At 35.9% G+C, this 65,628-nt stretch overlaps 1 protein-coding gene across 1 annotated transcript; it reads left to right on the forward strand.

Moving 5' to 3' along the window:
• Window positions 1–35,026: 35,026 nt before the first annotated feature.
• Gip (hydroxypyruvate isomerase-like protein Gip) lies at window positions 35,027–53,866 on the forward strand. The gene is made up of 5 exons (XM_069838396.1): window positions 35,027–35,461; window positions 35,870–35,981; window positions 45,147–45,319; window positions 49,940–50,059; window positions 53,514–53,866. The coding sequence occupies exons 1-5, from the start codon at window positions 35,266–35,268 to the stop codon at window positions 53,699–53,701; spliced, it is 789 nt and encodes a 262-aa protein (XP_069694497.1). The 5' UTR covers window positions 35,027–35,265; the 3' UTR covers window positions 53,702–53,866.
• Window positions 53,867–65,628: the final 11,762 nt, after the last annotated feature.

The following is a 65,628-nucleotide window of genomic DNA, read 5'->3' on the forward strand; positions in this document are numbered from 1 at the left end:
TGCATATCCGAGAATAATCGATACTTGCGGTTTTATAACGGTAGAAAGCTGACCTGTCATTGGCTGAACAGTTGTAACCTGAGTCGTCATTGGCTGAAAGACCTGACCTTTAATGAGTGGGTGTACTTTAATGACATGCATTAAAGGTCTGCTACCAGGTGTATAATTACTACATTTCGGCATGGTCGAGCATAAATACTTTTATACACCCAGTTGGAACAAGCCCGACTGTTAGAAATGCGGTGACAGCACACATTCCCCATATTTTCGTTTATGTTAGCATCTTGCATCCCTCTTTAGTTACGAGGAAAACATAACAAAAATACCCAGAGTACCTGGCTTTGTGGGTATGGCTTAAATAGGAAACCGCCAGCCCTAGATACCATGTAGGTATGATTATAAGCTCACATTCCTTCTAAGGAAGAAAGACGTACCTTCATATCGGAGATGTTTAGGTATAGTAGAAAGGATATAAAGGAGAAAAAGAAGAAGTTTAGAAGCTTTAGCCGAGACGGAATTACATAGTATCTATCACTGCTGGAACAGAGACACCAAAACATCTTGAGCAGGAGAAAGAACGGAGGAGGAGTTTCCACAATCTGTTCGCAAAATCAGGACGGTACCTGCAGTACAAGGGGTTTGCGAAATACTCTCACAGTCTTACTAATAAACCGTGTATAGTTTTTATACGAGACTTGTGCAGACTTGAGACAGAAAACTTTACTAATATACCATGCATAAGCGATGGATGCATAAACAAGCTGTAACTACACAATGGAATTGCTTTGCAGTAGTTATATACACGAAACCCCTTGTTTAAGCGTTGAATATAGAGAAAAAAATGGCTGCCCCTCTAACAGCTGTTCGTATCGACTGTCATTTTATGATGATGGTTGCGTTGTAACCACAGAGGAACAAACCAAAGGGCACAGAATAATTAGAATAATATTGCTGTAGCTTGTACTCTTTGACCAAAATATAGTGTGGTAATCGATTAGAGCCAGTTGTACTATCGATACTTGACATGCCACACTAGAGCGCTCTACCGGATGAAATAGAGAAACTCAGATATTCTATTGCCTTTCGTAACGAAGTAATGACGAAACTATGACGTAGCTGTGTAACAGTTATACTGTTATACACGACTTATGTAGTGATTATTATAGTATCGACGCTGTTATTCCCGGCATGACCCCTCCTCTTTGCTTACGTCTTAGGAAGTGAAGGCTCTATAATGTCTAGGTAGGTAGTATCGTTCGCCATTTTTGTTCTTTCGTTGCCGAGCTACCATACGAGGAATCTATTTGCCACACTGTTAAACATTATCATGTCGTGGCTCCTATGATAATAAATCAAACGCACTGTAATTCAGCAAATAATTGAGCGGCAAATAACGTCTTCTGTGCTTTCTATGAACGCCAACGAAAGAGCCAAAATGGCGGGCGATTATATTAAGTATTTACTGAGCCTTAAGAAATGAAGAACGTCTTCATAAGCGAATCACAAGACACACACGTTTAAATGTAGCCGACCTGCAACGCGATTGGCTGCCGGAAATTAGAGCGACGGAACTATAGTAAGGAATTTACACACGACGTATAAACGAGCTACTCATTGTATAAGTATAAGACAGTTAAACGTCTGTATATAGAGTTTTTATTAGTAAGACCGTCACACAATATATAATGAGGATCACATAAGAACAGTTCCTAAACAGCAAATATCGCCGTCTTGTCAGTGTTGCCAACTGTTACCAGATATCACATGATCCTACGTGTTAAATGACATATTTAGTTATCGTACTTTATGTTGAAAGGTTATTCTAAATAATTCAATAATTTGTAATATATTTTCGTAGGTAAACTATACGGGAAAGGGATCAACATGTCAAGTATTTTGTCTGGCAGTATGAAATTCATTGGCTTGACTAAACAATTGACTCACGAGACCTAACCAAAAAATGTATTTTGTTTGACCACATGAAATTATTAGTACTAACTCCGAAAACTTACCTGACTATAGTCTTGAATTATAACCACAACCCAACACATAAAATAACTATTATGTATTAATATTAATACTGATATTAATTAATTATTAGTATGTTTAAATTTGACTAGCTTCCAGTAACCGGTTCAGAAATCTAGTACAATTTTAATTTCATGGAACTCCAGTACCGACAAATATTGTCGATACTTGACTCAGCTGCCAACATACCAGTCACAAAATCACTATCATTTGTAGTATTTGTTAGTATCGAAATTCGAAACGAAGTTGACAAAAGAAAATTCAACCTGCAAACTAGAAAATTACCACAATCCACTAGCATATGTAGTAATGGGGGGGGGGGGGAGAAATGGTTAGGTTTCACCCTTAGGGTATGAAGTAAGCTGACCCGGACTATACCTAGAACGATCGAAAGCGAATGCATGGGTTAAAAGCAGTGTTGCATTTAAATAGCACTATATATTAATATTGCTGTTAGTTTAAAATGTTAAAATTGTTATGTAAAACATGCTGAATATGAATTATCCTCCTATGTAAAATTGTTCCATAAACCACTGTTAAGTATTTTTTACATAAATTGCCTAAATTCATTAGACCTATAGGTAAGTAATTACTGATGAAAATAGACGAATGAGTCTTCAGGTAGCCACTCGGCCGCAATTACGAGGCCGTCCAGAAAGTGATTTTCCCTGCAGCCGTTTACACAAAAAGCGCAATTGCACGGAAAGATTTATTGAAACAGATACAGAAATTGTTGCGCTATTTGTCAACATATCTCCCACTGGAATTGAGACGTTTTTCATACCGTGGGATTAATTTTTGTACCCCTGTGTCGTAGAAGTCAGCCGCCTGGGATCGGAACCAGCGTTTGACAGCCGTCTGCATCTCTCTGTCGGTCCCATGATATGACAAATGTCTCAATTCCGGTGGGGAATATGTTGAAAAATAGCTCAACAATTACTGTGTTTGTTTCAATAAATTTTTCTAGTCCACACCTGTGGAGTAACGGTCAGCGCGTCTGGCCGCGAAACCAGGTGGCCCGGGTTCGAATCCTGGTCGGGGCAAGTTACCTGGTTGAGGTTTTTTCCGGAGTTCTTCCTCAACCCAATACGAGCAAATGCTGGGTAACTTTCGGTGCTGGACCCCGGACTGATTTCACCGGCATTATCACCTTTATTTCATTCAGACGCTAAATAACCTAGATGTTGATACAGCGTCGTAAAATAACCAAATAAAATAAAATAAAAAATTTTCTAATGAAATTGTGTTTTCTTTCTGTTAACGGCCTCTAGAAAACTTATTTTTTTAATTGCGGTCGAGTGGCCAAAATTTGTATAAGAACTTCTTTTAACATTATTAACATGGTGAAAGAAAAAAAATGTAACCTATTTATCTGTCTTCATCAGAATGTTTGCTTGTAAGAACTAAAATAAATTCGCATTTAAAAATTGTTACTGAGATAAAGAAAGCATACCAAATAAAATAATCTCTCAATTGTCAACATAAGTTAAAACTTTCCATAAACATTTTTAAGTTCTGTCGCATTACGAAAGGGAACAACGTTAAGATGTGGTCCTCGATCCTCGATCCGAGGACGAAAAGATCTGTATCCCAGAGTCTTTACAACACAGCAACAAACATTAGTCTCGTTTGGAGGTCGTAGCCAATAGAGCTCCTTCTCTACATTAGCAGATTGTCTTGATGTTCCGTACGCTAAATGAATATCGGCTAATTCAGCTTTCTTCTATTACCTACAACACTGAAATCTCGTTTAGTGCAAGTATGAAAAATCTGGGTGCCCATATTAGGACTGAAGGCTGGTTCACAATAAATCGGGAGCGGAAACGGCAACGAGAACGAGAACGTAAATAATGTTAGAATAAATGTATTTAAATGCGAGCGTTCACAATAGTTAATTGTGAATGCTCACATTTAAATACATTTATTTTAACAATGTTTCCGTTCTCGTTCTCGTTGTCGTTTCCGTTCCCGATTTATTGTGACCCAGCCTTAACACTTAAACTGGACTACACAGACTAAACATGTATGTAAAAGAATATTTTGTGCGAGATCGTGCGTATTTGCTTGGTTTCCGCACAAAAGCAATCCGCGGAAAGTCTAAAATTCCACATTCAGTATTCCCAACCTAACACACAACAATTTCCCTCTTCTTACCGCTTAAGTGACATATTGATTTTACTGCTTTAGGCTTTTAACATATTATTTTTAGAGACGTTCAATATAGTAATAATTATAAATTGGAAACTTACCACTGCAATTTCACCTAAATTGCACTGTTAATTATTGTTTTTAAATTGTTAAGTAAACTCTACAACTCCACTAAAGTTACTGCATTCGTGATGCAAGTAACATTAAGGAAGCCATGAAAAAATCAACAAGATTCCAGACTCATCATAGACTGGAGGTAAGAAAAGACAGACGTATATCACGGCCTGCTGGAGTGTAGTAAACACAGAAAACATTTTAAAGCAACAATGTTGAAGATAGATATTTTTGTTTTCCAAAATTGCCGTCATTGAATAGAAACCAAGGTGGAGATATCATTGCAATTAATTAGAAATTCCTCTTTCAGGTATGTAATAAACGATCTTCGCACAAAATAATGTACGATACACGAGCGGTATGTTTTCTTTCAATTCTCGGAAATTAAAAAAGCTCAACTACGTTTCGCTTTTTCAAACTTTTCCTCGAACATGAAAACTTCAACATACCGCTCTTGTAACGCATATTACTATTCTATACTGCACACACTTCGATGAATAAAAACTTTCTTCCTTACAAATTAATATAAATCTTAGCACAGACACTTACCATGCCACACTTCGACTACTGCGACTACTTTTAAGTGGTCTCAGCTATGACCCAAAAATTACAGCGTGTCCATAATGCCTGTGTTAGGTTTATATGTCATATCAGTCTCTGTGATCATATCTCACCAACTTTCAATGAAATGTCTAGGCTCCGTCTGGCTGGGAGACGAAATTTGTATTGCCTTTTTCTTCTCTATTAGATTTTTCATACCTCAACCCCTGAATACCTTGCATCACGATTCCATAATCTATCCACATATCATAATCTGTATATTCGGTCACAAAACGACACTCTATTGTCAGTCCCTCTCCGCAGAACATCCGCGTATTCTTCGTCTTTTACAGTAGACATTATCCTTTCATGGAATTCATTACCCACAGATGCTAGGGGCTCCTCGACCTTAAACGCTTTCAAGTCCAAAGTAAAACATCTTATTTTAGAACGCACAGTGTTCGGGGGTATATATTATATTTCACAATTGTAACTAGTTTATAAAGGAATCATATAATTTAATTTGTCATGTCTTTCAAGTAAATATTTAAGTTCGATAATCCTCTGGCTTAAGCATATTTTTCTGTTTCGATTTTGTCCTAGGTATACCTATAACTTTCTTTTGTGTTAACACTATATTATCATGTATTTCATTTTTATCCTCTGATTGGGTGGAAGAAAAGACCTCCTGGCCTTAACTCTGCCAGAAAAACAAAGTATTATTATTATTATTATTATTATTATTATTATTATTATTATTATTGACGTGAAAATGTTAGGAGAAAATCCACAAACGATTAGAGGAAATACGAGAATTTTACTTGAAGCTCGTAAAGAAATAGGTTTCGAAGTAAATCCCGAAAAGACAAAGTATATGATTATGTCTCGTGACGCGAATATTATATGAAATGGAAATATAAAAATTGGAAATTTATCCTTTGAAGAGGTGGAAAAATTCAAATACGTGGGAGCAACAGTAGGACATATAAATGATGCTCGGGAGGAAATTAAACACAGAATAAATATGGGAAATGCCTGCAATTATTCGGTTGAGAAGCTTTTATCATCTAGTCTGTTGTCAAAAAATCTGAAAATTAGAATTTATAAAACAGTTATATTACCAGTTGTTCTTTATGGTTGTGAAACTTGGACTCTCACTTTGAGAGAGGAAAATAGGTTAAGGGTGTTAGAGAATAGAGTTCTTAGGAAAATATCTGGGGCTAAGAGGGATGAAGTTACAGGAAAATGGAGAAAGTTACACAACACAGAACTGAACGCATTGTATTCTTCACCTGACATAATTAGGAACATTAAATCCAGACGTTTGACATGGGCAGGGCATGTAGTACGTATGGGCGAATCCAGAAATGCATGTAGAATATTAGTTGGGAGGCCGGAGGGAAAAAGACCTTTGGGGAGGCCGAGACGTAGATGGGAAGATTATATTAAAATGGATTTGAGGGAGGTGGGATATGATGGTAGAGACTGGATTAATCTTGCTCAGGATAGGGACCATTGGCGGGCTTATGTGAGGGCGGCAATGAACCTCCGGGTTCCTTAAAAACCAAGAAGTAAGTATTATTATTATTATTATTATTATTATTATTATTATTATTATTATTATTATTATTATATCAAATGAATGAGCTTCCAGTAAGGTTAATGTCGCTTAACTGACTGAGAAAGTGTTTATTCTGGAGTAGTTCACATGTGATCGAAAGAAGTGCGTATAGTCTAAATTGAAATGCGTTTCATAGACGCAGAATGTAAGATACTATATTATACGCTACATATCTCATTTTTGACCAAAATGCCAGTTACCTTGTTTTACACCCGAGCCCTTCATTTATGGAAAAACTATTACAGCAAGGTGAAAAGTAAATACAGCGTTGTTTTACATTGCATTTTTCTTAAATAAATATCAGACTATTTGCAAATATATCCCTTACACCCTGTATAAATCGAAATAAAGATTTCAGTGGAAGAAGAAAATGTTTGTGATAGAGGATATATGAACTAGTAGGCCTACTGAAGTGGAGTAGACCTGTCCAGAGACGTTCTGTGAATCTGAGTAGAACACAGTGGCGGTCTTAGTGTATGGACTGTGACGAACCTTATAATTCCTTGTAAGCGGAAGCTACGTGAATGCTTGAAGAATTCCCTGCTCCAATTAGCGATCATTCATACTTCAATTTCGATGGGGATGCACTTGTTTGCTTTTTACTGCCGTTTGTCGCGCTCTTCCGGAAACTAATTCAAATGAAGTCTGGCTCATTACAGAATCGGGAGAAAATTAATCCCTGAGTTCATTCTATTTAAATGTTGGAGTTGGGTGGGGGGGGAGCGAATTTATAGCTCTCTCGGTTATATTCAAAGTTCTGTTATCACCATGAGACGGCAATCGACGTCGCTTGCAACCTGAACTTGTTCAATTTAATTGCACGTATTTTATGGCATTAGGACCCCTCGTCCCCCGCGTTGGGGCGCAGCATCCCCTATCGGGCTGATCGTGTTCTCTTCGGGCTGGAGATTTATATAAAATTTCTGATTCACATGATAGTCGTACGATTTTCTTACTTGCGCTCACAATCAGTCGGCTACTTCGATGATTTCTTCCTAAAGGGAAGAATGCTGTGATGTTATGACTAGGCCTGTGACATTGGAGCATGTATGTATGTATGTATGTATGCATGCATGTATGTATCCTTTTTGAGCAGCATGTTCCATTACAAATGAGAAGTAATACTACATACCTAGGTTTACCTTCAAGTACATTATCGATTTACATTATATATTATTACTTTCTTACTACTTACTGGCTTTTAAGGAACCCGGAGGTTCATTGCCGCCCTCACATAAGCCCGCCATTGGTCCCTAACCTGAGCAAGATTAATCCAGTCTCTACCATCATATCCCACCTCCCTCAAATCCATTTTAATATTATCTTCCCACCTACGTCTCGGCCTCCCCAAATGTCTTTTTCCCTCCGGCCTCCCAACTAACACTCTATATGCCTTTCTGGATTCGCCCATACGTGCTACGTGTCCTGCCCATCTCAAACGTCTGGATTTTATGTTCCTAATTATGTCAGGTGAAGAATACAATGCGTGCAGCTCTGCGTTGTGTAACTTTCTCCATTCTCCTGTAACTTCATCCCTCTTAGCCCCAAATATTTTCCTAAGAACCACATTCTCAAACACCCTTAATCTCTGTTCCTCTCTCAAAGTGAGAGTCCAAGTTTCACAACCATAAAGAACAACCGGTAATATAACTGTTTTATAAATTCTAACTTTCAGATTTTTTGACAGAAGACTAGATGACAAAATCTTCTAAACCGAATAATAACACTCATTTCCCATATTTATTCTGCGTTTAATTTCCTCCCGAGTGTATATATTGTTATGTTGCTATTTTAGGTTAAGTATGGAATATTGTAGTTCATCTACTGTCAAGATATTGTTACCTCTTAGTCTAACTTATTTTCCTATTCCTAACTTATGAAGTACTAGAATCTATTTACACATTCTAGCATTTAAATATTTACAGTATTTACATATTTATTATCTTTTGATGAGCCTATTTTCAAATAAATTTTATCCTCTAATATTCTAGCTTATTTGCAGAATATAAGTAACCTATTTTGGACCCTTATCACTTAATTCTGACTTTTAACCTCTTTATTTTCCCAAATAACTTATCCTTATATACTTGCCAGCCTATTGTAGTTGTTCAAAGTCTATACTATTAGCAAACTTTATACAGGGACATCACTTTATTTTTACCAACATTTTTAACATTAACCTGGCTATACTCGGAAACTCTGTTGCCCCCTTCCGTTACAGGAGTTTGATGTTACTAGTGCAATATGTAAACAAATCAGTTTACTAGGTATAGGAGGAGAGAAAAGTAGTGTATCCATTTGTGTTGTAGGGAAATACGATACTACGATTTTCAGTTTGATTATCACTTTTACGGAATTTATCAAAATACAGTAGAGTAGTAACATTTTTTTTTTCAAAAACTCAACTTTTCAGGCTGCTATGTTCGTTATGTAATGTCTACTTTACTTAGCATATTAATTATTGATGTTAACATACAATATAGAGAGTGCATTTAAATTGAGGGGGTCATAAGTAAAGGGCTGTAAGTGCACTTAAGTTACTTTTGAGAAAATGGGGTTTAAATATGTAAGCTTTCGTAAAATCGGTGAAATTTTTATTTAAATTTTAATGTGTGATGCGATTAAAATATCCCTTTGCCACTAAAATTTTAGATACTTTAGCTTACACTGGATGCATTTAACTCATGTTATTACAAATTTCACTAGCATTCCTTTGCTTCTAGCCACCTCAATTCAAAATAAGCTAATCTGAATTTTTAAATAAATTGCTGAAAATGGTTGCCGTTCATTACAATGCAGGCTTCAATTCTTTTATGCATATTATTAAAAACATTTTGAAGCATATTCTCTGAAATTGAATTTATCGTTGAATATAATTATTAGTACGATATTATTAATATAGGTTCTTTCTTCTATAGAAAACGCAACCATATTTCTGAAACACACTATACACTGCAGTGTTTACTTCACTGCTTGAAGACTTCGAATGCAACAGCGGCCGTAAGTTTGTTTGTCTGACGGGAGCAAGGACATTAGTGAAGTACATTCAGAAATGCAGGTACAATAAAAATGCAAGTAAAAATAAAATGATGTCCCTGTACAATATTTTACATAACTTTTCACTAATTTTGTCTTGTCCACAGGCCACTTCCCATCACATTTATGTATAAACTGGATTAGTGTTCCTCTTTCCTTTCCTAATTTCGTGCAGTCATAAATGATTTGATCCACTGTCTGATCCCCATCCCCACAGACACATGTCGCACTATTCTTGATTTTAAATCGATGAAAATACGCGTTGAGTCTTCCGTGTCCGGTCAACAGTGTCGTCAAGTTAGGAGTTACTTCTATCTTCAATTTCAATCTATTTTGGACACTAGGGAAGAACGCTTTGGTTAGAGTAGCTTTGGAAGTAGTTGACCATTCACTTTCCCATTTTCCTTTGGATATGACCGCCAACTGGTTCCTTTCTTCTCTTATCGGGACCTTGTAACAGATCTGTAGATCGACGTCACTCTCTGCCTGCTTCGCTAGACGATCTGCCAGTTCATTACCGTAGTTCCCCACATGAGCCTTGACCCATCCGAAGTCCACTAGCCATTTGTCGTTCTCCACCAGCCGTAGATTCGTTCGGATGCCTTCAATTAGATTGTTGTGGTTGCTTCCATTTCTTAGAGCAGACATGGGCATTTAAAGAGATGCGCCGTACTACTCTGATTGCTGCAACACGCATCACCTGTTAACGTAATACTCAGCGGTGGATCGCGTGAAATATTCAAACACGGAACGTTAAGTAATTACGCAGGACAAAAAGATACACAGTTTTCTACAAATGTTATTTTTATGAATGATGACAATGAAAGAAAAAACAAATTTTCCAAAACAAATACAAACTATTTTACAAAAACCTGAAACATAACTGTATTTCTATTTTAAACCATTACTGTAAAACCCTTATAAAATGATATAAAACGTACAATTCCACAACAGTTAAAAAGTAATGCCATAATCTGAACCTATTTGTTTTGAAAGGTCATCAGTCACTAATTTGCATCCTTTGAAAATAAAATTAAGAAACTAAGGAAAAATAGATTCTTGACAAAATATCAAGCAGATTACTAAGAAACAGAAAAACAACAATTAGGCTATTTTTTAAACTTCTTACTGTAGTTCTTTGTTGTTTTTGTCAATTTACAGTACGTCAATTGACTCATGCCCTTAAAAGAAAGGATTCATTTATTCTTGTATGACTTGAGGCTTTCCCGGCGTTTGATGTAGAATAACTCTTCTCGGGTTCTCAGCCAGGTGAGTTGGAGATTAGCTTCCAAGCTTTCGACGGCTAGTTCTGCCATCTTCTTCAGGGACGAAGTGATGTGGGACCACGTCTAGCCGGTATATAGGCTATGCAAAAGTAGGGCTTCCCGCTGCGGGCCAATCAGGAGCTAATTCCCAGTCCCGACCGCCAGGCGCATTCTGGTTGGTGGACACGTCAGCCAATCAGGAGCTACTTGCTGGTCCCGGCCGTTTATTCTTCTTCGTCACGTAAATCAGCAAGTGTTTCAAAATTGGGTGTTATGTCAGACATTGCAATTGTGAGCTGATAGAATAAATTTTCGTCTGAAATGCGTGATCTTGATTTGGATTTTACAGTGGCCAACTGAGAAAAAAACTGTTCACAAATAAAGGTTGGGCCAAACATAGAAGCAATTTTCATAACAAAACTCCGAAGATGTGAATATTTTACTTTGCAAAGTTGTTTAAGCTTATATACATCTAAACCAGCCATATTTGTGCACTTGCACTTGGGGTTTCGCGGCCAGACGCGCTAACCGTTATTCCACAGGTGTGGACTACTATTATTATAACATAAAAAATAAATAAAATTTGTTCCATTAACACGAGTCTTTTCATAATGTCGCTCAACGTGCTAGTAAAATTTTGTAGCATAATAAGCACCTAACGCTTTCCCCTTCTTCGCAACAAAAGAATTCATTTTTCTATTTTTTGTGGAAATAATATTTTTGCACTTTTTTACTTCAGGAGCTTCCTTAGTGAGCGACATTTTTTTTAGTGAAATCCACCGCTGACCGCCAGTGCTTCAACCGGTCGGACAGGTACCCCAGCTAGGGGTGTGGAGGGAGGGAGATCACGTCCTTGCGTTCGACTCCGTTCGACATGTACTACTGATACCCACGTCTGTCTTAGAGAGTCCAGAGTAATTTTACTGTCAGTGTAGATCGCTATTCGTCTTTCGTCTAATGGTCTTCCACGTATTGTTCTTAGTCGTTTTATATTGTCTAACGCTCTCATGATACCAAGTTGTTCAGCTTGGTTGTTTGAACATTTGTTATCTAATCTGAATCTTAGACATTGGAGCATGTGTACAATGAAGGAAAGCCAACTCACTCCAGGATATACAGTACACAGAGTACGCAGCACCACTCCGTCTTGTACAGCACAGTCTGCAGAAGAGAATAATACACACATTCCTCTGAATTACTTTCTATCTTTATTTAACTTCATTTCAACTATTAGAAAATTCCATTCAACACATGTTGGGTTAGATTTATTGTCTATTGCGTGTTTAGTTTGTAATTACAGTGAACAACAAGATGCATACTCAAAGTTTCGAAAGCAAATGAGTGTCTACTACTGTCTAGTATGGATTTGAATGCAGAAAAACTGCGAAACGGAGTTGCATATGTGAAATATTTGACATCTAAATTATCTGCAGTGTGTTTGTCATCCGGCAGAATATTAGCTACCTGACAGGGTAGACTGTGACGTTTACCATCTTTCTGTATATTGTTTTCAACGTAACAAAACCACATAAAACAGAAGAATATAACACAAACACAAAAACACAAAAAATACATCACACTAACATACGAAAACAAAAACACACATAAAATTGCAACCTCATTCAAGAAATTAAACTACAACATCGCATACAGAACAAATAACACTCTACAAAAACATCTCAACACACAAACAAATACAGCCACACAGGCGTATACAAACTCAAATGTAACACCTGCAACAACTTCTACATAGGACAGACAGGCAGATCATTTCAAACACGTTACAAAGAACACATCACAGCCATAACAACATTACAAAACACCTCCACATATGCAGAACACATTAAAAATGCCAACCACACCTACAGAGACATCAACACAGACATGGAAATACTGCACATCCAACCAAAAAGCCAGAAACTAAACACACTAGAACAATATGAAATATACAGACACACGAAAACACACCCCAACGATATTCTCAACACACAACTCAATTTCAAAACACACACACTCTTTGACTCTACACTACGAACGCACCCACACAGGAAACAAGAGGCGCCAAGACCAACAACGACCAGTTCCGAAGATGACCGAAAATAGGTCGAAACATGTTAACAAAGTACGTTAATAATATTTAACACAAGAAAGTTCTTATCATACATATTCCGTAGTTACTGCCTTTAACATATAGGATGCTGCAACGGTAACAATCAGAAGTACTTTGTCATCCTCTATACCTACATAATGGCCATAGTAATTCCATATTGAAAAACCCCCACATGTTGTAGAATTGTTCACAGCATTTATCACATCACACGACAGTAGGTATGATCCAGCAGAGTCTTCCGGATCCAGAGTCCCAACAATCACATTAACTACATGCCGCCCAACAGCATCTGTCGTCTCATCAGTTGACACCCATATGTGTTGGTTTCTTAGTTTATCTCTGACCTCAGTAATGCATGTGTTGTAAATTTTCTCGACATAGTACTTCCGTAACGTAGTCTGATGTGGAATTTCTCTTCTAGTGTATTTCTGTAAAAACTCGCGGAACGCCGTATTTGCGAGTGTATTAAATGGTATGTCGGCAGGCATAAATGCCTTACACATGTCTTCATAAAATATTGAATTTGACATAGGGTCCTTCTGCACATTTCCTTGTTCCAGACGTTTATGTTTCATTGTACTTACGTGCCTTGAACATTATATTCCTTGTTTTTACAAGAAGTAATTTCTTATTTATTTATTTATTTATTTATTTATTTATTTATTTATTTATTTATTTATTTATTTATTTATTTATTTATCTGTCTGTCTGTCTGTCTGTCTGTCTGTCTGTCTGTCTGCCTGCCTGCCTGTCTGTCTGTCTGTCTGTCTATCTACCTATCTACCTATCTACCTATCTATCTATCTATCTATCTATCTATCTATCTATCTATCTATCTATCTATCTATCTATCTATCTATCTATCTATCTATCTATCTATCTATTTATTTATTTATTTATTCATTTATTTTTTTATTTATTCTGACATGATTAAGGCCATAAGGCCTTTTCTTCCATCCTACCAGATAGCACATATAAATACAAAAAAGAAATACAAACAGTGATGAAAATAACACAAATTAAGTTAAAGCCCTATAGAGGGTCAACAGAGTCAAAAGAACACTATAGAACTCTCATCGATCTATTACAAGAAAAAAAGAAAGAAAAGAGAGATAGCAATGATGATAATGATAACTGATGATGATAATAATAATAATAATAATAATAATAATAATAATAATAATAATAATAAATACGTTACATATTAATTGTCAATTTTACAACAGCAAAGTTACAATATTTACTACCATGGGTTGAGGCGAAGTTGCGCAACCTGACAGGTGTTCAACAATCAATTCCATGAACTAGAATGTGATTTGTTTTATTTAAATTTGAATTTTGATATTGTCCGACAGTCTCTGACAGTCCACACCTGTGGAGTAACGGCTAGCGCGTCTGGCTGCGAAACCACGTGGCCCGGGTTCGAATCCCGGTCGGGGCAAGTTACCTGGTTGAGGTTTTATCCGGGGTTTTCTCTCAACCCAATACGAGCAAATGCTGGGTAACTTTCGGTGCTGGACCCCGGACTCATTTCACCGGCATTATCACCTTCATTTCATTCAGACGCTAAATAACCTAGATGTTGATACAGCGTCGTAAAATAACCCAATAAAATAAAATAAGTCTCTGACATGGTCAGGGAGAGAATTCCAGAGGCGTGGAATAGATACGCTGAAAGATGATGAGTAGAAGGATGTTCTGTGCAGAGGAATAGAGAGAAGGTACATGTTCCGGGTTCGAGGTAGTGAAAGGTAAATAAAACGAGATGCTAGGTAAGAGGGTGTGGAGCTGTGGATGATTTTAAATAGTAATAAGAGAGAGTTGAAGAATCTTCTTTCTTTAAGGGGAGAGGATGGTATTTTTTGGTGAAAAATGAGTAAATTTTCAAAAAACAAAAAAATTCTTTAAAATACTCTGTGATATGTGTGGAATGCACAGCATAACATTTTGTGGGTATTTGTGCCCTTATCGGATGTTGAGTCGCCATTTTTAAACTTCCTGCATTATGGATTTTTAAATCACTCGCCCATTTTTATTGTTGTTTCAGGTAAATTAAATTAAAAAAAAAATGTTTTCTTTAAAATACCCTTTCATATGTGTGGAATACAATGCATAACATTTTGTGGGTATTTGTGCCCTTATCGAATGTTGAGGCGTCATTTTTAAACTTCCTGCGCTATGGATTTTTAAATCACACGCCCGCTTTTATCGGTTTTCAGTAACTTCATTTTTTTTTGCTACATTGCCAGACAAAAATGGATATAATTTCTGAACTGTTAAAGATACATGCATGAAATTTAGAACATACATTCTTTAGACTATTAGGAAACTTTTCTCTGTAACGGAATTTTGTTAATTGATTTCATTAAAAAAAAAAAATCATCCGTTTGTTTGCAAGAAAGGAAATCAGAAAATTGTTATTAAATTTTAATTGTTTATTTTACAAACGTAGGGACTAATATCAAAATTCTGTTACAGACTGTTTGTAGAAAATTCTTTTGCAAATACATTGCAAAAAATTGTTTGAATCTATCTTTAAAAACGGTTTAGATATATCGGTTTTAGTACAATCCTGCATTGGGCATATTTTTTTTTTTAATTTGGGTCCCCAAATAATTTCTTTTTCAAAATATTTTATTTGGTTGAGTTGCCACAGCTATGAGCTCTCTACATACAAAAAATTAATATTTTACACCAAATAGGAAAAAAGTTTTAAGAAATACCATCCTCTCCCCTTAAGTGGATTCCAAGACAAGAATTCTAGTGACGGTGTTACATGATCGAATTTTCTAATGTTACAAACGAAACGAACGCAGATAATGTGAACTTGCTGTAGTCTATGAGCAAGATTCGTGAATAGAGAATCGCAATAATCGAAGTGGGACATCACTAAAGTTTGGATCAGGTTCTTTTTAAGGCTGAGAGGTAAAACGTTGGGTAAGTGTCTGAGGGAATGAATTATGGAAAAAATTGTTCTTACATATGTAGGTCACTTGACTTTGAAAATTTAAATTTGAATCTAAATATACCCCTAAATTTTTTACTGTCTTACTATATGTAATTGTAGTAGTATTTATTTTTGTATTTGATACAGTGGCTTGATCTGTTTTGTTTAATGCTCGTTGGTGGCCCATTATTATAGCTTGCGATTTGTCTGGATTTAGTCTGAGTCCAAATTTTTGAGCCCATTGAGCTACAGATGCTAGATCTTCATTAATTCTGACATTGCAAAGTTTACAATACAGATTGTTATTTAGAATACAAAATACATGTGCTCCATACTGTAAACTAAATATTCTAGTTTCCAAAACGTGTTTCTTTCCTTCTGAGCTATACTGCGGAGCGCACCACACTTCACGACAGTTTGTATTACACTTGAATGATCTGTACCGCGGCGGTTGTGTCGTCTCCTTATACACATACATTTGCGTACTCTGTCTATCTTGTAGTGAATTGGTTTCCTTTCGCTGTAAACATGCTCCAATGCCATAGGCGTAGTTATGACATATAAGGCTTCAAATTAATTTGTGCGAGATCGTGCGTATTTGCTTGTTTTCCGCACAGAACCAATACGCGGTAAGTGTGAAATACCACATTCAGTATTCCCAACGTAACACACATAACAATTTCCCTCTTCTTACCGCTTAAGCGCGACATTCATTTTACTGCTTTAGGCTTTTAACATATTATTTTTAGAGACGTTTAACATAGTAATAATTATAAATTGGAAACTTACCACTGCAATTTCAACTAAATTGCAATGTTAATTATTGTTTTTAAATATTTTCAAAAATTAAGTAAAGTCTACTACTCCACGAAACTTATTGCATTCCTGATACAAGTAACATTAAGGAAGCCGTGAAAAAATCAACGAGATTCCAGATGCCGATGTTATTACTGCAATATGTTATATAAATAATATTGTTAAAATATTAAAATGAAAAATAAATCATTACATAACCTTACCGTTTGTTTTAAGTTCGCATTTATAGATGGGGGGGGAAGAAGACAGACGTATATCACGGCCTGCTGGATTATAGTAAACACAGAAAACATTTTATAGCAACAATGTTGAAGAAAGGTATTTTGGTTTTCCGAAGTTGCCGTCATTAAAGAGAAACCAACATGGAGATTTCATTGCAACTAATTAGAAATTCGTCTTTCAGGTATGTAATAAACGATCTTCGCACAAAATAATGTACGATGCACGAGCGGTATGTTTGTTTTCATGTTCTCGGAAATTAAAAAAGCTCAACTACGTTTCGCTTTTTCAATCTTTTCCTCGACCATGAAAACGTCAACATACCGCTCTTGTAACGTATATTACTATTACCTACAAAAATTGAATAAATGAAGTAACCTCCAATTCCTTTTCCCCCCCCCTTCATTTTCGCACTACCACCGCTTCATTTTTCACTGTCAGTCATCTTGTCTGCGAGGTATTTAGGATGCTTCACCGTGTCATTGTTGCACAAGCATAATCATATCGAATCTACATACACATTCTATCATCACTAGGGCCAGAATTCGTATGTAAATGCATTCTTTTGTTGGCGAGTTTAAAGTCACGGAAAAACGTTTTATGCTCGTTTTGAACGTTTCTGGTAACTAGGGGTGGAAGATCGGACACCGAAATAAAATAATCCGTGGCGCTACAGCCCGTGAAGGGCCTAGACCGACCAGCCGGCTACTGGCCTCACGCCCACATGCCGAAGCAGAGGTGGACGATCATCCAATCAGAATGGAGGTATCGTATGGTTAGCACGATGATCCCCCCAGCCGTTATAGCTGGTATTTGCAACGGATGTCGCTACCTATCGTAGCTCCCCAAGTGCTTCAGGATGCTGGGTGGGCACCGGTCCCATACACTGGCCGAAATTTCATGAGAAAATTTCTTCCCCCATGAGGACTCGAACCAGCGCGCATTCCGTAACGCGAGTCCTAGGCGGGATGCCTTAGACCGCGACTCCACGGCGCGGGACCGGACACTGAAACTATGAAGTTAACTACGTCGCATCTTAGGCTCCTATTACACTATCAAAGTTCTTTGACAAAGATCTTTTATAAAATATAGGGGAGAGTTGGGTAGTATTGGACATCGGGTTATATCGGACAGTGCGTTTCTTTCATCTACCACCAGATCGTAGTACCTGAATGGCATTGTTACGTTTCTGTATGCGACATCACAGAAACGTAACCATTACATTTAGGTACCATCATTGGTCGTAGATGAAAGAAACTCACTGTCCGATATTACCCGATGTCCGATACTACCCAACTCTCCCCTATATTATAAAATATATGACAGTGTAATGGGTTTTCTTTTATAAAAATTTATTTGATGAAAAATCTTTTATAAAATGTAGTGCAGCTTGTTATCTTTGAAGAAAGATTTCTGTGCCTTGAAAAAATATGGCGGAATCCAAATATAACTGGACTGTTGCTACCACAAAAGTTCTGATATCGGAGTATGAAGGAAATGAAATGTAAATAAATAATTTGTGTAATATAATATTGTTGTTGTTTAGTCAACTGTACGAAGACAGGTCTGAACCTCAAAATTGATACCAAGAAGGCACCACTTATGAGGCGACTAGGCCAGGAGATAATGGTGTAGGGTGGCCAGTTCCTTTCCCCCTCCAATGCATACATCGCCATCTAGCTACATATTACACTAGTCAGACTTCAGATGCATATAAACAATTGTTCTTCCTCTGATACATATCGTCAAGTGAGATGTACTGCCTGGTAACAGATGTACATATCAGCCAGAACTTCAATCAGAGGATAAACATAATACTAATATAATAATAATAATAATAATAATAATAATAATAATAATAATAATAATAATAGTTTATAATAATTTGTATAACTCTTAAAGTTCTCGCATTGTAGCTCTCTCAATAAGTTCTGATGTACCTCTCTTATCACGTCTTGTAATCCACGGTTTAACCCAAAGGCGTTTCTTTTCTGTTTCTTTCTCAGTAACATGTATATTGTAATAATTGAACTAATTGTAGCTAAAAAAGCATAATACTGTTCTTCATTCATGGTGTTACAAACTTCACGCGTAAATATTAGTACCAACAAATCCTCGGAACACCTGTTCACTGTTGTGTAACAAATGTTACAATAGCTTTTTTCCCCCTAATTTTAGGTTATCTTTGATAAAATCTTTTATAAAATACTTTGTATCCCAAATCTTATATTTTATGAAAGATCGTTGATAAAATATTTTGTCATATTCATTGTCAAAGAACGCCGCTAGTGTAATAGCAGCCTTATACAGGGACATCATTTTATTTTTACTAACATTTTTAATATTAACCTGGATATACCTTTGAATCAACGCCGTTTGCTACCTCTTTCCACGACTGGAGTTCGATGATACTGGCGTAATATACAGACAAATCAATTTACTAGGTATAGGAGGGAAGAAAAGAACTTCATCCATTTACGTAAACTAGGAAATATCGCGATTTTGAGTTTGATCATTTTCATTAGGTTTTTGTTTAATCAAAATACAGTACAGTATTAACAATAAGTGTTTTTACTCACGGACTGAGCTTTCCATTCGGACGTATTCATTATGCAGTGTATATTATACAGTCTACTGCACATTAGCGTACAATATAGAGAATGAAGTTAAATTGAAAAATAACCATAATATGGATATTTAAACACATTTTTTAAAATGGTGGCCGTTCATTTCGACACGGGCTTCAGTTCTAATGTGCATATTATCGCACTATAGATTATTGTACCTAATCCCAATTACCAGTTTCGTCCTTCGTACGAGTAACTCATGTTGAAATAATTCTGTACCTATTCTATAAGAGTACCTCACGTACTGTAAATTCAATCTTCACTTCTGCCCGATCCGAAAAGATAAAATTATTCAGACATACTATCTACTGTCCGTCCGAGTGGTTATGCCGTAGGGTCGTAGAATGGAGGGAAATCACGTGCCAATTAATTACTTAACGAGGCCCATTTATTTAAGTTATTTTAAACAGTTGTATAATATTACGTAGACGTCTAATTACTAATGTTCTCAGAAAAGAGCTAAGACAGCCTAACCACTAGCTGGCGAATAAAAGCTGGTGGGGGGAAACCGGGATACGACGTAGGAAAATGGACGACAGTACCTGTGCGAAAATGATTCAATATTTAAAGCTCTTTCGTCACTGGAAAACGCGAACATATTTTTGGAACGTACTGTTTACTATAACTGTAAGCTTATATGCGGTCTTGGATCTATGTGCAAGACGGTTGAACTTCATTAGTAGAAGGGGTGGGAGTGAAGTACATTCAAAAACTCAGATACAATAAAAATTGAAGTAAAAATAAAATGATGTCCCTGTACAAATCGTGTTGTTTACATCAACTCAGGGACTTGTACAGAGCATTGCTAACCTTGACTGAAAACATTGCTCCGTATAGTCAGGTGACTAAAACAAATAGAGCATGGACCAGCGTAGTGCAATAGTAGATCCGGAGAAATCGGAAGAATATGAGTTAGTCGAGGTTGGTCAGTTCGGATGTTATCCAACACCATCTGCGAACCAGGCTTTAGGTGCTCTAGCGACAATTCGAGGATTTCATCCAGGGACAGTCATATGTGAATGATAATCTTTTCAGTGCTGTTAATGTGTTGGAAAATTACGTGGAAGGAAATATGAAAAACAAGGAACAAAAGAAAATGACAGATTATTTGTAGTAGTACCACAGTATAGTGTATAAGTCACGAAGCTCAGTACATAATAAATATGCATCCAGAGATATTTGCTAACCACTAGGATCGCTACCATCGCCCCATTACAGACAATGCGAAATAGTACCTTCACAGTCAATTGTTCCTAGTACCCTCATAAACTCAAGCTTCTTGACTATATACTAGACTGTGATAGTACAGTACTTCTCTTGTGAAACATAATTCTGCATGTATGTACAAGTAATCTTCTAAGGCAGCCGTGGCAAGAACGTGACTCGCGAGACATTGTGGCTCGCAGTGATAGCTGTTCATTTCGCTTGCTTCTAACCTCCGCCAACCCCCACCCTCTCACTCACTTGAGTCAAACTCCGTTCCATTTGTATTTGTCTCTGACCTACGAGTGCCATATGTGTCTCTCGAAAACATGTACGAAAGTTCCAAGTAGGATGGGAGGACGCATTTTTTTGCTGTCAATATGATGGGAATATTAAATGTATGATTTGTTCACAAGTATTACGAGGAAAACGGTTGTATAACATAAAACGGCATTATACTACATGTTACTGATGAAACATTAAAAGGTTAAGTGTTATTGTTGTTATCATCATCATCATCATCATCATCAATGTACGTCGACCCTTTTTCAGCAGATATACGAATAATGCGGTTAGCTCTTCAATTTGAACTCACTGATTTACTATGTGATGTCAAATGAAAGCTAGATGTAAGGACTTGACAAATGTTGAACTTTCAAATCTTTGCCAAAAAATAAATATCCGAAGCTTCGTTCTTTCGCTTGCTCTGTTGAAGCCATGTTCGCTACAACTTACGTTTGTGAAAAATTATTTTTAACAATTAAAATAGTAAAAACCAAATTTAGATCACGACTGACAGACAAATAACTTCGTGATCAACTACGACTGACAGTAAATAACATAATTCCTGATTTTGAAACTTTGTCGCAGAGACATTCTGGAGACAATTAATTTTAGGTTGTGATATTGTTCATTTCTTTCTTCGTCACACGTACTAAACATTAGTTTGTAGCCTTGTAATGTATAAAATTATATTTAAGTGCTTGACGTAAGGAAAATTAAAATCCGTTAATAAGTCAGACAGTTGCTTCACTTCCCCTTCGGTTGACCGCCTCCCTCCACAGGTGCTATGCACGTTGCAGTGCACAGTGGCTCGGCGCACGATTAAATTTTCGCCACCGCTGGTTTAAGGACATACAGTACGTTATTTTGTAATTTTCCAATTAAATTTCAATAACTCGAAATTTCTATAAGTCGAACTATTTTTTCGGTCCCTTTGCGATTCGAAAAATCGAGGTCAGACTGTAATGTGATATCACAGTCTAGTATATACAGTCGCGAAGCTTGGGGTGATTTTTTGCATTTCTCGCGATAGTTGCTAGCCGCTTGGAGCGCTGTGTGTACTATGCACAATAGACTGTGTCACTGCCATCGTGATCTAATACAGGCCGTAAGGCAGACCATATGGCTCGCTTAACCCAATCACGAAGGGCGGCGTTTCAACCATATAAATTAATTGGAATGCATAAAAAGTAACATATATTTCTCTAAAATGTCGTGTAATTGAATTAATAAAATTTAAAACAATGATTAGGAGACACTTCAGACCTAATTCCTTGCGAGTTAAGGTGTAATATTATTTTTGGTGTGAAAATTACGTTGTTCGTATGTGTAATAGACCTACCTGCCTTTATTTCGATTAAATTTTGCGAAATTATTGTACATTCATTTATGCACGATTCAATAATTTTCAGTTGCACCGCATGAATATTTAGATATGTTGAAATTATAGGTTATGTTTACTGTCCCAGTTGCCCCTTTCTGTCTAATTTTAGTGGTCTCAATGCCCTGTCATTCATATGGAAATATTATAGGTTATGTTTACTATATCGTATATTCCTAAATTCGCAATTATACATTATAATTAAGCATAATGTCATGTATGATACTCCGCACATTCAATTTGTCTGTATTTTAATACTACAATTGAGTATTGAATTATTGTATTTATCTACTACCTAAGAGACGAAGTAACAATCGTACGTACGCTAATTTCACAAGAGTGGTATGATACATTTTCTCTCTTTATCAAGGAAGGTAGATGTGCTATATTAAAATCACAATATAAATTCTTTTTTATTAAACCTCAAAATAGCTTCCATTCTAAACTTGAAATGTTGATGCGAAAAGATTATGTTAACACGTAAAATTCTCTTCACATTAAAATAACACAGTTTTGTAATTATTTCTGCAACATATTATGCAACAAGAAGTAAAGGGAACTTATGGACACATTACACTAAATAAAACTTAGCTATGATACGCAATAAAGTTATAATATAATAATTCAGTGAGCTCCAAACACTGAAATGGAAAACCCGAACATAATTTTAAGGCATTGACTGTGCCGTATTTTGCATTGTTGTGAAAAGTTGTGTAAACTGTGAAATGTTCGTTATCGGTTGTAATAACTGTAAATAGCTAAAATACAATAATTTTAGTAATAATATGGGACAAGGAGACGTTTGTTGCACTATAAATTCTAGGAAAAAGAGGTCAGAGTTATCCTTCTTCCGAAAGATCCAGGAAGGTGAGTTTATAAAATATAATATATATTTTATGAAAATAATATATAAACCTTATGTATTTCGTATTTCAATAGTGAAAGGAAGGTGTTAATTTTTCAAAAGAACACGATATCAAAAGTACAATACATTTTATCGTCTGCTAGGGAAAGAGTCTGTGATGAGGCGATAGTAGCGATCCTGGTAGCTAGCAACTATCTATGGATGTATATTTCAACTGTCTGTGTTTGCATATTTAGTAAGTATTGAGCTTCGCAACTGTATATACTAAACTGTGGTGATATTATGTTCCTGTGCTGTGCTCGATTATGAATCTGCCGCGTGTATACTGCACAATTGTGTGGCTCCACTTGAGAGCTCCACTTCTGACACGTGGTTACTTACAGTCGGAAGATCCCAAGAACTAAGTTCTTGAAGACCAACTCAAGTGTGTGGCAGATAATTCGCTACTTAATGTAAACGCTGAGTGGCTGCAGCGTTATGTGTTATGGACACCGACAGCAAAGAGTCAGGAGGGGAATTAAGGTCTTAAGCGAGCAGGGTGCAGCGAAACAAAATATCGTGAGCACGACAGAGAGGAATCTTTTGTCGCTACAGTGAACCGGCTTCTCTCGCTTCGAAAGTTTTCCTACTCTACAGATGTGACCAGCGTCTAATCTGTTAGAGCATCGTAGCATTTTGATCTCAAATTATCTATCAAGAATCATCGCGATTCAATCTCTCGCAGTTTTTCATGAGATGAATTTTATAAGTTCTAATTCGAGGCAGGTTATCTTGGAATACTGGAGTTTTGCGTGTCATCCTTATGTGATCGTCAGGCTTCGAGACTTCGGACCCAATAGAGCAGTTCAGTGGGAAATCCGCATAACGGCGTACTGAGTATAGTGGTAAAGCGTACAGTGGGTGGGAGTACTGTAGAATGAATGCCAACAAATACGCAAAGGAAAACGCTCTGGATTTTAAGGTTCTGACGAATAATTTGGTTTTCATACAAACTGTATCTGAAGCTATTACACGGTTAGAGAAGTCAGAGCAAGAGATGCCGGAAGCCCTCAAATTAATTTAGAAAAAGATGCAGAGAGTTAATGAGACATCAAGTACACCGGTTACTGAACGTGTAAAACAGAAGTGGAAATCAATTTTATGTAAAAATAACGGATATGGAACATTGTGTCACATAAACAGCAAATTAGTGGACATAAATTCACCCGAGAATAAAGGACTATCTCTTAGAGACTGCAATGATGTTAGGTTTTTTCGTTTTGCTAATATCACGTCATGCGACGTACAGCGCACCTTTCTACAGTACAAACTTTGGCAGATAACCGAAAAAAAATTTACGTTTGAGACACTGAGAATGTATCTTGTAGTAGGTACATTGCAATTCGGTACTGTAACTGCACTTCCTAAAGATGACCAATAGGATAAATGAAAAAATTAAAATTGCTACATGCTTATTTCCACCATTAACACTGTGTATAATTAAACACAAATGCTTATAAAAGACAGGAGATGAAATGCTTTTCACATTCTTTTGACGTTATCATTGTGTAATGTATATTTACTTTCAGAATGTACATATGTGTGTGTTTCCCCATACTACCGCACTCTACTCTAAATAGCAACGTTGTTACCTCAACACATCTCTATCTACCTGCAGCGAGTCAACAACCTATAGTGCATGCATAGTAAACTTATTGTATTGGGTCCAAAGTCTCGAAGCCTGGTGATCGTTCTCTGAATTAGCTCTGCATAACGTTAAGCAGCGGTCATCAGTACAGTGCACCCTCGGGCTAGCATCTCTCACCAGCAGGTAAGAGATGCATGAGCGTGCAACATAGGCTGCTGGCCTAGATCATATATGTAACAGATAACTCATCGCTATGTTAAAATCGGCAGTACTTTGAAGAGAACAACCGCCAGGATCGCTACCCGTCCACCATAAACGAACACGAGATGGCAGTACAGTCGCTAATGCAATTCAAATGGGAATTACGACGTGACTCCTTATGTAACAACTAGATGGCAGCGTAGTAAACCTGACAAAAGTTGTTAACGTCAAAGCCTATAAGGCCAACCTATCTGGGTATATGTGATCTAGGCTGCTGGCGTGTATGCAGTGTTACAGTGGCAGGGTTTCTTTCCTGCCAGAAATTACGTCAGCACACAGCGTTCACGTTTGTATTAAAGTAAGCATATTTTATATAATAAATTAATACTTAGCATGATCACTTATAATGTAAATAACCTAAAAATATGTCTCTTCTGAAATCATTGAGGAGTGTAGTGAAAGAAGTGGACAAGCCACAAAGCCTGATATGTAGAATATCTCATTATTTTACTGGGATTTTTACCTTCCATCTGAGCCCCAGACTAAAATGACATGAATGATTAGAACTGGAGATAGATAGATCCGAGGAATTGGTACAAATGGTTTTTAGAAAATTTCGTAATTTAATATCTGCCGAAATTAGATTTCTAGAAAAAAAATATACACGGATCAAATTTATTTTATAGAGTTAAAAGTGCCCAAAAAATAAAAAATTTGAGATAGCAATATGAAATATTGATAGGTTTGAAGTGCAATGGCTCCTGTCTTAGGGCAGGAAAATGAAACCAGACAGCTTCATATTATTATTATTATTATTATTATTATTATTATTATTATTGTTATTATTATTATTATTATTGTTATTATTGTGACAGTAATACCAATAATAAATACAGGGACATCATTTTATTTTTACTTCAATTTTTATTGCACCTGGGTTTTTGAATGTACTTCACTCCCACCCCTTCTACTAAGGAAGTTCCAACTCCACACAGAACCAAGGCCGCAGATAGTAAGCAGTACTAAGTTACTGAGTATAGTACGTTCCAGAAATATGTACGCGTTTTCCAGTGACGAAAGAGCTTTCAATATTGAATCATATTTTCGCACAGGTACTGTCCGTTTGCCTACGTCGCATCCCGATTTCCCCCACCTGCTTCTGCTCGCCCCTCTGTAATAGCTGGGCTGTCTTAGCTCTTTTCTGAAAACATTAATTTCTCTTAGGAATTGGAAGTTTACGTAATATTATACAGCTGTTTAATTTAACTTAAATAAAAGGGCCTCGTTAAGTAATTAACTGTCACGTGATTTCCTCCCTTTCTACAATCCTGCAGCATAACCACTTGGACGGACAGTAGATAGCATGTCTGAGTAATTTTATATTTTCGGGTCGGGCAGAAGTGAAGATTGAATTTACAGTACGTAGAGTAGGCACAGAATTATTTCAACATGAGTTACTCGTACGAAGGACGAAACTGGCAATTGGAATTAGATTCAATAGTCTATAGTGCGATAATATGCACAAAAGAACTGAAGCCTGTATCGAAATGAACGGCCACCATTTTCAAAATTGTGTTTAAATATTCATATTATGATTATTTTTCAATTTAACTTCTTTCTCTATATTGTACGCTAATGTGCTGTAGACAGTATAATATACACTGCATAATGAATACTTTCGCATGGATAACTCACTTCGTGAGTAAAAACACTTATTCTTAATACAGTACTGTACTTTGATTAAAGAAAAACCTAATGAAAATTATCAAACTCAAAATCGCGATATTTCCTAGTTTACGTAAATGGATGAACTACTTTTCTTCCTTCCTATATCTAGTAGAGTGATTTGTGTTTTACGCCGGTATCATCGAACTCCAGTCTTGGAGGGGGGAGCAAGCGGTGTTTCCGGTTCTCTAAAGGTATAGACAGGTTAATATTAAAAATGTTATTAAAAATAAAATGATGTCCCTGTATAAAACTGCTATGATATTCTTTTCATTTTTCTGAATTTCAAAGTATGTCATACTAGTGTTTAATCAGCATAAATGTAATAGAACTTACTATTTTTATTAAATTTCAAAACTCATGATTAACTTGAAAACTTTAAGCAACGAAAACATTCCGAAAACAAATTTGAAATCACCGCGATGATTTCTATGAGAATCCACAGTTCTAACCAACAAAAGTTTAGTCACTCTGCATAGAGAAGTCCGCCAGACGAAAATACTCTTTTGTTTAACTAGCCGTAACACGGAAACAATTAAAGATTTTGAATAGCAATCATTTTCAAAAGCAATTTTCAATCTTTCTAAACATTTCTCTCGCTTTGACCCCATCATCTAAAGTGAAAAATAAAAAAGTTTGCCGCTTACCAACTTTTCAGGGTGTCTATGTCTATTTTGAACAGGTCACTTCGAAGTTAGTATTTTTTTCCTAACTTTCCAAAAAATGATCTCCACTTCGAATAACGATTTGAGTTCCACTTAGAGTGCAAATTTAAACTTAACCTCGAGTGCCGATTTGACCACGTACTGCAGTGGCGATTTGAGCTCCACCTTGAGTGCCGATTTGTGCACGACCTGGAGTTACGATTTGAGCTCGATCTCTGGTGAAGATTTGAACACGAACTCTATTCCCGATTTGAGTTCCATCTCGAGTGCAGATTTGAGCTCGAACTCGAGTGCCTTTTGAGCAAGGCCTCGAGTGCCGATTTGAACTCGGCCTCTAATGCTGACTTGAGCTCGATCTCTGGTACAAATTTGAACAAGAATTCCATTGCCGATGAGTTGCATCTCGCATACAAATTTGAGCTCGACCTCCAGTGTCGATTTGAGCTCGACCTCGAGTGGCTTTTGAGCACGCCGTCGAGTGCCGATTTCAACTAGAATTCCAATGGTGACTTGAGCTCGACCTCGAGTGACGATTTGAGCTTGACTTTGATTGCCGATTTGTTCACAACCTGTAGTTCCGATTTGAGTTCCGCATCGAGTGAAGATTTGAGTACTAACTCGAGTAACGAATGAAGCTTGACCTCGAGTGCAGATTTGAGTTCGACCTCGAGTTTGAATTCCATCTTGAATACCGATTTGAGCTCGACTTCGAATACATTATTTAATCTCGAATTCGACTGAAAATTTGAATTAGAACTCGAGTGCCGATTTGAGCTTCGCCCCGACTGTCGATTTGAGCTCGACCTCGAGTAACTGTCTTTGCATAGATTGTGAATTTGAGTGGATCAGAAGTGGAAATTTGGGTAGAGTTGAAGTAAGGACTTAAGCTGGATATGCAGTCGAAATATGAGTACGTCTGAAATAATAATTCAACTGAATATGGGGTATGAATTATGGAGTGGAAATTTTATCAAACCAGGAATAGAAATGGGATGTAAACCTAAGTTAAATTTGAGCTAAATCTAGAGTAGAAACTTCACCTTGACTTGAATTGGAAATTTGAAGACATTTTTGAGTAAGAATATCAGCTGTACTTAGAGTAGTAATGTGAGACGAACTACAACTGCTGGAGTGGAAATTTTAGTGAACTCGGAATGGGAATTGTACCCTTCTTCGAGATAAATTAAGTTGCACGTGTAGTGGAAATTTTAATGTACATCTAGTAGAAATTTCAGTTATGCCTGGAGTGATACTAGCTTCATCTTAGATTGGAATTTTGACAGAACTGTGTGAAATTCGAGTAGACCTTATGGAAAATGTGAACTGTTTTTGGAATATCAATTTTAATAGATAAGAAAAGAGTACGAAATGAAAGAGAAAATGAAACGGGATAAAACAGAAAACAAATCAGAAAAAAGTAAATGATGTACAAATAGAAAATGTACAGTCCAAAAATGAGGAAATGAAGGACGAGAACAAAAGAGTACAAAGCAAAGTACAAAAGGGAATTAAAAGGGTTAAGCCTATTCCTATGCTTACATAAAAACCAGGATCAATGTACCCAAGTAACATACAGGGAGATTATTGTAGGCTACTGCGGGACTCCACTCCATACCGCGGCCGCGGTTCGAGCGGCATTCGCCGGTAGCTTGTCAGCGTCTGCCTTGCATTTCACACGCGCTCCGTTCCACAGCGTAATAACTCCCGTTATTATTTCATTGGCCTTTAAACATTGCATTTGCTATATGTTTATTTTCTCAACTCTGCCTTGAGTGGTAGGTAGCGTTTATAAGCACAAATTCTTCGGAGTCCTGTTCGATTTACGACGGGATATATGACATTTGATTTTTTCCCCTCTAGACTAGAGCCTAGTTTTAGTCGCGTCTGTGCACAGTGGGACGGATTGCGATTCTAGCCGGAACAAATTCAATTTTCACATGATTTCATTTTTATGCGTGTCCTATCTCAAGTTGTTGCTAATGAATCACAGAAAGCTTATCTATGAGAAAGAAGCTTTGACACTAACCATTAGAGTTGGGTCGATTCGTGAACGAATCGTTCATTCGAACGACTAATAATAAAGAATCGTAAGAATCGATTCGTGGTATCAACGAATCGTCGTTCAAAAGAATCGTAACGAATCGTCGTTCAAACAAATCGTAACGAATCGTCATTCAAAAGAATATGAAGGAATCGGCATGGTATCGTAACCCACGATTCTATTCGTTGTTTGATGTAACCTGTCAACGGACATTTCCGAACCGTGTCGAATGCTCCCGAGCGAGAGTGAAATCAAAATATGTACTGCATTTGTTAAGTATGGAAAATAATGAACACAAACCTGAAATTTGCATAGTTAAATAGAGATGTAATGCAAAAAATGTACTTCATAATAAGGTTCAGTTGATAAATTATAATTTAGAGACATTATCTTGGGTAATTTTGTAGACTAATGGAGTTCATACTGAATGGTTCCAGCCAATGAGAAAGAGACAATCCAATGTCTCGCCTCTTATGCCATCTAAGAGAGAGATGTAGAACGTTTTTGTTCTACGCGTGGTTTGCAAAGGAAAGTGTCTTGCGATGATTCAAAAGAATAGTTGGAATCGCAGACTGGGAAGAATCGTGAACTCGTTGACGATTCAAAAAATAGTTGGAATCGCAGACTGAGAAGAATCGTGAACGAATCGTTAGAATCGATTCGTAATGTGTGATTGAATCGTTGGAATCGACTTCTGAAAAAGAATCGTGTTGCCCAACTCTACTAACCATACGGACGTCACACAATGATGTTGACGAGGATTCCCCTCCGTAACCAGTTTTATTGCTCAGCCACGCTGAAATAGTGTAAGAAGCAAGCTTGTTTTCTGTGATCTGGGAGTGAAACATTTTGTGATTCTGAAATGGAAAATGAAGAACAAGGTTGGTAGATAATTATTATATAAATTTTATGTTCATAATACCTTTGAATTTTTATAAACGGCATGTTAACTTAACGGCGGGAAATGCGATTTTTTAAAACTATTTATCAAAGTAAACGTTGACTTATAATAGAAGGGTCACACAGAGTCACATTTACATGTCAGAATGTAGGTTTAAGTGTGCACTTTAAGACTAACCTAGTTTCATTTGCTCCTACTGACCGCTCTGCATGTGGTTAATTTTTTTCAGACTCGGAACCGCTACCGGTGATTTCGCGCCGTGATCTATTTCCAATACTTGCCAATAAAAGTGGCGACTTGGATGAACTATATAGATATGTTTTGAACAAATTATGTATTGAAACATGTGATTCTAATAGGGAGAAGTGCATTCGTAATATTTTGAAAAATATTCGGAATAATTTTAACACATTGGATGTAGTGTCACCGTAAAAAGGATTATTTTCTAAAAAACATTGTTCTTGGCAGGTCAGAGGCAACAACAAAGATATTTTTGAAGCTAGAAAACAGGGGCTTATTTCTAGATTTCGCTCTCAATTAGGTCATCTTATTGACAAACCGAAATCTGGTGGCCCTGGGACATCAAATGATGGCAATATAGCACGTAGGTTTTTTTTTGAAAACCCACAAATTACAGCCAATATTACGGACATTAGTAAGACTTCATTCACAGATTTTCTGTAATTTTATGCACCATTTCATGTGGATATTCAATATACAGTATATTGAGGCGTTTGAGAAGTACACCAATGATACACCCCATTTATGTACAATAGATATATCCATGGTACTACATGCCATCCAGCGTACATAAAATACTGATACATGTAGGAAAAATTACAGAAACTGCATTACTTCCTATTGGGATGTTATCTGAAGATGCTCAAGAGGCAAGACACAAACATTTTCAAAAAGTACAGGTTAGACCACGCTAGGAAGTGTCCTCGTGAGAGAAACTTAGATGTCCTACACATGTTGTTAGTATCTTCTGATCCCATCATATCACAGATCAATCGACATCCAAATACAAGAAAATCAAAAATGTAATTTGAGGTAATTAAAGTACTACAAGTACCAGCTGCGAGTGCCAGCAACAGCACTGCTCAACTGCAACCTCGAGATGAGGACGACAGTAGCGCTAGCGGATCCGACACTTCTGGAGATACAACAGACGCTTGAGATTTCTAAACATTAGTCATAAAATTTACTGCATATATTACTTTTCTCTTCATAGTATGTAAAATAATTTCTTACTTACTTACTTACAAATGGCTTTTAAGGAACCCGAAGGTTCATTGCCGCCCTCACATAAGCCCGCCAGTGGTCCCTATCCTGTGCAAGATTAATCCAGTCTCTATCATCATACCCCACCTCCCTCAAATCCATTTTAATATTATCCTCCCATCTACGTCTGGGCCTCCCTAAAGGTCTTTTTACCTCCGGTCTCCCAACTAACACTCTATATGCATTTCTGGATTCGCCCATACGTGCTACATGCCCTGCCCATCTCAAACGTCTGGATTTAATGTTCCTAATTATGTCAGGTGAAGAATACAATGCATGCAGTTCTGTGTTGTGTAACTTTCTCCATTCTCCTGTAACTTCATCCCGCTTAGCCCCAAATATTTTCCTAAGCACCTTATTCTCAAACACCCTGAACCTATGTTCCTCTCTCAAAGTGAGAGTCCAAGTTTCACAACCATACAGAAGAACCGGTAATATAACTGTTTTATAAATTCTAACTTTCAGATTTTTGGACAGCAGACTGGATGATAAGAGCTTCTCAACCGAATAATAACACGCATTTCCCATATTTATTCTGCGTTTAATTTCCTCCCGAGTGTCATTTATATTTGTTACTGTTGCTCCAAGATATTTGAATTTTTCCACCTCTTCGAAGGATAAATTTCCAATTTTTATATTTCCATTTCGTACAATATTCTGGTCACGAGACATAATCATATACTTTGTCTTTTCGGGATTTACTTCCAAACCGATCGCTCTACTTGCTTCAAGTAAAATTTCCGTGTTTTCCCTAATCGTTTGTGTATTTTCTCCTAACATATTCACGTCATCCGCATAGACAAGAAGCTGATGTAACCCGTTCAATTCCAAACCCTGCCTGTTATCCTGAACTTTCCTAATGGCATATTCTAGAGCGAAGTTAAAAAGTAAAGGTGATAGTGCATCTCCCTGCTTTAGCCCGCAGTGAATTGGAAAAGCATCAGATAGAAACTGACCTATACGGACTCTGCTGTATGTTTCACTGAGACACATTTTAATTAATCGAACTAGTTTCTTGGGAATACCAAATTCAATAAGAATATCATATAATACTTCCCTCTTAACCGAGTCATACGCCTTTTTTGAAATCTATGAATAACTGATGTACTGTACCCTTATACTCCCATTTTTTCTCCATTATCTGTCGAATACAAAAAATCTGATCAATAGTCGATCTATTACGCCGAAAACCGCACTGATGATCCCCAATAACTTCATCTACGTACGGAGTTAATCTTCTCAAAAGAATATTGGACAAAATTTTGTACGACGTCAACAAAAGTGATATTCCTCGAAAGTTACCACAGTTGGTTTTGTCCCCCTTTTTAAAAATAGGTACAATTATGGACTCCTTCCATTGTTCTGGTACAATTTCCTTTTCCCAAATAGCAAGTACAAGTTTATAAATTTCGCTATATAATGCACTCCCACCCTCTTGTATTAATTCTGCTGGAATTTGATCGATACCTGGAGACTTGTACTTTTTCAGATTTTCTATCGCAATTTCGACTTCTGAAAGCGTGGGTTCGGGTATAAATGGCTCAGCAGTTTGTATTTCAATTTCGTCCCGATCATTTCTATTTGGCCTATGTACATTTAGTAGTTGCGCAAAATAGTTTTTCCATCTGTTTAGGATTGACGGAGAGTCTGCAAGCAAGTCACCATTCTCATCCTTGATCACGTTTACCCTTGGCTGATATCCGTTCTTAAATTCCTTTATACCCTTGTATAAATCTCGAATGTTTTTATTCTTACTATTTGTTTCTACCTCATTCAAAATAATTTCTATTTACCTTAATTTTTTATTTGCATTAGTTGTATGCAATTTCTATTACGGTACGATTCCTTTTTAATAAATAGGCATTCTATACTAAAATAATAATTCTCATACAAATATTTCATCAAATGTCATAATAATTTACCTTCATTTTAATATTTTCAACGATTCGAAAGGAATTTATCAATATTAGATTTTGTTCCGGCTAGAATCGCAATCCGTCCCACTGTGCTGTGGTTCGAACTCTAGTGTGCTGCTCTTCTATTCACGCGGACGGATTTCGATTTCCGGATAGTTCGTGATGGGACTTTTGGTCGGCAAAGTAAACGTTGCAGAGGAATTTCCCGGGGTACTCCCGTTTCCTTCTATTATTCCACCAATACGTTCCATCTTTCCATCATTTCATCTGTCATTTAAAATAGTAAGAAATAAGCTGGGTTGAAGTCTTGGTGGAAGTAGATATTTCCGATGATAATATAGAAATGGTTTGGATATACTCCCTCCTACCTTCCCATTTGCTGTGTATTCCGTGATATTGTATGGAAAATTTTTAAACAGGACTCCTATCGTACGATTTTTGAAGCAAAGGAATAATATTCATAGTTATTACCACTGAAAATGTCAACGAGTCTATTGTAATCTTTATCATTATCGCACAAATATTTCATACCTTCACTTGTATAAACAATTCTTAGGTTGCCCTGGAGGTTTGTGCGGAATTTCTGATTTTCGGAGAAAAAATTGGGTAGTTTTGTAGTTGAAACAGTGGGTGGAGATTTCTTTGCTTTTGATTGTACAGAGTTTGACGTCGTAGACATTTGTGGATTTGAGTTGACATTCGTCTCTGTTGTTTTTACTACACCTATACTATCACAGTTTGACATCATTGAAGAGGAGGCAGTGGATAGTACTTTAAATTAATTTTTATTGTTTTTTTTTTTTTTTTTTTTTTTTGCTGAATAAAAGCGTAATGGTCTTTTTGGTTATAAATACTCGTCATCGTTGTCATTTGATTCTTTTTTCACCTTCAATAGTTTTATTGTTGATTCTGCATATATGTTACAAATTATTTATTGCAGTGTTTGAAGTTTGAGAAGTTTCCATTCCTTCATTCATTGTTTCATTTGGATAGAGGGATTTCTGATTCTTAATTGAGATGCTTAGCAAGTCTGTGCTTAAATCAGTTTGTTCATTAACTAATGTGGTGTCCATGCTTGAGGATCAAGATCAACAGAAACATTCCCACAAAACCCGAAAATATATTGTTGACAAAATAAGTATATGTGATCAATAATAAAATGTATAATAGTACACTAAGTACTAACACAATTGGAACACTTTAACTCGTTAAAATATTAAAAACTATTAGTATACTCTTGTGAAATTACACAAACATAATCACATTGAAATTTGAATCATCCTCCATTAGCTCGTCTTCCTAACCGGCTACGGAAGAAAATATAATGCTTCTGCCATCTTTTGACATATTCTATACTAAAATAAATTTTACAAGTATTACATAGATGGCAGTCATAATGACAGTTGGCAAGACTTATATCAAACTTGCTACCAACTTCGAACAGAATAAACATTAATTTTTTTTTTTTTCACATTATTTAAATGTTGACAAGTAGTTATTTTCCTGCATGTGATAAGATAAAAAAGGGAATATAAAACAAACTAGTCGAGTGAGCATTACATCACAACTAATACTTGAACCGCTAATCGTGTTGCGAAAGAACCTGTAAAGTTTCTCTCTGTTACATTCTATAGCCATTAGTTCCCGCACATTGAAAATAAGTGCTCTTACTGAGATTCAGGTATTTTTACATAGACTTTAAAATGCCGCTAAAGTTTTGTGCCAACTTGTCATTCATGTTCCAAGAGACAGCTTCGCTTCTGGAGCGATATCAGTTGGCCAAAAATGTTGGCTTTCGTGCTGTGGAATGTGCATTTCCATATGTGCATCCTGTTGAAGAAGTTGTTGCTGCTCAAAAGAAAGCTGACGTTGAACAAATATTGATCAACGTTTTTGTAGGTAAAAATTTGATGGTATTAATATTTCTTGTGGTCAGCCTTTCATGTGTAATTCATAGCAAATTGTTAGGCCTAAATATGTATTTGCCGGTACTACCATAGGCTAATTTCATTTTGAAAGAGTTTACATTAGGGCAGTGAGTAATTGCAAACTACAGCCAACCACTAATTCTGTCATTCGGCGAAATAAAGTTAAATAATTTAAATAACACTCTCACACAGTCACAAGTGAAAGAATTTCAGAAGAAAGATTTTGCTCTATTGAAGTAATTTTGATCATTAGTAAGCTACATAGGAGTAAACGTACGATAGTACATCGTCATTCACCTTGATGGGTATACAATAATATACCGGTAATCTAATATGTAATAAAAATAAAACACGATATTAATTTAATGTCACTTTTCAGGTGATGTCACCAAAGGTGAGCTTGGATTTGCAGCTATTCCTGGAGCTGAAGATAAATTCAAGGACAGCATTAACCTAGCTGTCAAATATGCAAAAGCTCTGAACTGCTCTAGGTATGTCTTTTATTTGTGTAAAAAGATGATTTGAGCATATCTTACAAGATAAAATTAATGTAGTGTTATTAACTGGGCTTTCCTGTCATGCTTTGCCCATAACGTCTTGAGCTACAATAATGCTGGTAGAAATAAAATATATTTATACTAGATCTGCTCAGTTATCCTTAACTCATAACTGGAGTATGTTCTTTATTTCAAAGAAATGTTTGTATTATTGCTGTGTCTTTTTTTCTCAGAAAATTATAAATTATTGAACTGCAGACAAAATAATGCTACTATACAAATATATTATAAATCAGCGATATTCTCGATTTTGGCCTAACAATTTTCTTGCATTTGTCAATTGTGCTTCAAATCGGAAATTTTAAAATGATAGCATATGAAGGCAGTTTTACATTTCATTACACTCTATCTCCAGCAAAGTAACTGATTAAAAAGAACTCATTTAACAATACTAACAGTGGGTCTACATTTTCCAAAACGTCCAGCGCTTAATAACAATTAACAGAAATGAATTCTTGTAATTTCAAGTAAATTCAGCAAGACGAAAATATACTTACGTGTAAACAACCCTGGTTCCCTCTTCTTCTACAGACAACAGACATAAATGACCCAATTACCCCTATCTATGTATGACGTTCCAAAGCAGAAATATCCCATGAAAACCTACCTTAAACACTGTCTTTGTTCAGCATTAGTTATACTGTGACATTGCTCAAGCGCCGTCGGATCCCGGCCATTTAGTCACTCATAATGAGTGCATCTCTGCACATGTGTGGTCACTGTGCCAACTGTCATACATCTATGACACAGTGCATTAGGGTAGACCACTAGAGGAAACCCAAGAGGTGGAACTTAAACTGAGAGGATTCGATCCGACATCAGGATGGGAATCCGGTGTGGCTTAGTGGATAAAGCGTCAGCACGTAGAGCTGAAAACCCGGATTCAAATCCCAGTGCCGGAGAAAATTTTTCTCTGTTCCACTCTTCCATCATCATATGATGACGCAGAATTTCTGCACTGAAATATCATATGTACTTCGGTACATCGTAATATATAATACAATTTTTTATTATAGTTCTAGTGAAAACATGTATTGAGTATTTATCATGGGACAAATTGATGCCATGATCTGGGTAAACGTTACAAATGTCTTATTTATGATGGAGGGAAGGTGGAAATTTTGTGCAATTATGAAATTTTTTTAATGTGTAACAAAAAGATATGGCTAATACTTTATTATTTAAGTATTTAATGATTTCTTTTTCTATTCCTCAGTCACTCACAAATTCTTGAAATATTATTAAAATAATTCTTTCAAAATGTAATTCACATCTATGCTAATAATAAATCTGTAGCCGAAATTTTTCTGGTAATTTTAGATTTTCCAAAAATAATTGGTCCTAATGTATATAATTAACCACCCTGAAACCGAAAATCGCTTTTTTGAAATTTTTGTTTGTATGTCTGTCTGTCTGTCTGTCTGGATATTTGTTACCTTTTCACGCGATAATGGCTGAACCGATTTATATGAAAATTGGAATATCATTTAAGTTCGTTGTAACTTAGATTTTAGTCTATATGGCATTCAAAATACTTTATTTAAAGGGGGGGGGTTATAAGGGGGCCTGAATTAAATAAATCGAAATATCTCGCTTATTATTGATTTTCATGAAAAATATTATATAACAAAAGTTTCTTTAAAAATAATTTCCGATAAGATTTATTCCATACAAAATGTTGATAGGACTTATATTTAATGAGATAAATGAGTTTTAAAATTAAAATAATGCCATCTAAGGTGCTGTACTGAAATAAAAACAAATGACTTCGTCTATAAGGGGCCTTGGACAACAACAGTCGAAAGCTATTACACATAGCCTAAGAGAATGTTTCTGTGTTTGTATGAAGTAATATCGGAAGCTAATTAATTGTTTAATTATTACTTCACCATTGGAAAGTGTAGTTTCTTTAGATGGACATAATTCTGCAATGTTATTACAGTAACTTCTGAAACATATAGCAAGTAATATAAAGTATACACATTAAAACTAAATGATATGTCGATCTTCATTAAACTATGGTTGCATTTAATAACAATTAAGAAACATGTTAAAGGAATTGTCATTGCATCAAATGATTGCTCTCTGGACCAAAATGACCGCATTTTAATTATTTAAATACAATTTAAATTAAGTAACATATTAAACGATTTATCCTTCTATCAAACACGAATGTTCCCTGGATCAAACGTCCTATTTTAATTATGTAATTACTTTATATTTATTTCTAATTGGTGCAGCAGAGCACACAGGTATGGCTAGTTATTAAAATAATTCTTTCAAAATGTAATTCACATAGCTAATATAGCTAATCTTGGTTTTCTGGTCAAGATTGGCCGAGTTCATTGTTCCTTGGTTTTATCTGAAATTAAAAATCACGTGTCCTGCTGCTAAGAGCTTACTGATGATATTGTCATATTGGAAAAATAATTATATAAATAGAGGTTTACTGTATGTTCTCATTTTCTCGGACATGTCCTCTTTTTGAGGGGTTAAATTGACCTCCGGTGGAATATTCAAAATTAATGCGAATGTCCAGAATTTGGATCTATGAATTTAAATTCGTTTAAATTCTTGGTTTTTAGAGAATAGAAGCGAAGATTCTCGACATACCTAGCATATTTGTTTGTTCACGAATTAGGAACTCAGAATAACACTCTACATTTTTTTTAAGATTTGAAGTACAGAGCCCATTTCACTTCCTTTTTCTTATTCTTACCAATTTACCGTCGGTTCTCATGCAACTTACACGAGGTTCTGTTTATCCTGTTATCTCAATTTGCCTATGTAATTGATTCACACGAGCTTCTAGGCAAGGATAGCGAGTTCTTTTCCACGATTACCAAGTATTTTGGAATTTCTTTAATTCAAATGCATGCAGTGGTCTAAGGAGAGGAATCCCCTTGTTGTGGAGTCAGTGAAAGGGCTAGCTATAGTAAAGTACAACTTTCGTCATTTCATTTGTGCAGCATTTAATTCGTACTTGCTAAACAAATTCTAGACATTTAAAGAAAATCACACCAACAGAGAAATAATCATATTGTTTAAATGAACCAGGGACGTACGCAAGGGGAGTTACGGGGTTTGAACCCATCTGCTTGAACTAAAAAAAAATGTATATTTGATTGTTTCCATGTAACTTTGTAAAATTCATTTGCAGAACGAAAGGTTACAGTTCTTCAGATCAAATTTCCGTACATTTAAAGAATGAAACTAAAATTTATACAGTCCACTCTGTATATAATTATGTATTATTTATACAAATAATCTTTTGAGAAGATTAACTCCATATGTAGATGAAATTATTGGGGATCATCAGTGTGGTTTTAGGCGTAATAGATCAACTATTGACCAGATATTTTGTAATCGACAGGTAATGGAGAAAAAATGGGAGTATAAGGGTGCAGTGCATCAGTTATTCATAGATTTCAAAAAGGTATATGACTCGGTTAAGAGAGAAGTTTTATATAATATTCTTATTGAATTTGGTATTCCCAAGAAACTAGTTCGATTAATTAAAATGTGTCTCAGTGAAACGTACAGCAGAGTTCGTATAGTCAGTTTTTGTCAGATGCGTTTCCAATTCACTGTGGGCTAAAGCAAGGAGATGCACTATCACCTTTACTTTTTAACTTTGCTCTAGAGTATGCCATTAGGAAAGTCCAGGATAACAGAGAGGGTTTGGAATTGAACGGGTTACATCAGCTCCTTGTCTATGCAGATGACGTGAATTTGTTAGGAGAAAATCCACAAACAATTAGGGAAAACATAGGAATTTTACTGGAAGCAAGTAAAGAGGTAGGTTTGGAAGTAAGTCCCGAAAAGACAAAGTATATGATGGCGACTCCTGACCAGAATATTGTACGAAATGGAAATATAAAAATTGGAAATTTATCTTTTGAAGAGGTGGAGAAGTTCAAATATGTTGGAGCAACAGTAGCAAATATAAATTATACTCGGGAGGAAATTAAACACAGAATAAATTTGGGAAATGCCTGTTATTATTCGGTTGAGAAGCTTTTATCATCCAGTCTGCTGTCAAAAAATCTGAAAGTTAGAATTTATAAAACAGTTATATTACCGGTTGTTCTTTATAGTTGTGAAACTTGGACTCTCACATTGAGAGAGGAACATAGGTTAGGGGTGTTTGAGAATAAGGTACTTAAGAAAATATTTGGGGCTAAGAGGGCTGAAGTTACAGGAGAATGGAGAAAGTTACACAACACAGATCTGCACGCATTGTATTCTTCACCTGACATAATTAGGAACATTAAATCCAGACGTTTGCGATGGGCAGGGCATGTAGCACGTATGGGCGAATCCAGAAATGCATATAGAGTGTTAGTTGGGAGGCCGGAGGAAAAGAGACCTTTAGGGAGGCCGAGACATAGATGGGAAGATAATATTAAAATGGATTTGAGGGCGGTGGGATATGATGATAGAGAATGGATTAATCTTGCTCAGGATAGGGACCAATGGCGGGCTTATGTGAGGGCGGCAATGAACCTCCGGGTTCCTTAAAAGCCAGTAAGTAAGTATACAAAATTAAATGAAAGTTAAAATTTGTAAAAAAAAAAAAAATGGATGGGTGTACAAAAATTATATTTCAAAGATTTTATAAGGATATTCATGAATATGTTCTCGTAGAACATAATATAAAATAATAATAATAATCGTAGTAATAATAATATTAATAATAATGATACACAAAATTTAAAATATCGATAATGTAAATTTTAAACAGGTTTAATAATGCCCTCCACTCCCGTCTTGACAAAATTCTGCGTACGCTACTAAAATGAAGTTACCCTCTTTGATCATGGATCACTGAAATTAGATTGAACAGTGAATAATAATAATAATAATAATAATAATAATAATAATAATAATAATAATAATAGTTTTTTTCCCCTGGCAGAGTTAAGGCCATCAGGCCTTCTCTTCCACTCAACCAGGATCAAATCACATTAATTCTTATTATTTCTATTCATTTCTGTATGGTTACTCAGATTGTAATAATTTAGGAATTAGGTACCATTATCAAAACATGCAGAGTATTAAACATTTCAGTTCATTCTAATTGTTTGAGATTGAACCACTTTGTCTCATTGTGTGAATTTATAACTGTAAGATGTTATTTAGGGTTTAAAAGGGTCCGACTGATATGATGTCCTCATTTTTATGTTTAAAGACATAGTAGCCCTAAATAAATAGAAAATAGGTTCCTCCATTACATTTGCTTCCTCATTTCACTGTCTACATAACCGGAAATTTGTATTCATAATACATATAAGAAAATGATCATCTATAAATCCAATAACAATACAACATTTTTAATACATGGCAATTATTCTCCTGTGTAAACGAAATTTAGTGAGCAAGAATTAGGCTACTATGTATCGAGTTCAGAATTATATTGGTCTCTTTCCAGAACTTAATCATAGAGCTTGTGTTTTACTTTCCTGATCACTGCTGGAATACCTGTCAAGATAACTTTCAATTTTTATGACAAAATCGTTGGTGAAGTTGTTTGACTTTTGATAAGATTACACAAGCGTATTACATAACCATGATATCTAGACAAAACAATCTAACATGTTTAACAAGCAGGATTGATAGGTTTAATTGTATTGAATCACAGTTCGCAGATACATATTTTTTTATTTAATTTCTCATTGCAAAAATTATAGATAATGTACATTGAGATTTGTTTAAGTGACAACAGAGAGGGATTTTGCATTTTAAGTTTCACCTACGTCTGAACACATTTCTTGTACACAAATACCTAATTGAGAGGATTTTAACTGAGGGTTCCATCCATTTTTACTACAGGGAGATTCAACGAAAAGTGAAGACTGCCATCGTCGTCCATTTTGTCACTGCTTATTCCATATGATATACTTACTTACTTTTAAGGAACCCGGAGGTTCATTGCCGCCCTCACATAAGCCCGCCATCGGTCCCTATCCTGAGCAAGATTAATCCGTTCTCTATCATCATATCCCACCTCCCTCAAATCCATTTTAATATTATCTTCCCATCTATGTCTCGGCCTCCCTAAAAGTCTTTTTCCCTCCAGCCTCCCAAGTAACACTCTATATGCATTTCTGGATTCGCCCATACGGGCTACATTCCCTGGCCATCTCAAACGTCTGGATTTAATGTTTATTCCATATGATATATCCTATTAAATTAATAAATACGTGAAATAATAAATAGTAAATTAAAATAATGGAGGAACCTGCTACCAGTCTACTAAGAGAAACACCAGAAATGTTCTCTGGGACTCAACTGTAGTAGGAACTAGAGAATTGTTCACTATTTTTCTATTTCGATTTTTGTTTTTTATGCAAAGTGTAACTAAAGCCCCCCATTTTTTGTGGAGATTTTCGAGTTATATTTCCTTTGAACTGTGTATAGCTTAAATATTGCTATCTATAAATTATCCTCTGATCTGCATATATGGAAATAGTTCAGAAATTAAAGTAGATGGGGAGGATAGACAGGTTAATGGGTGCCTGGTTGGATATCTTTATTGTCTGTAGGCCGTATAAAATAGAGATAGACTCTCAGAAATTACAAAATGTTTAATAAAGTCATTACAGAATTTCAATACACACAAAAGAAAAACTGTTAAAAATTACCCTTTAAATTAAAAATATTCATTGAGATCGTAAAAAGGGTACTTACGCAAATGTTCTTCTTTTGTGTGTAAGTTTTTGTGTAATCGAACATTATTAATTAGTTTCTTTGCTGCTGTCCTAAAATTTTTGTACGTATTCATAATTCTGGTGGTGTGGAAGAGAAGACCTGATGGACTTAACTCCATCAGAATAAATAAAATAATAATAATAGTAATAATATTATTATTATTATTATTATTATTATTATTATTATTATTATTGTGTCTAATGCCTACCCACTTCACTTGCGTAATTTGGGTTATTATTATTATTATTATTATTATTATTATTATTATTATTATTATTGTGTCTAATGCCTACCCATTTCACTTGCGTAATTTGGGTTATTATTATTATTATTATTATTATTATTATTATTATTATTATTATTATTATTATTGTGTCTAATGCCTACCCACTTCACTTGCGTAATTTGGGTTATTATTATTATTATTATTATTATTATTATTATTATTATTATTATTATTGTGTCTAATGCCTACCCATTTCACTTGCGTAATTTGGGTTATTATTATTATTATTATTATTATTATTATTATTATTATTATTATTATTATTATTGTGTCTAATGCCTACCCACTTCACTTGCGTAATTTGGGTTATTATTATTATTATTATTATTATTATTATTATTATTATTATTATTATTGTGTCTAATGCCTACCCATTTCACTTGCGTAATTTGGGTTATTATTATTATTATTATTATTATTATTATTGTTATTATTATTATTATTATTATTATTATTATTATTTTTACAGTGGATACTGAGTACTTTAAGTCTATTTCTTTTATCAGTCCATTGGCTATTCATTAAGGGCCGAATTCATAGTCAACACTTATCATAAGGAAACACTTAAGCAGTTGCTTATAATAATTTCCAATTCATAAATCCCATTTAAGTGAACACTTATTCAAATAAGGTAGCTTGTCAGCTTACTCAAGTGTTTCCTCATATGCATTGTAATCAGCTGATTCAGTATACAATAGATGATGATTATGATTTTATTGAATTTATTGAGTTCTATAATGAAAATGAAAATGTGTTTCCGCAAAACAAAAAATATATCAGAGATATGGAAATCCCTTTAGAGATATACAATGACGAACAATTTAAGAGGAGATACCGTTTAGACAAGAACAATGTTGTGGATATTCTGGTGTCTCTCATTGAAATTCATAATACAACCATGAGGCTTACCGATTTCACCACTGCTGAAAGTACTGGTTGCTTTGAGATTTTATGCTGCAGCATCATTTCAGGTACGTTTAAATGGTATTTTTTCTAAATGTATTCACGTCCCAACAAAGTGTTACTTGCATTTTTGTTTTTTATTCAACCCAAAGAATAAGCTGTTAAAATTTGGGTAATTATACCACTTCCACCACTTTGTTTACCATAAAATTACTGAAAAATAAATTTAAATGATTTACGTATAGGAATATTTGCATTAAACTCAACTGCAATTTTATCCCATGTCAATTTCTTCTTTTGGAGAGAACAGTTATATTTTTTTTCCTTTCGACGATATTTCTATATTTCATAACTAGTTCTGTTACCTCACTTCATTATTCTTCTATAAAATGCTTTCTCCACATTTTCTAAAATTTTTAGCTCTATAATATTTACTTTCGTACTTTGTGTATGATTAATAATACCGATTTACAATTTGAAGGCGCTGGAAAACAATTTAATGTACGAAAGCGCTCACATCTAGCCACGTTGTCATATTTCTTTCGATGTCAAGGGAATGCTCAGGGCATATGAAAGAGTAGCGTCTCTGCAATACGATCTGAAATAAGTGCTAAGGAAATGCTCATTACTTAAACGTTTCCTCATTTTATAAGTGACGACTATGATGAATTCGACCCTAAGAAAAAAGTCCTTTCTATACTGATATTATGTCCAGATAAAAAAACAGTCAGTTTCAGTAAGAATTTAACACACTTATCAGAGACTACATTTTGCTCCCATTCTTGGGAGACAGATTTGCTTAATAATAGTGACTGTGTAAATGCCATAAGATTAATTCACTTTACACCTCCTTTCCAGCAGTTACTTCACTCCTATTCCTGTCGGTTTGCAGAGACTGAAAAAAAGTTGATTGAATTTGAGCCTTACTTCACCTCAAAGAAATTGTACGCACAGAAAGGAACACTAATTTTTTTAGTAATATTAGGCCTAGATAATTAAAGACATTTGCAAGATATTATAAATTCAGGTGAGACATCTTTCTTAAAGCTCAAATTCAGGACAGTCCCACTTTTTCAGGATGTATCCCAACCATACCTATAATTGAAATATTTTGATGACTCCGATGAATTAACATTTCTGTAGAAAAAACGAAGTCTTCATCATTGCTTATAGGTACATAAGAATTACTCTTTTTCTAGGATTCACGTCATGTCTGGTGCTGTGCAGAAAGAAACTGAAGAAAATGCAATAACATATGAGAAGAACTTGAGACATGCAGTTTCAGTTTTTGAAAAAGAAAATATCGTCGGACTGATTGAACCTATTAATCCCTACTCAGTTCCAAAATATTATATGAACAGTTATCATAAAGGTAAGAACTTTCAATCAAAGTAGATCATCCACCCACCACTGTAAAGGAATATTGCACACTTTTATCACTGCCAATGCGGTGTTGTAAACTAATGTGCAACACTTTTATCACAGCCACAACACATTTCAATTTTTATTGCCCTATATATATATATATATATATATATATATATATATATATATATGGAATTATCACTACATTAACACGTTGATTATCGCATAAAACACACACTTAACGAACTAAATATAATTATGAGCAGTGGAGAGTCGCCATAATCTCTCCCCACCAATCCCACCATCACATTCCACTTCTTCCACTAGGTGGCTCTCGACACGACATACAGCAGGTATGACAACATTTGCAAATGAAATGATACTAAACGTGAGGAATGTTACTGCAGGTGTGTAGTATTATGTGACAGATTAGGATAGGTTAGATTGGGTGTGTATTATGGGACATGTTATGTTAGGTTTGGTTAGGTGCGTAGTATTGTCAGAGGTTAGGTTAGGTTAAATTAGGTGTGTAGTATTATGTAAAACGTGTTGACGACGCTGAAAACTCCTGTATTGCCTCAAACTACGTCACATTCAGGAAATATGGTGGTGTACTTCTTGCATGGCGGATTTGGTATATAAGTAAGGCAGTGCTGTCATGGAGGCCATACGGGGCCATACATCATATGGGAACCTACAATTTTTTTAATTAATCGTATGAGAAAAAGAAAATTTTGTTTGTACGGAGCCATATGACATATGGGTGCCTAAGTTTTGTACGTGGAGATCTGTACAGATCTTAGATCATCTCTTGCTGTTTGTAATGTATTTTGTTTGATGTTCATAAACAAAAATTGTCCACTTCTGCAGCACTGGAATCCAGAATTACGAGGCGCATCCAGAAAGTAAGTTTCCCTATTAAAAAAAAAAGAACACACACTATCAGGAAAACATTTATTGGCAACAGGTACAGCAATGTTTCAGCTATTTTTCAACATAGCCACCATCAGAATTGAGACACTTGTCGTATCGTGGGATCAACTTTTGTATCCCTCTGTCGTAGAACTCTTCCGCCTGTGAATGGAACTAGCGTATGTGGACGAGCATTGTCATGGAGGAGCACAACACCTGCAGTAAGCATTCCACGCCTCTTGTTTTGAATGGCACGTCGCAATTTTCATAGTGTTTCACAGTAACGGTCAGCGTTCACTGTTTCACCTCTTGGAAGGAAGTCAATGAGCAGAATTTCCTTCCTGTCCCAGAACACCGTGCACATCACTTTCCGTAACTGACAGCGTCTGTTTGAATTTCGTCCTGACCGGGGATCCACTATGCCACCAAAGCATTGACTGCTGCTTGGTTTCCGGGGGGAAATGCGAAATCCAAGTCTCATCGCCCGTGACGATCCTGTCGAGAAACTCGTCGATGTCATCGTGATACCGTTGCAGAAATGTCAGTGCTGCTCCTAAACGTTACATTTTGTGTTCGGGTGTCAGGTTTTTCGGCACCCACCTGGCACACACTTTTTTGAACAGCAGGTGCTTAGTGAGAATCTCATGCAACAAGGATCGCGATATCTGCGGAAAATGGCTGCTCAGCTCCTTAATCGTGAAGCAACGGTTCTCCATGATGCATTGCCTCACCAGCTCAACACGATCATCATTAATGAGGGACGGTCGCCCACTGCGCTCTTCATCATGGACACTTTGACGACCTTCGGAAAACTGCCTACACCAGTGACGCACCATCTGCTTACTCATGATGTTCGGCCCATAGACCTGACAAAGCTGCCGATGAATTTCAATTGGCGCAATGCTTTGTGCATTAAAGAACTTTATCACCGACCGAACCTCGCAGGCGGCAGGAGAAGGAATAAGAGCTTCCATTTCGGACCACTGCTGCCACGCTACTGGCACCAGGCAGGACCTGTCCAGCTGGCATATGATTGATATGTCATAGATCTGTTACACATGCGCAATTGACACGGCTAATTACGTTTACTTTCAAGGGCAAAAAATCGGGAAACTTACTTTCTGGATGCGCCTCATATATAAAATAATGGTTGGAAAACAAGAAGTGCTGCAAATGCTCCAAGATTCATTGAGACAAGTGTGCAACTATGGTGGTGCTACATGATGTATTCTTTAAATCAAATTTGTTGTACAGTTAAAATATAAAGCAAAACAATTTCTTTACTTCTTCTTTAATATTAAAAAAATCATTAAATGACAGTCGGAGAGATAGAGAGAGGAGAGTGAAATATATTTCAATGGAGAAAACAAGGGGTGGGACGTATGGCCAAGAAAAGAATTACCATGACAGCACTGAAGTAAGGTATGTATTTATGGCAGGCTGGGTGGGCATACAGCTTTCCAAGTGATCACATACTACAGAGTGTTTCAAAAATACGGGGCATAATTTCAGGTATGTATTTCCCACATGTATACAATCAAAATAGTACATTACAACATGTGTCCGGAAATGCTTTATTTCCGAGTTATGGCCTTCACAACATTGATATTCACCGGAACGTTTTTCTTTCCGCAGGTCGTTGCCGTCAAAGGAGACATTAAGAGGGCACTCTGACAGTTCATTCCGAGGTGAAGGTTACATTCAATGTTGCGTAGGCGTTAGACTGTGCGACAAGTATTCAAATCAAGAGCTGGCAGAGATACACTTCATGTACGGTAAGGCGGATGGCATTGCTGCGCTGGCTCGTCATTTGTATCAGGAGAGGTACCCACAGCGACAATGTCCAGATCGGAAGACATTTGTACGTCTCCATTACCGTCTGTGCGAATATGGAAAATTTAACTCTCCTGGTTTGGGAAGGGGACGACCAAGATCTACAACTCCAGAAGTACAGGAGGAGATTCTGGAGGCTGTGAACATGACTCCTTCTATCAGCACACGAAGGGTAGCGTTGCAAGTCAATGTCCCTCATACGACTGTCTGGAGACTGTTGAAAGAGTATCAATTGTATCCTTATCATTTGCAACGTGTACAGGCCCTGTCACCAACACATTACCCTGCACGAGTTAGGTTCTGTCAGTGGTTCTTGCAGCAGTGTGGTGTAAATCCGAACTTTCCTGCCTTAGTATTATTTACAGATGAAGCACAGTTCACACGAGATGGCATAATAAATTTCCACAATCAGCATGTATGGGCGTATGAAAACCCACGTGCAACTGGTCCATCTCATCACCAGGTGCGGTTCTCCCTCAACATGTGGGCCGGTATCATTGGTGATCGATTAGTTGGACCCAATGTACTTGTAAACAGACTTAAGGGGCAGGCATACACAAACTTCCTGGAAAACACCATACCTCATGTTTTAGAAGAAACTCCACTGATCAATCGTCAACACATTCACTTCTTGCATGATGGCGCTCCTGCACACTTCAGTCGTACGGCTCGCCGGTACTTGGATCGAAGGTTTCCTGATTGATGGATAGGTAGAGGTGGCCCAATTGCTTGGCCTCCACGCTCACCTGATCTGAACCCTCTCGATTTCTACTTGTGGGGCCATTTAAAATCATTGGTTTATTCGTCTCCTGTGCCTGATTTGGAATCCCTTCAGAATCGAATTGTGGCATGTTCTGAGGACATACGCAATACTCCTGGAGTTTGGGATCGTGTTCGCAAGTCAATGAGACATCGATGTGAGGTCTGTATTCAAGCAGGAGGTGGACATTTTGAACATCTTCTGTAATGACAACGACCTGCGGAAAGAAAAACGTTCTGGTGAATTTCAATGTTGTGAAGGCCATAACTCGGAAATGAAGCATTTCCGGACACATGTTGTAATGAACTATTTTGATTGTCTACATGTGGGAAATACATACCTGAAATTATGCCCCGTATTTTTTAAACACCCTGTATAAATCCCAGGCATTTTCAAGGTATTTCAGCAATTTCTTTTAATGGCAAGTACATAAGTAACCTTCATCGAAGTTTCTAAATAGCTACTCCTTACCATTCACGTGTCATGGTTTCGAAATTGAGGAAAGCTGTAAACAAACACTTGTAAATTGTTCTGGGCAGTGCTTATAGTGTGCCAGTATGAGTCAGGTATGCATATGAATCCTGGGAAACGACCTGGCTGATGAAATGTGGATTTAATACATCTTTATATAAGGTTATCATCTATCCAAAACAGTTTATTTTGTTTACATGTAATAAAAAATTATGAATACTATGAAAACACCTTTACATAATTTTAATGAATTTTTTTTTAATTTTTCGTATAAAGGGATGAACGTGTTTCTTATACCAGAACATAACTCCGTTTTTCTCATCGTTGCATCAAATGTAGAAGCAGTTTTATTCCCCAAGAGCCTCAATCTAATTTAGATTGGTGCGAGATGCATGTGAGATCAGTATAATTTCGAATTGTTAGACTACACAATGTGTCCAACACGCGAAATAAAGAAGTGTAGGGATCTGTGGCTGCTGTTGAGAGTCGGTTAATGTGTAATCATTAATAATTAACCTGAAAAGTTAAAAAAAAATTAAATTAAATGCCAAAAAAAAAAACTTAGAATATGGTGATCCATGCAACCACTAACGTTGAATTTGAGCACGTGACTACTGGAGGGTTATATGTTTTTTTGCTTTTAACTTTCAGGCCTTGACTTGGTGAAGAAGGTGAATAGTCCGAATCTGAAAATCATGATGGACATATTTCACTTGCAACATTTGCATGGTAACCTGGCACTCAACATCAAGGAATTCCTTCCATATGTTGGTGAGTTTAAATGATGGAAAAACAGTGATACAACTTAATATTAGGCTTACCTAATTGTTGTAGATTTTGTGATTCTTAAATTTTCCTTCCCTGGAAAGGATGGCAGAATGTAAAATCATGGAAAAAAAAATTTTAATGATTAAAAGTATTACAGAACTCGAAACAGTTTTTTAGGGAGAAAACAGTGATGACTTTTCGAGAACAGGTTAAGGTTGGAAGTCTTTTATTCGCTATGTAAAAACACACTGTAGCATTGTATAGGCAATGGTGTCAATTGGATGCTTCGCACTGGTTTGCCCAAACTTGTTAAATTTCTCAGCTTGCAGGATAATTTTTTGAAATTTCTCCCATACCTTTTACACCCATAGCAAGACCAGAAAAAGATGTTAAAAAACCTTTACGTCAATAAAAGCTTCTGCTCATTCACTGGGTTTATAAAAATCAACGAGACAAAAACTAAATACATGGTAGTTGGCAAAACCTAAAACAATAATTGAATTGCCAGATCTCTTACTTTTTAAAATGTTTGTCTTTATTTTTTTTTTATTTTTATTTATTTATTTATTTATTTATTTTTTTTTTTTTTTTGCCCGTTCCTTAAGGTACGGTCACACGTTGCTACTTTTGTACTGCAGCTGCAAAAGTTGCGTGTCGTGTTCACACATAAGCCAAAAGTAGCACGCTGCACGCTACTTTTCATCTGCGCAACCTGAGCTCTGCAAAAGTTGCAATTAGAGGTTGCGAGTCTGTTCACACACAAGGACTACTTTTGCAGCCGCAGTCTAGCTGCAGGTTACCATCTCCGTGTTAACTTCTCAATATACATTTTGTGGTTATGTTCATATTATTATGAAACTCATGCGAAAGCTTACTTATCTATTATTTGCTTTTCTGTCCTAATTAGCATTGAGAAATTGGCATTATTTTTACTATAAAGCTATTAAAAACGCCTATATACTTAAATGATAACTAACAGCATCTTCACGTAATCAATGTTGGCAACCCTTCTGTTTGAAACTGCGTTACGAAAAATTAAAAAAATGAATTATAACGTCAGCAAATATACTGTGACTGTGTTGTACATTTAGTAACTGTTACAAATAATTTATTTTCATCACATCTAACATTAAAATATCTCCAAACAATAAAAGTATCATTGGCACATTTGGGTCGCAACACTGGTCGCAACCGCAGCGAAAGTTTCAACAAAACCGATATCAAAAATGCTGCTGCTGCAACCCTGAGAACCCTGTTCACACATCGCTACTTTTAAGCTGCACGCAGCATGAAAAAGTAGCAGGCAGCAGGTTTGGCAGCCGCTACTTTTCGGATTGCACAGTTGTTCACACGTCGCAGTACGAGAGTTGCGCAGTTTTTGTACTGCAGCGCTGCAAAAGTAGTGACGCGTGACCGTACCTTTATTCTCATCTTTTTTCCCGTCCTTTAGCCAAGAGACATTTTTCAAGTTATAAGCCATTACAGATATCAACAAAGGAGAAAGAAATGTGATGAGTTTCGTGAGAATCACCCATAAACAAAACATACTGAGAGCGCAACTCAGCTATCAAAATACTCCAAAATACTCTCACACTTTACTGTGTTAATCAGAAACTGAATTTATTAAACCTGCAGCATGCTGTACACTATACTCTGTACACAGCTATTCTGTTTCCAGTGGGTCTGTGATCAAACGCTGAGCTCTAGTCATGAGTAACATGATTTTTTTTTTATTGTGGTATCCTGCAAACTAGAAAACAATATATAGACAACATTATAAGAAATAGTATAAAATTTGAAAACTGAACAACAATAATCAACACCATAGACCTAGTTAACAAAATAAAACACAAACACATTCCACACAACACAACATTAGCATCATTTGACATCGAAAACCTATATACAAACATACCAGTAACAGAAACACTTGAAATACTTCGAAAAATGCTTATCAAAAATAACATACCACAGACTCACATTGACGAAATTATACACATTACAGAGATCATTACAAAACAAAATTATTTCACACATAACAATAAATATTATACACAAATTGAAGGATTACCAATGGGTTAACCTATATCAAGTATATTAGCTGAAATCCTTACTCACAACATAGAACAAACATGCAGAGAAAATAATGTACTGACATCGATATGTAGATGACATAATAGTCCTATATAATGGAAACAAAAGACAAATAGAAAAGCTACATCAACAACTCAACAAAATACATCCCAAATTGAAATATACAATAGAAACGGAACATAACCAAGCTATAAACTTCTTAGACATCACCATAACCAAAACAAATAACAGACACGAATTCAAAATATACAGGAAACCCACTACAACCACAACACACATACACAATTCATCAAATCACCCCATACAACATAAACATGCAGCTTTCCGTACAATGAAACACAGATTAATTAATATACCAATGAACAATGACAACTACACTGAAGAATTAAACACAATAAAATATATAGCACAAGACAATGGATATAACCCTAACATAATAGACACACTCATAAAAAAGGCAAAACAAAAACAGAACAAACCAACACAAACACCACGTGAGAATAAATACATAACATTAACATATCACAATACCAATACTCACAAAATTGCAACTTCATTCAGAAAACTAAAATACGAGATAGCATACAAAACAAATAACACAGCACAGAAATATCTAAATAATCACATTAAACATTCAAATAAATATAATTCAACTGGAGCTTACAAACTAAAATGCAATAGTTGCCCACATTTTTACATAGGACAGACAGGAAGATCCTTTCACACAAGATATAATGAACATATTAAAGCTATAACCAAACCTTACATCACATCAAATTATGCAGACCACATTATCAACAATAATCATGACTACAATAATATAGAAACAGATATGGAAATTTTACACATCACACCAAAAAGTTCACAGTTAAACATCTTAGAACAATACGAAATATATAAACATACAATAACATACTCACAACATATACTTAATACACAATTAAGTTCAATACCCACACATTATTCGACGTCATGATACGTCATAACACACAAACAACCAGCCCCCACCATAAGAGCAACATACCCCCACCCCTACAATCGACAAATGCATATCGCAGAATTCAAGATCACCAGTAGTTCAGGAGACACTGATGAAGACGTGACATCACGTCAAAACAGGCTGTCTGTCGAAGGTATATACCTTTATTAAAATTTTAACACTTTTTAACGTATAACTAAGTAATTTTATGTTTTTAACAAACAAAGTGTTAACGTGAACTTCAATCAATGAACAATTAATCGTTTTTGCCTCACAGCACAACTTCACGCAGTATATTGCAACAGAGAAACTAAAACGTAGATAAACTTGCTTATTATTTTTTTCAGAATACAATTTCTTAAAATTTCTTACCTTCTTTTCCAGGTCACATACAAGTTGCTCAAGTTCCTGATCGTCACGAGCCAAATTCCAGTGGGGAAATAAACTACAAGTACATCTTCACCCTGCTGGAGGAATTGGGTTATGATGGCTGGATAGGATTGGAGTACAAGCCAGCAGGTCTCACAAAGGATGGACTTACATGGGTGAAAGAATTAGGCCAGAGCTTGTAGATGAAGCTATACAAAATCTTTTGTTGAAGTGTTATCATTACAGGATCGGTTAATGTTTCGTTTTCAGTGAGATCTCGGTATAAAATATTAAAATTAGCAAGAATATCTTATTACAGGGCAAATACGGAGACAAGTGAAGAAATATAACTTAAAAATTTGATAATCCATGTTGAATCTTTTGTACACTACTTTTAACACTTGAATATAAATAATTGATTAAATGCGATCTTACTTGTGTTAATTATGTAAGCATGTGCGGCTTACAGCTGTTTCGGTGCTATTCAACACCATCCTCAGAGCCTACTAGATCTCGGCGCTATCTCAACTTCGCTGCCTGTTGTGTGGGTGCGTTCGTGTGATGAGTTTTGTCAAATAGTGTGTGTGTTCTGAAATTTATCTGTGTGTTGATAATTTGATTAGGGTGTGTTTTAGTATGTCTGTATATTTCATATTGTTCTAATGTGTTGAGGTTTTGGTTTTTGGTTGTATGTGTAGGATTTCCATGTCTGTATTTATGTTATTGTATGTGTGGTTAGCATTAGTTATGTGTTCGGCATATGTAGATGTATTGTGTCCTCTGGTTATTGCTTTAATGTATTCTTTGTATCGAGTTTGGAATGATCTGCCTGTCTGTCCAACTACACACTATTTGACACAACTCTTCATCACACGAACGCACTCACACAACAGGCAGCGAAGTTGAGATAGCGCCGAGATCTAGTAGGCTCTAAGAATGGTGTCGAATAGCACCGAAACAGCTGTAAGCCGCACATGCTTACATAATTAACACGAATAAGATCGCCATTTAATCAATTATTTAAAAATTTAACTATCAAACCATTAATATCGTTGTTTTTCTTGTACATCCTCTTGCAGACTTTTCTTATTAATATTTCGTTAGAAAAACAACTTAACGTGAAACAATTTCGAACTAAATTTCAGAACATTGCTAGCAGATTGTTTTTATACCAGATCTTTGCAACTGTCATGCTGTATATGTAATCAGTGGTTTTGTTTAATCCAATCATATTTTAGTCACTTGCCAGCCTTCTTGCTGTGTACATCGTTGGTGAAATTGGAATTGCTGTGTTCTGAATTGTATGTATAGACTAATTTTACTCTATTAAAACATTTATAAGACCATAAGTTGTTACGTTTTGCCATCGGAAGTAATAAATAGAAGGCATAAGGTTTTACATGGACAGATTGGAATGTTGGTCTCATCTGTTTACTGCTCCTTTCATTAGATAGGAAACAGTGAGTTTTTGCTGTCCATCATTGCAGGAGTCCAGAGATTTACTATTGAAATTTGTGGCGTGATTCTAGTTCTTTTGTGACAAACAAAATCCACACTATACGGTAACTTTTTGGAGATGAAGGGTCGTTCTTGAATCTCCAATAGCTTCTCATTGCTCCAAAAGTCGCAATTTTGTTTGTTAACGAAAACATTCATCGAAAAATAGGCCTCATCATTAAAGATTATTTTTCGGCTAAAAGCAGGAATTTCCAATTGCTTCATAGAATACATTGTGCAATCTATGATCATTTGGCTTCAGTTCTTGAGTTAAAACAATTTTGTAAGGGTGTAACTTCAAATCCAGATTCAAAATCCGTCAGTTTGTGGTCAATGGAGAACCCAATTCATGTGCTTGCTGAAAAATGGATTTCCATGGATTCTCGCGTACACTCTCATGAATGGCGACTATGTTTCCATTACAGCGTTTGCGTAGTTCACATACAGGCGTTGTTTGGATTGCGACAGAACCAGTTGCCACAAATTTTTCGATCAAGCATCGAATTGTTCTCTCACAGGGATGATTACGCACACCGTACACTTCACATATGCATGGAATGCTTGGTGAACAGATGACCCATTTTGATAATAAATTTTAACGATTTCTACACATTGTGGAATGATATAATGTTCCATGATTATTTTTCAACAATTGTAACCATGGGAAAAATATGACTGCTATAGTTTCATGAACACAGCAGCTGTTTTATGTTAAAAGTAGGACACTCTTAATAAATAGTAATAACATTTCAGAATAATTTGTCGTAATAAAATTAAATAAATGTTACAATATATTCAAATTGTACATATTTAACCAACACTGAATAAATTAAATCTCTTAAGGTGATCTTTATGAAAGTTAAGAAAATGACTTTTTGTGAGTTTATGACTTCATAAAACTTTCATAGAATATCTGATCTTAAAATCATGAACCAGCCTAAAAAGGAACTGAACTTGCCGACTCTCTTTTTTCTGATGATGAACATTAGCCCCATTTTTGCGAAGTACTAAATAATTAAAAGTTATAGTAAGCCTATAAATAATTGTTTATAAACACGAGGGGGATCCAGGAAATAACGACCGTTTTGTTGTAGTAATTACAAAAAAAAAATATTTATTTGAAAAAACTAAGTCTGTTACATAACTGAAGCTTCCTTTACTTCTCTACATAATCACCACCTACATTTAAACATTTGTCGTATCTGTTCAGTAGCTTTAGAATTCCCGTGTTATACTCCTCTGCCGCCAGTTCATTAAGCCAGGTGTTCACTGTCTTCTTCATCACTTCCAAAACGCGTACCACCCAGAAAGTCTTTCAGCTTAGTGAAAAGGTGAAAATCGCTAAGAGCAAGGTCTGGACTATAGGGTGGATGATCAAAGATTTCCCAACCGAATTGATCCAGCAATTCTCGAGTTGAAGCAGCAGTGTGCAGGCGGGCGTTGTCGTGAAGAAGCACAACTCCTCTCGAAAGCATTCCTCGCCTCTTGTTTTGGATGGCTAGCCGTAGTTTTCGTAAAGTCTCACAATAACGATTTGCATTGATCGTAGTGCCTTTTGGCATGAAATCCAGCAAAAGAACACCTTTGCGATCCCAAAAGACAGTAGCCATGACTTTTTGTGTTGAGAGAATCTGTTTGAATTTTCTCGGTTTCTTGGGTGATGAGGGATGATGCCACTGACGTGATTGGCGCTTGGTCTCTGGGGTGTTGTGAGACACCCAGGTCTCATCACCAGTCACAATTTGATCAAGAAAGGCGTCTCCATCTGTGTGATATCGCATCAAGAATGTCAATGCTGAGGCCATTCTCTGAGTTTTGTGTTGGTCACTCAATTGCCGTGGAACCCATCGTGCACAGATTTTGTGGTAGCCAAGATGTTGCGACACAATTTCACCAAGCAAAGAACGAGAAATGTCAGGAAAGGCAATATGCAATTCGTCGAGTGATGTGTGCCTGTCTTGCAAGATTCTGTCGTTCACTTTAGTCTTCAGGTCTTCTGTGATGAGTGATGGGCGTCGGGTCGAGTTTCATCGTGGACATTTGTTCGCCCATTGTTGAACATTTCGCACCATTTACTCACATTTCTTTCATTCTTTACAGTATCACCATACACTTCTTTCAATTGCCGGTAAATTTCTGCAGGTTTCAAATGTCAGGCATTCAAAAATCGAATCACACTCCTCACCTCACAGTCGGAGGGGTTATCAATCACGTCGTTCATTTTGAAGTAACACAAAATGCACAATGGCGACTTGTTGCAACCAGTACTCACAACATTATGAGAACACATGTTAAGGAAGCCAGTTGACCTTCAAACAAGGAAGGGGAGTCAGCTGCGCAGCAGGTATGCGCGAACGGTCGTTATTTCCTGGATCCCCATCGTATTTGTTTCATCTTTAAATAAAAGTCAGGATGCTGAAAGAAATTTAAAATTCCGTTTCAAATAGACATCACCCATATTTTATCATATACTTTTCAAATATTATAACCATAATGTTCATATTATTATTTTTATTTACTGATATACAGGTAACTGATATTCCAGGCATATATCCATATCTCATAGGCTTAGTAAATATTGATTACCCTGCAATTGAGGCCTTTTTTTCAGTGCTATCTGGCGTATGTTTATTATCATATTCACTTTTTCTGGTGATATAAGTGTAATATGAGCTGCTCGGGTTAAGACAATGTTAAGTGACTAAAACTACATTTTGAAATACAGTAACTTTAATGTTTGAAAAACTCATGCTCAAGTAGCACTGACATGTATTGCCAACATTTGAAACTTCAATATAAAACGTCTCTCATACAAAAGACAATAGCTCTGAAAAGAGCATGTGACATAATTATTTCCATGAATAATGAAAATGTCACTTAACATTGTCTTCACCGAGCAGCTCATATATTTGTGCTGTTATATCGAAATGGTCAGCATCCACATAAAACAGGCATTGTATTGAAATAAGTTTTCAGTCCTGACTGAGAAATATTTCGCAAGTCGTCGTCTGGAAGGGGTTAAATTAAACACAAATAAATTGTTATTGTGATATATATAAGAGTTGTAAATATGTCACTCTTCGTTAAATATATATTTTTGTAAATGTGCGTACATTGAATCTGTGATATAGAATTTTGCAGTGGCGGTTCCTCGGGGGAGGGAAGGGAGGAGCGTCCTCCTCAGGTTTTTCTTCTTTTGAAAGTAAATACCAAATAAAATATGTGCCTTGAAATTCGAGGAAGATTCGATTATTTTTAAGTTCACAGCTATAAGAAAACTCCGGTTGATCGATTTTTAAACGACACGCGCTCATGTGCTGCTAGAAAACTGTAAGAAAGGTGCGAGATTGTTTGTGTGGAGGAAAGTCAATCCTTTCCTCCTTTACTGCAGTTAACACACATAGACAACAGCGCACTAGCGGCCAGAGAAAGAAGCAGAGTTTTAAAGGAAGTAAATGAATGGATAGGGAGGAGATCCTTCTCTGAATCAGCGCATGGGCGGGAAATAGAAACCGCCTGGTCGTGCAGTAAGCTTGCTATCACTGCCATCTAACGGTGCTGCATTCAACCAGACTATAACACATCTAGGAGTAGGCACAATAAAAACAGTTTTAACGCAAAGCTATGAAATACACCATATAAACTTTTTTTAAATTATAAATCAAAATATATTTTTCATTCTACTTTATATAAGCTACTATACACGGTTTGAAACTTTCGAGGATCTGAAAGTTGAAGTTGGATTTATATAAAATAAAGAGGAAGTAGTTCGTAGTTCTACATTAGTATCGCATAGCTTTTTGGCCCCCGAAATTCACTTCCATTCATTGTCTAGTAGACAGAACAACAGCCAAGTTGTCAGTTTTGTACAAATATATTTGAAATTGAAAGTACTGCAAACTACATTATTTTTAACATAAAAAAATTAATCGGCCTCCGGCAGCTTTGAACAATAATGGTAGTATGACTTTACAAGAACTGACATTCTTCAAAAGCATGTGATACTGAACTAGTAAAATGTACATGTGACAACACAGACCATGTGGGTGGGTGCAGTGTTCTCGTTTTCCTAACAGATTTCCCATTCCCATTTCCGTAAAAATGTTCTGGTTACGTGCTAGTAGCTAGTCTCTTCCAACACGTGTGATGCTGTAGTGTGCGCGAAAAATGCTGCGAGGTTGTGAATTTCCTTGTAATTGCTAATTTGTGCAATTATTCAACAATGAATGGAAGTGAAAACACATTATATTTTGGACAATTTAGGAAATTCATTTTACAAGAACAGATTATAGCTATACAAAAAGGAAGGCCAGCCCTAACATTACCTGGTCTTACATGTATGCATGTAGGCTAATTTTTAGCATGTTTCTCTCAAGAAGGTGTAATTTTGCGCTGTTAACTTTCTTCCTCCTCTTAAGAAATATGCAGGAGCCGCCACTGGAATTTTGCCCCCCTACTGCAATAAAGACGATTTCTTCAGCATCCTTCCTGCTGCCAGCGACACCTCACTCAACCAATAACTTCTCACCAAGGTGACTGGTATTTTATTCCCTTCAGATTTTGTGAGAAATGTAATGGATAAGGTGATTATTAATGCATTGTTTTAAAACATACAATTTGTAGGTTTTATATAATTTTATTTCCGCCTAGCTTATAATTCGCAAATTTTGTCAGTTTTCCTGTGGTTACGTGGAAAATTCTTAACATTCATTCTCATGGCTGTACTATAAAACCGCATTATAGCTAGTAGAATGTATAATTTATCAGGTGAACCTGAGAATATTTTAATATCATCTGTAGAGACAGGAACAATATGAAACTTAGAAAGCATGATGGAAATATTCAGATTGTCAATTAATATAGATAAACACAATATAATATTTGTTACTCAGTCAAATGACAAATCAATGTAAAATAATGACTTATATTATATGGTCATCAAGTTTTATATACATGAATTACAAATTGCAAACGTTTTCGCCCATTCAGGCATTTTCAGGCACAATTATACAATATCTCAATATCAAACTGTGTAGCCATTACATTGGTGGTAGATAAACTGTTTAAGATTAAAACATCTCCATAATTAAAATGTAATATTACAGGTCATAAAATTAAAATAATGTTTAAAACCACGTAGTGTTGTAATTAAACTTCGTAACATTCTGTGGAACTCTTGTTTAGTAGAGTCCAATGAGTGATGAATTATGTCTGAAATATATAAATAATACGAAATATAAAATAGGAATTATCAAATGTAAAAGTGTAATCGGATTGGATGATTGAAAGTACTCACGTCGTTTGAACGTGGCAACTGTATAGATCACTATAAAACATCCTATGTTTGAAGTAGTTATCTGTAATGAAATAATAAATAAATCAAATTTTTTAAGAATTTGAAAAACTAATTGGAAGACTAAATTATGGACGTACTTACGTAGACGTGAGATGACCTGTTGCTGTTGGAACTGTAGCTAGTATGACGTGGGGGAAGTGTGTGTTCGTGTAAACAACTAACGTGGAAGGATATTGAGATATTGTATAATTGTGCCTGAAGATGCCTGAATGGCCGAAAACGTTTGCAATTTGTAATTCATGTATATAAAACTTAATGACCATATTTTATTGAAGTCCTGCTCATTCAGAAGAAAGCAATAAGAATTATCACACAAGAACCAAGCAAAGCACATTGTAAACCACTGTTCATACAGGAGTCCATCTTAACAGTTGTTAATGAATATATTCTGGAACTCCTTCTTTACATCAAGAAAAATCTTTATGGCTTCACCAGTAGGATGGATAAACATGAGTATAATACTCGGAATAAAGAAAAACTGGACATACCATTTTGCAGACTATCCAAAGTTAAAAGTAGTCCTAACATGTTGGGCTGTAGAATGTTCAACATGTTTCCACAGGAAGCACAGGAAGTGTCACTTGACATATTCAAAGTCAAAGTGAAAACGTGGCTTCTTAGAAACCCATTCTATTCTGTACAAGAATATTTTGAATCAGAAAAGCAAGCTGTTGATATTTTTTAGGTTTCTTTCTCTGAATTGTATTATTATTCTGTAATATATTAGGAAATTCTCATAAATTGTTAATCAAATCAATATCTGTGATCAGTGTGTTACAATTTTCATCTAGATATTAGCCTAATTTTGATAATCTTGACTCTCAATTGTAAACTCTAAGGAGTATTTGTGATCATTTTGTTTTATGTTTAGTGTTGTAATAGAATAATTTTCATTTTTGCACTATAATTTCACACGTGTAATTTGACAATGTCATTAGCTTTTGCTATAACGACAGCTAATAAATACTATACTATACTATAAGTCATTATTTTACATTGATTTGTCATTTGACTGAGTAACAAATATTATATTGTTTATCTACAATATGAAGAGAATTTTGCCAAAATATGAAATTTATTTTGGTTAAATGTTCTTGTTTAATCAAGAGTCTGAAGACTGGTTGTAACCTCATAAGTGGTACAATAAGGTACCACTCATGAGACAGCTAAACCAAGAGATATGGGGTAGGGTGGCCTGTTCCTTTACCCTTCCATTACATACATCGCTGACTAGTAACATTATTTACTAATCAGATTTGAGACATATGCAAAAATTATTCTTCCTCTGATGGATCATCAAGAGGAATGTACACTGGCTCGCAAAACTTTTGTCCTATGAAATAATGTGGAAGTGAACTTTGTGAGCTATTATGTTGGCAATATGTCTACATACCCCACTTCACATGTCGTCCTGGGAAGGGAGGTATTTGAACTGTGAGTTGCAGATATGTTGTTGTTGTTTTCTAATGCCAGGCGTTTGACAATAAAGTCATTTGACCTCTTGCACTCCAATATTTTTCAAAGATATTATCATGACAAGCCAATGAAGCACAGATTTTGAGGTGTTTCGAATCCATTTCTTGGTTTGAGTTGCACAATGGCCAGTTAGGGGACTGATATATTCCAATTCTATGCAGGTGTTTAGCCAAACAATCATGGCCTGTTGCCAATCTAAATGCAGCTACAGACGATTTTCGTGGTAAATCGGGAATTAACTGTGGATTTTTATGCAGAGAGTTCCATTTTTTCCCTTGGGATTGTGTTATCAAATTTTGTTTGTTGAAGTCTAAGTATGTAGATTTAATAAATCTCTTCACAGAGTAATACGTAGATTTAGTAACAGGTCTGTAAGTAGCAGTGCTGCCCTTGTTTGCTAAAGCATCCGCATTCTCGTTTCCCAGGATTCCACAATGGGATGGTATCCATTGGAATACAATTCTTTTATTGAGTGATATTAATTGAGAGAGCATTTTAGTTATTTCTGCTGTTTGAGATGAAGGTGTGTGTTTAGAGACGATTGATAGAATAGCTGCTTTGGAGTCTGACAATATAACTGCATTCCTAAATTTATTGATGTGGCATAGAAGATTCCTGAGACATTCACTTATTGCAATGATTTCACCATCAAAACTTGTTGTTCTATATCCAAGTGATCTATAAAGTGAGAAGAGACAGCACGTAACACCTGCACCGGCACCTTGTTCTCTGGAGATCAAGGATCCGTCGGTGTATAAATGAAGCCAGTTTTGTGGAGGGTACCTAATATTAATTGTCTCTAAAGACAATTGTTTCAATATTTCAGTGTTTACTTCTGTGATTTCAATATTTCTTCTGTTAAATTTAGATTATATTCTATATTTAATAGAGTTAAAGGGTTTGGTTTAATTTGTAAGTTTTCTTTTAAAGTCGGGATATTGATTTTCTGTTTTAATTCTTGAACAATGGATATGAAACTTTTTTGAGTTTCAATCTACAGAGAGGACTGTATGAATGCCAATTGTTTCCTGGTAATCTGATAAGTTTTTCATATGAGTTGCAGGTATATACCTAGCTAATCGAACCAAAGACAATCTTTTAGAGCAATAACGGAATATGTAACCGATAGAAATAAAACATTGAGTCTATTTTGCACCGAAATGTTTAAAACATGTTGTTTATTTCTCGTGAATATTATATAATACTCCTGGAAAATTTTTCATCTTCCCTGCACGTATAAATACCATGTTGGATCATAAACATAGAATAGATCACATCGCGTTTTGACAAGAATATTATGAATATCCATGGGAAAATGTAATATTTTCAGATTAAAAGATTTTCCCAAACACCAGTATGGGCCTATTCATGTATTTCGTCCTATTGGGTCCACAAAGTTTCAGCCAGAATATGTAACATCAACACAACGCAGTGGACGTATTTCTGTCGCTGTTGGGGATGGATTTCCAGGCTAAGATGAGGAACTCTGTGTAGAATTGAAGAGAATTTGACTTCCCAGCAATATATCCACATACTGGAAAATACTGTACGTATACTACGTAGCATGCGTATGTTTCAACCTGATATAATTATATTTTTTCAACATAACAATTCTTCCATCTACACATCTTTGCTGTATTAGATATGGTTCCAATATCATGTTTGGTGTTGAAAGCACAGACACTTGCTCTTTCTATATGCTTTGCTTATTTTGAAGTTTTAAATTATATACATGCCCATAAAAATTTGTCTTATTAAATTATTTACCCGATTTTGTTAGAATATTAATCTATTGATTGTTAGTGCTACCTTTAATCAATGTAATTTTATTAGCGTAGTGTTATTCGTGAATATGTTAGTTGAAAATACCCAAACAATTAGGGAAAACACGGAAATTTTACTTGAAGCAAGTAAAGTGATTGGTTTGGAAGTAAATCCCGAAAAGACAAAGTATATGATTATGTCTCGTGATCAGAATATTGTACAAAATGGAAATAAAAAAATTGGAGATTTATCCTTCGAAGAGGTGGAAAAATTCAAATATCTTGGAGCAACAGTAACAAATATAAGTGACACTCGGGAGGAAATTAAATGCAGAATAAATATGGGAAATGCGTGTTATTATTTGGTTGAGAAGCTCTTATCATCCAGTTTGCTGTCAAAAAATCTGAAAGTTAGAATTTATAAAACAGTTATATTACCGGTTGTACTGTATGGTTGTGAAACTTGGACTCTCACTCTGAGAGAGGAACATAGGTTAAAGGTGTTTGAGAATAAGGTTCTTAGGAAAATATTTGGGGCTAAGTGGGATGAAGTTAGAGGAGAATGGAGAAAGTTACACAACACAGAACTGCACAAATTGTATTCTTCACCTGACATAATTAGGAACTTAAAATCCAGACGTTTGAGATGGTCAGGGCATGTAGTACGTATGGGCGAATCCAGAAATGCATATAGAGTGTTAGTTGGGAGACCAGAGGGAAAAAGACCTTTGGGTAGGCCAAGACGTAGATGGGAGGATAATATTAAAATGGATTTGAGGGAGGTGGGGTGTGATGATAGAGACTGGATTAATCTTGCACAGGATAGGGACCGATGGCGGGCTTATGTGAGGGCGGCAATGAACCTTCGGGTTCCTTAAAAGCCATTTGTATGTAAGTAAGTGTTATTACCATGACAACAGCCAAAGAAAAATAAGCTATAGGCGCATTATAACGCAAAGAACCGTGGCGTGAGGAGGAGCTACATAATGCCGTGTTTATTAAATTTATCTCAATCACTAGACCACTGAGAAAACGTATTCTCCTTAAGTTTACTAAGCAGTTTGGTTCAACCTTTCTGTTGTGAGGAGTGGTGTTTGTTACTCTGCGGGGAGACTACCTGCCGCCTATGCTACTGGCCTAGAGTGACTACAAATACCAACTTAAGAACGAGAAAACTGTACAGTATATCGGACAAAAGTTTTGCGAGCCAGTGTACTACCTGGTATTTGTCAAAATATTAAATAATATTTCAGTGCTAAAAGATCTTCGTATCTAAGCCATTTGGAGCAGGTTCACATCATTATTTACAACTGCTATAGTGGTTTAGTGGCTATAGCAGTGCATTTATAATCCTGTGGACCCAGGTTCGATCCTCAGTATACCCCCAATTGTGTTGGGCAGCCCCGTTGTCCAGGTAGCTCATGGGTTATCTCCAGGAGCTCCATTTCTCCTGTAGCATCCCAACAAATCTATATCATGATCTCACTCACTGCGGGTGTAATATGGACCAGCCTTCTACGGTGCACTCTGGGCAACAACTCTGTCAGTAAATAGATTTACACAACTGGCATCGTATGGGTGAATGACTAATAGATAAGTATGCACCATTAGTTGAAAAAAAAATCATTATTTACGAAATAAGCATTTATAAATTAATAGATTTTTCTATGTTTAATGTCCTACCAAATAAAATACAATAAATTTGTATAATTAAACAGCTTTTCAACATCATCAAATACTTGCCTGAATAAAAGAATTAGGTTACTAAATTTTTTACTATGAAGAGAACAAAATAAAACAAAAAATGAACTTCTTACATTGGCTGGACTCGATCATTACAATAGAACATAAATATCTTTTCTATATTTCCTGGCAAAAGATTACATCTTCTTTCAGTTAATATTGTTTTGTACACTGGAAAACCCATGAAGTTGCAAAAAGAGGAGAAATTAAGTGAACAGCAAAATTGATTGTTGAAACCTCTTTAAAACATTTACACGTACAGTGAGTAAAAAAATCTCCATACACCAGGCTCACA

This window comes from Periplaneta americana, chromosome 10 (genome assembly GCF_040183065.1).
Source record: "Periplaneta americana isolate PAMFEO1 chromosome 10, P.americana_PAMFEO1_priV1, whole genome shotgun sequence".
NCBI classification, from domain to species: Eukaryota; Metazoa; Arthropoda; class Insecta; order Blattodea; family Blattidae; genus Periplaneta; species Periplaneta americana.

Coding starts and splice junctions, on each gene's coding strand:
- Gip (XM_069838396.1), top strand. CDS start 35,266: ATGCCGCTAAAGTTTTGTGCCAACTTGTCATTCATGTTCCAAGAGACA. Junction 35,982..45,146: donor AAAGCTCTGAACTGCTCTAG/GTATGTCTTTTA, acceptor CTCTTTTTCTAG/GATTCACGTCATGTCTGGTG. Junction 50,060..53,513: donor GGAATTCCTTCCATATGTTG/GTGAGTTTAAAT, acceptor CTTCTTTTCCAG/GTCACATACAAGTTGCTCAA.